At 45.9% G+C, this 72,089-nt stretch overlaps 1 protein-coding gene across 1 annotated transcript; it reads right to left on the bottom strand.

Moving 5' to 3' along the window:
- Positions 1 to 35,614: 35,614 nt before the first annotated feature.
- Positions 35,615 to 71,374, bottom strand: LOC147117467 (uncharacterized). The gene is made up of 4 exons (XM_085988463.1): positions 70,908 to 71,374; positions 60,474 to 60,528; positions 55,797 to 55,997; positions 35,615 to 40,234 (listed from the first exon to the last, which is right to left on the bottom strand). Exons 1-4 carry the CDS (start codon positions 70,965 to 70,967, stop codon positions 39,864 to 39,866), a joined length of 687 nt encoding a protein of 228 aa, XP_085844589.1. The 5' UTR covers positions 70,968 to 71,374; the 3' UTR covers positions 35,615 to 39,863.
- Between the last annotated feature and the right edge of the window lie 715 nt (positions 71,375 to 72,089).

The following is a 72,089-nucleotide window of genomic DNA, read 5'->3' as shown; positions in this document are numbered from 1 at the left end:
GGGATTCCTTCCCTAAATCCCTTTGCCTATCCACCGCCCTCTCTTCCAGGTTTTACATATGGCCTAACCAGCATGCCTTAAAAGGGACTGCTGAAGCCATCCATCAAAAAAGTAAGTTTGTTAAAAAATACATTGTTGGTCTCTACTAAAGTGCTGAAGACCCACTTGGGCCCCTCTTGATCGTCTCCCTCCACCACCCGCCCCCGCCCCCCCCTCATCCAGGACCTACCCGAGAGCCACTGCCAGCGATGCAGTGGCCTGAAATCCAATGCCCACTTGCCAGCGAGGTGCCTGGGTGCGCCTAGGGCCTACTCATTCTGGTGCAGGAATGGTTTCCTGCAGCCAGTTTGCAGTAATGCCAAACCCACTGTCTCATTAATCATGAGACAAATTCTTAAAAATCATGAGATTTGGCAAGAAATCATGAGTTGCTATCTTTTTCAAACATAAACCAATATAGATTGACAGTTCATTTAAAAACCTCATTAGTGGCTTTATTTAATCTCTAACAGGTCACAGCCAACGTTCCCGCTAAGCTGCGTGGCTGTGCAGCTGTTTGGAGGTCCCGCGCAGGCCGCTTACCAGCTTCTGAATGGGAGATTTTGTGTATGCACGGAATTTTGAATGGGCCGCACAGCCCGTTAAAGAGGCTGTGCATCCAAAAAAAAATTAGGTGGAACAGCTCTTTACAAAAACTACATTACTGCATCTGAAAATGCTTTACAAAAAACTTCTAAAAAATCCTACCCGTTATCACCACCCCTCACCTGGTGCCCAACATAACCACCACGCAATGCAATACCTGCAGCTGCCAACCAAAGGTATTCATCCCATAAAAGCTCATCCATCTACAAAACCTAGCCTGTCCATCGAACTTTAATTTTAACTATAAAATCAATTAAATCATAGAATTGATGCAGTGATGGAGACTATTTGCTTCACTGTGCCATATTATGGTGCTAATCTTTCAACTGGAGTTATCCCAATCCCATTTCCTTTACCCATATGATTTTGTATTAATTCCTTTTCAAATATTTATCCAATTTCCTTCTATGTAATGTTACAACAACAACTTGTATTTATTTCAAGCCTTTATGGTAAAGCACCCCATGTTCTAACAACCCTGTCTGAAAACATTTCTAACTTTGTCTTTGATATTAATAAACATAGAAACATAGAAGATAGGAGCAGGAGTAGGCCATTCGGCTCCTCGAGCCTGTTCCATTTAATGAAATCATGGCTGATCATTCAAATTCAGCACGCCGTCCCCTGCTTTCTCCCCATATCCCTTGATCCCTTTAGCCTTAAGAAATATATCTAACTCCTTCTTGAATATATTTAATGAATTGGCCTCAACGGCCTTCTGTGGCAGAGAATTCCACAAGTTCACCACTCTCTGGGTGAAGAAATTCCTCCTCATCTCAGTCCTAAATGGCTTATCCCTTATCCTTAGACTGTGACCCCTGGTTCTGGACTCCCCCGCCATCGGGAACATCCTTCCTGCATCTTGTCTGTCTAGTCCTGTTAGAATTTTATAAGTTTCAATGAGATCCCCTCTCATTCTTCTAAACTCTAGCGAATACAAGCCCAATCGACCCAATCTCTCTTTATACGTCATTCCTGCCATCCCAGGCATAAGTCTGGTGAATCTTCGCTGGACTCCCTCCATGGCAAGAACATCCTTCCTCAGATAAGGCGACCAAAACTGCACACAATATTCAAGATGTGGTCTCACCAAGGCCCTGTACAACTGCAGCAAGACATCCTTGCTCCTGTACTCGAATCCTCTCGCTATGAAGGCCAACATACCATTTGCCTTCTTAACCGCCTGCTGCACCTGCATGCTTACCTTCAGCGACTGGTGCACAAGGACACCCAGGTCTCATTGCACTTCCCCTTTTCCAAATCTATTGCCGTTCAGATAATAATCTGTTTTCCTGTTTTTGCCACCGAAGTGGATAACCTCGCATTTATCCACATTATACTGCATCTGCCATGCATCTGCCCAATTACCCAACCTGTCCAAATCATACTGGAGTTTCTCTGCATCCTCCTCAGAGCACACATGCCCACCCAGCTTTGTGTCGTCTGCAAACTTGGAGATATTACATCTAGTTCCCTCGTCTAGATCATTAATATATATTGTAAATAACTGGGGTCCTAGCACCGATCCCTGCGGTACCCCACTAGTCACTGCCTGCCACTCGGAAAAAGACCCGTTTACTCCAACTCTTTGCTTCCTGTCTGCCAACCAGTTCTCTGTCCAAGTCAGCACCTTACTCCCAATCCCATGTGCTTTAACTTTGCACGCTAATCTCTTATGCGAAAGCCTTCTGAAAGTCCAAATACACCATATCCACTGGTTCTCCCATATCTATTTTACCAGTTACATCCTCAAAAAATTCCAGTAGATTAGTCAAGCATGATTTACCTTTTGTAAATCCATGTTGGCTTTGTCCGATCCTGTCACTGTTTTCCAAGTGCTCTGCTATTGCATCTTTTATAATGGACTCCAGCAATTCCCCGTTTTCTCTCTACCACCTTTTTTGAATAGTGGGGTTACATTAGCTAGCCTCCAATCCATGGGAACTGTTCCAGAGTCTATAGAATTTTGGAAGATGACCAGCAATGCATCTACTATTTCTAGGGCTACTTCCTTAAGTACCCTAGGATGTAGATTATCAGGCCCTGGGGATTTATCAGCCTTCAATCCCGTCAATTTCCCTAACACCATTTCCCTACAAATACTGATTTCATTCAGTTCCTCCCTCTCATTAGACCCTATGTTCCCCGACATCTCTGGGAGTTTATTTGAGTCCTCCTTTGTGAAGACAGAACCTAAGTATGGATTGTGAATAGCTGAAGCCCAAGCACTGATCCTTGCGATACCCTGCTGGTTACAGCCTGCCAACCCGAAAATGACCCGTTTATTCCTACTGTCTGTTTTCTGTCCATTAAACAATCCTCAATCCATGCAAGTATATTACTCCCAATCCCATGAGCCCTAATTTTGTGTAATAACCTCTTGTGTGGCATCTTATTGAATGCCTTCTGAAAATCCAAATACACCACATCCACTGGTTCCCCCTTATCTATTCTGTTAGTTACAACCTCAAAAAACTCCAACAGATTCACCAAACACGATTTCCCTTTCATAAATCTGTGTTGACACTGCCCAATCCTATAATTATTTTCTAAGTGCACTGTTACCACAGCCTTAATAATAGATTCTAGCATTTTCCCTACTACTGATGTCAGACTAACTGGTCTGTAGTTCCCCGTTTTCTCTCTCCCTCCTTTCTTAAATAGTGGGGTTACATTTGCTACCTTCCAATCCACAGGAACCATCCTAGAATTTTTGGAATTTTGGAAAATGACAACCAATGCATTCACTATCTCTATAGCCACCTCTTTCAAAACCCTGGAATGTAGGCCATCAGGTCCAGGGGATTTATCAGCTTTCAGTCCCATTAATTCTTCCAGTACTTTTTTTTTTTACTAATGCTAATTTTTTTGAATTCCTCATTCTCGCTAGACCCTTGGTTTTACGCTATTTCCGGGAAATTTTTTGTGTCTTCTTCATTGAAGACAGACACAAAGGGCTCAATTTTAATGGACCTCAGAGGGCGGGTTTGGAGGCGGGTCAGCAGCGAAAATCGGAAAAAATGCCGGTTGGCTGCGAATTTGCCCACAACCCACCCCCACGCTAATTTCGTGTCAGGTCAGCCGCTCCCAAACTGACCCGATGCCAAACGGAGGTACAGGCAGTTAAGAGCCTGTTAAGTACCTTGCTAATCCTATTTTAAGCTGCGATTCCGATTTTGGTGCTTTTGGCTCCTGTTTCCTGTCTTCCGAGAAACACACCAGCTGCAATGAGTCGGGTTTCTCGGGGACATGATTTGTTGTCATTTGCTGCAACTGCTTAAAAGCGCTCCTGCAACATGGCTGACATTCAAATACCACAACTTTGTTGTTGGAGGTTTGGGATAAGATTTTGCAACTCTACTGACCTTGTGACTGTTCAAGCTGACAGCCATCTGCAGTGTGACCTGATTGGAATAATCTCAGGCCACTTTGACTGTGCGCTTGCAAGCTTCTTGCCTCAACTGAAATCTATAGCAACGGGATGGGAACCATTTATAGCCTCTCATCCTGGTAGTCAAATTCGGAGGAAAAGCAGCTGCGGCAGCACCACAATAGCAGCACCAGCACCGCCAACCTCCTCCTCACCCACCAGATGATGCACCGGGCAGAGGGCGTCAGTGCAGGACTGCACCTCGCCGCAGGAGATACCCCCAACACCGGGTTTACAGGTAGAGGATCAGCTTCCTCAGCATAACTGAGCAGCAGTGCCAAAGGAGGCTGAGACTTCCGAGAGGCGTAGTCGCTGACATCTGCGCACAATGCTGCACCAACACCTGGAGCCCAGAGGAGCGTGTGGACACTCCTTACCAGTGGCTGTCAAAGTCACCACCGCACTCAACTTCTTTGCTTCAGGCTCCTTCCAGTGAGCAGCTGCAGACATCAGCAGCATCTCCCAGTCGGCCACAAACATCTGCATCACGCAGGTCACCGATGCCCTCTTGGCAAAGGCCCACAATTATATCCACTTCTTCACGGATGGGCCAAGTGTGCCCGCGCGTGCGGTTGGCTTTGCCAATATGGCAGGCTTGCCAATGGTGCAGGGCATCATAGAATGCACACATGTAGCCATTAGGGCCCCCTATCACAACCCAGCTGTGTTTGTTAACCGCAAGGGATTCCACTCCCGAACGTTCAGCTGTTGTGTAACCACAGGAATATCATCATGCATGTTTGCGCTTAGTACCCTGGCAGTTGCCATGACTCCTTCATCCTGCGCCAGTCTACTGTGCCTCAGCTCTTCCATCCACCAACTCAACTTTGCGGCTCGCTACTTGGCAACAAGGGCTATCCCCTGAAAAAGTGGCTTATGACATCGATGAGGAGGCCAACAAATGAGGCTGAGGAGCGCTACAATCTGAGTCACTTATCCACCAGAAGCATGATCGAGCAAGCCACCAGCTTGCTCAAAATGTGCTTCAGATGCCTCGAAGATCTGGTGGAGCCCTGTAGTATGCACCAGCCAGGGTGTCCAGAATCATCATGGTCTGCTGTGCCCTGCACATCGTACAGCAGCACGGCTTAGTGCTGCCAGACGAACAAGTGGCTCAGCACACACACTCCTCGGAACAAGAAGAGGATGAGAAGGAGGATGGGGAGCCACATGTTGCGGGGCCGGATGTGGCCAATGCAGCCGCACACGACCACATTGCTGGCCATCTGGCAAGGGAAGCACTCATCCATGCCAGATTCGCATAAGCTTATGCTTCAAACACAGGTGGCTGGCAGATAGAGATGAATATAAGGCCGACATTCTCAAAACCTCATGGATCATCTGTCCAATAAACGGTGGTGTCCGCTCACTCTCACCGCCATCATTATAAATGGAATTAGCCCTGAGCCTTCACTCTTGAACTTCCATTTCCCAGAACACATAGGCCGGAACCTCAACTCTTTGCCATCACTTTTGTTTAATTTCATCACAAAAGGATGACACTCGATATTTAACAACACTATAAAACACCCAAGTGACTACCCTTGTGGCTATTAGTGCTTTAAGTTCCTCTTACGCGGGCTCCTACATGGTGCCTCCCCTGTGGCTTCAGCAGATGTAGAGGTATCTTGCTCACTTTGGTGCTGCGCCTGCTTAGACGCCTTTGTCGGGTGTCCTCTGGATTTGGGAACCTGTGAGGGCTCCTCCACAGTCTGCTCTTCCTGCGGCTGTGCAGGGGCCGAGATGGCCCATCTCAGTTGGGTGAGGAACCTGGGGCTCTGACCGAGGGCTCCGCAGTGGCATGGTCGTGTGAGCGCTTGGAGAGAGCCCACACTTCCTTGTTGTCTGCCACCAACATCCCTCTCATGGGTTACCTGCACTTCACTGCTAGCAAGTGGCTGGAGAGCAACCTGCTGCACCTCAGTGGGGCCATGAGGACCTGTCTCAGTACTGACAGTCCTCATAAGAACATAAGAAATAGGAGCAGGAGTCGGCCAATCGGCCCCTCGAGCCTGCTCCGCCATTCAATAAGATCATGGCTGATCTGATCCTAACCGCCAATCTACTATCACTGAACCATCTCCTGAATCTAACAGAATTAGACACACGAAATAGGAGCAGGATCAGGCTACACGGCCCCTGGGCCCGCTCCGCTACCCACAGGGCCATGACCGATCCGAACCTAGACTCATGTCCAAATTCCTGCCCGTTCCCCATAACCCTTTATTCCCTTTACTTCTAGGAAACTGTCTATTTCTGTTTTAAATTTATGTAATGATGTAGCTCCTACAGCTTTTTTGGGCAGCATATTCCATGGACCTACCACCCTCTGAGTGAAGTAGTTCCTCCTCATCTCAGTTTTGAAAGAGCAGCCCCTTATTCTAAGACTATGCCCCCTAGTTCTAGTTTCACCCATCATCGGGAACATCCTCCCCGCATCCACCCGATCCAACCCCTTCATAATCTTATATGTTTCAATAAGATCGCCTCTCATTCTTCTGAACTCCAATGAGTAGAGTCCCAATCTACTCAACCTCTCCTCATATGTCCATCCCCTCATCCCCGGGATTAACCGAGTGAACCTTCTTTGTACTGACTCGAGAGCAAGTATGTCCTTTCTTAAGTATGGACACCAAAACTGTACGCAGTATTCCAGGTGCGGTCTCACCAATACCTTGTACAACTGAAGCAATACCTCCCTATTTTTATATTCTATCCCCCTAGCAATGAAAGCCAACATTCCATTGGCCTTCTTAATCACTTGCTGCACCTGCATACTAACCTTTTGAGTTTCGTGCACCAGGACCCCCAGATCCCTTTGTACTTCAGTACTTTCCAGTTTCTTGCCATTAAGATAATAACTTGCTCTATGATTTTTCCTGCCAAAGTGCATAACCTCACACTTTCCAGTATTGTATTCCATCTGTCAAATCTCTGCCCACTTACTTAGCCTGTCTATGTCCCCTTGCAGGTTTTTTATGCCCTCCTCACTCACCACTTTCCCTGCCATCTTAGTATCATCTGCAAACTTTGATATGTTACACTCGGTCCCCTCCTCCAAATCGTTAATATAGATTGTAAAGAGTTGGGGACCCAGCACTGACCCCTGTGGAACACCACTAGTTACTGATTGCCAGTCCGAGAATGAACCATTTATCCCAACTCTCTGCCTTCTGTTAGAGAGCCAATCCTCTAGCCATGCCAGAATATTACCCCCAATCCCGTGATTTTTTATCTTAAGCAATAATCTTTTGTGTGGCACCTTGTCAAATGCCTTTTGGAAGTCTAAATACACTACATCCACTGGTTCCCCTTTATCCACCCTATATGTTACTTCCTCAAAGAACTCCAGCAAATTTGTCAAACATGACTTCCCCTTCATAAAACCATGCTGACTTTGTCCTATTAAATTATGATTATCCAAATGTCCTGTTACTGTCTCCTTAATAATGGACTCCAATATTTTACCTACCACAGATGTTAGGCTATAGTTTCCAGCCTTCTGTCTACTGCCCTTTTTAAATAAGGGCGTTACATTAGCAGTTTTCCAGTCTGCCGGGACCTTTGCTGATTCCAGGGAGTTTTGGAAAATTATTACCAATGCATCCACAATCCCTACCGCCACTTCCCTCAAGACCCTAGGATGTAAGCCATCAGGTCCAGGTGATTTATCCGCCTTGAGTCCCATTATTTTACCGAGTACCACTTCCTTAGTGATTTTGATCGTGTTTAGCTCCTCCCCCCCTATAGCCCCCTGTTTGTCCAGTGTTGGGATATTCTTAGTGTCTTCTACTGTAAAGACTGATACAAAATATTCATTCAGTGTTTTTGCCATCTCCATATTTCCCACCATTAATTTCCCGGTCTCATCCTCTAAGGGACCAACATTTACTTTAGCCACCCTTTTTCTTTTTATATAACTATAAAAACTCTTACTATCTGTTTTTATATTTTTTGCTAATTTACTTTCATAATCTATCTTCCCTTTCTTAATCAATCTTTTTGTTACTTTTTGCTGTCTTTTAAAGTTTTCCCAATCCTCTATCCTCCCACTAGATTTGGCTACCTTGTATGCCCTTGTTTTTAGTCGAATACTATCCTTAATTTCTTTACTTAGCCACGGATGGCTGTCTTTTCTTTTACACCCTTTTCTTCTCAGTGGAATATATTTTTTTGGAAGTTGTAAAATAACTCCTTAAATGTACACCACTGATCATGTATCGTCTTACCCTTTAATCTATTTTCCCAATCCACTCTACTCAATTCCGCTCTCATACCTTCATAGTCTCCTTTATTCAAGCTTAGCACGCTTGTTTGAGATCCAACCTTCTCACCCTCTAATTGAATATGGAATTCAACCATGTTATGGTCACTCATTCCAAGGGGATCCTTTACTAGAACATTTTTAATTAATCCTGTCTCGTTACACAGGACCAGATCTAAGGTTGCTTGCCCTCTGGTCGGTTCAGTTACATACTGCTCAAGAAACCCATCCCTAATACACTCAATGAACTCATCCTCAAGGCAGCCCTGCCCAATTTGATTTGTCCAATTAATATGATAGTTAAAATCCCCCATAATTATAGATGTTCCCTTATTACAAGCCTCAACTATTTCCTGATTGATACTCCGTCCAACAGAGTTGCAACTGTTCGGAGGCCTATAGACTACGCCCACTAGTGTTTTTTTCCCCTTATTATTCCTTACCTCCACCCAAACTGTTTCATTATCCTGATCTTTTGACCCAATATCATTTCTCTGTATTAGTGATTCCTTCATTTATTAACATAGCCACCCCACCTCCCCTTCCTTCCTGCCTGTCCTTCCATAACAGGGACGTCCATGTACCTCTGATGTCTCTCCTCAATAGATGCCCATCTATCCTCCATAGCATAGCAGACCACCTATTTAGAAGAGTCACCATGCTCTGTTGAGTGTGGCAACTTATGTCCTCCAAGGAAGTTGCCACCCTCTTAATGGCGGAACGTTCATGCGCACACAAAGGCAGTGCTCATGTTAGAGATGGACTCCTCCATTCTCTGCACACTCGCAGTTACCCTGGATGCAAACCCTGTCAGAGACTCCTGCACTTGTTCCTGGAGTTCCAGCACCGCTCTCTTTCTGGATGGCCCCAGAGGCACAGGGTCCACATGCAGCTGAGCTGAGCTAAGAGAGTCCTGCAACCTCCGATGAGGACTCTCCACTGGTGTCGCTGTCTCCAGCATCTGCTGATGCTCACTTGTGAGCTGTGATACACCAGGTGACAACACTACTCTATGTTGCGAAGAACCCACCGAGGTGTGCGTATCTGCGCTGGTGCTGGGTGCACTGAGTCCTGGTGACGCTGCTCCCTCAGAGGCTCCAGGTTCCTCTTAGGATTTGTCTGGCTCTTGCTCCTGGACAGTGGGGAGGGGGCTCTCGATGGTCCTGTGGGAGAGTAAAGGCATGAATTAGACATCAGATTTGGAAGTAGCAGACACATCCTATTGTGCAGATGATCAGAAGTCAATCTCTATGAGCAACATATGCCATTGCAGTCAATCAGGAATTGTAAAAGTGAGGGATGAAAATGCATTCTGTCACCAGCTTCCTCTAGTGCGTCCGTCTCTCCGTCTCCCACTTCCAGCTCCTCACCACCTCCCATGATGTCGTGAGCAGCCTCCTCAGCGTGAGTTAATGTGGCGAATGATGGTGTGCCTCCTCCTGTCTTGGCCCTCTCCCTCTTATTGTGGGCTATCTTTTCCTGCAAGGAGGGACACAAGCGAAGTTTCAGCGAGTGATGGAGTGAGTGTGAAGAATCCATAAGGTTGAATCTTAGAGGGAGGCCAAGATGGAGTGAGGTGGCAAGAGGAAGGAGCCTCCCAGTGCAGTTAGTTGGTGTCATTGCATAACAGTGAGAGCGAGTGTGAGGGCTGCATAGTAGGAGGGCCGCATAGTAGGATGGAGAAGTGATTCAGTAGAGAGAGATAGAAAGGTAAGGGTGCAAGGGAAGTAAGAGTAAGTTGGGATGTGGAGCAGGCTGACAATGCAGAGTGCTAGTGATGAGAAGGGAAGCAGAGTGAAGGTAAGACTCGGACAAGATCATTGAAGCATTTGCGGCACTGGAGCCAGGTGTGTCAACACAGCGACCTTGCGCTGACCTCCTCAGCTATCTCCAGCCAGGCTGCCTTCGTCTGTTGAGGAGGCTTTCTGCGGCCATCGGCAGGGAACAGAATGTCCCTGCGCCCTCTTACTCCCTCTACAAGAGCGTGCAGGAAGTAGTCATTGAATCTAGGAGCAGCCTTCTTATCTGTGGCAGCACTCATGGTGATCCTGGCCCATTCCAGCAGCAGCAACGAGAAATGAGAGGCTGAGGCTACATGGAGCCCTTAAAAACAAGTGCAGCAAAGACCTCATCCGTGCAGACCAACAGACCCGCACCAACTCATTGCAGCAGGCAGCGCGCACAACGGGACTAATTGGTCCAATTAAGTCAAAATGGGACACCGGGAGCGACTGAAACCAGCAGCGGGTCCGAAACCTGCCCACCAGGCAACATGACGCCATCCCGCCTCCTCCATTAAAATAAAGGCCAAAGTATTTGTTTAATTTCTCTATTTCCTTATTCCCCATTATAATTTCTCCTGTCTCAACCTGTAAGGGACCCACATTTACTTTCACTAATCTTTTCCTTTTTACATACCACCTATAGAAGCTTTTACGGTCTGTTTTTATGTCTCTCGTTAGTTTACTCTCATTCTATTTTCCCTTTCTTTATCAATTTCTTGGTCCTCCTTTCCTGAATTTTAAAATCCTCCTAATCCTCAGGCTCAGTACTCTTTTTGGCAACATTATAAGTCTCTTCCTTTGATCTAATACTATCTTTAACTTCTCTTGTTAGCCACGGTTGGATCACTTTTCTGGTGGGGTTTTTGTATCTTGAAGAAATGTAGATTTGCTGTAATTTATGTAAACGCTAGCCATTGCTTGTCTACCATCATACCTGTAGTTTCCCTATCTACTTTAGCCAACTCGCCCCTCATACCAACGTAGTTTGCTTTGTTTAGATTTAAGACCCTAGTTTTGGATTTAACTAAATCATTTTCAAACTCAATATAAAATTCTATCATATTATGGTCACTCTTCCCTAAAGGCCCCTTTACTACAAGGTTATTAACTAACCCTTTCTCGTTGCCCAGTACTAGATCTAAAATAACCTGTCCCCCACTTGGTTCCTCAACATACTAATCTAGAAAACTATCTTGCATACATTCTATGAATTCGTCCTCCACACTATTACTGCAAATTTGGTTTGCCCAGTCTATATGTAAAGTTCCCCATGATTACTGTATTACCCTTGTTATATGCGCCTCTAATTTCCTGATTTATACTCTGCCCTACATTACAACTACTGTTTGGGGACCTCTAAAGAACTCCCACCAATGTTTTCTGCCCCTTGCTGTTTCTTAGCTCCAACCAAACTGATTCTACTTCTTGATTTTTGGACCTAAGATCCTTTCTCTCTACTGTCTTTATCCCATCCTTTATTATCAGGGGTATCTCACCACCTTTTCCATTTTACCTATCTCTTCTAAAAATTAAGTACCCTGGAATATTTAGTTCCCAACCTTAGCCACATTGCAACCTGGGGGGCGATTTTCCCAGCCCTGAGGAGGCTGATTTGGAGGCGGGACAGTTGCCAAAATGGCAAAAAATGAGGCCGGGTTTGGAACCCGCCTCTGCACAATTTTGCCGGAGGCGAGTTTGATGGGTGCAATTCGGTCCCGCCTCCATCAGTTGGGAGGGGTAATTAAGACCCTTAAGTATTAGTTAAGGGCCGCTATAATCCTATTTTGACAGGCCTTTGTTATTTTACATTTTCAGCATGTTGCACGACCCTCCTAAACCACACCATCTAATCCTGGCGGGTTGACAAGCGGGTGGCCTCCTCATAGCTGCAGCTCCACCATTAAAACTGAGCTTTCATCAGGGAGCAGTTGCAGGTGGCAGAACTTTTGTCCAAAGGTCTTTCAGCACTTTTAGCTGGCCTACTGAAGTCGGAGGTGCTGCAGCTTCTATCTCTCCACTGTGGGACCTCCTTGGAAGAACCTCTCCCCGCTTGGACTGAGCGCTTCCCCAACGGCGGTATCTGCCAGCAGCATGGGAACCATTTATTTCCTTTCACCATGGACCTCAGATTCGGATGAGGAGCAGCCACAGCAGCAGCAGCAGAACCAGGCAGCTCAGCAGCAGGAGCACCAACCTCCTGCTCACCCACCCGATGCTGCACAGGGCAGAAGGCACCAGCACATGGAAGCACGTCACCGCAGGAGATAACCCCCTCTCAGGGTTTATGGGCAGAGGATGAGCTACCTCAACATGGCTGAGCAGCAGTGCCAAAGGAGGCTGAGACTTTCGCAAGAGGTTGTCGGAAACATCTGCGCGTTGCTGCACCAACACCTGGAGCCCAGAGGAGCGGGTGGACACCCCTTACCAGTGGCTGTCAAAGTCACCACCGCACTCAACTTTTTTGCCTCAGGCTCCTTCCAGGGATCATCAGCAGACATCAGCAGCATCTCCCAGTCGGCCGCCCACAGTTGCACCATGCAGGTTACCGATGCCCTTTCCGCAAAAGCCCACAATTATATCTACTTCTCATGGGATCAAGCGCATTCAGTTGGCTTTGCAAATATGGCAGGCTTGCCAATGGTACAGGGTGTCATAGACTGCACACATGTGGCCCTTAGGGCACCCCATCACAACCCAGCTATCTTTGTCAACCGCAAGGGCTTCCACTCTCTCAACGTACAGCTGGTGTGTAACCACAAGGAGGAGATTTTGCATGTTCGCACCAAGTTCTGTGGTAGTTGCCATGACTCTTTCATCTTGCAGAACTCTAGTGTTCCTCCGCTCTTCAATCCACCAAACCAACTTAGCAGATGGCTCCTTGGTGACAAGGGCTACCCCCTGAAGTGGCTAATGACACCGATCAGGAGGGCAACTAACAAGGCTGAAGAGCGCTACAACGCCAGCCACATTTCGACCAGGTCCATCATCGAGCAAACCATTGGCTTGCTGAAGATGCGATTCCGATGCCTTGATCAGGTGGAGCCCTGCAGTATTCAGCAGCCAGGGTCTCCAGAATGGTCGTGGTCTGCTGTGCGCTGCATATGGCACAGCATCATGGTTTGCAGCTTCCTGATGAGCAAGTGGCTCAGTTCATAGCCTCCTCAGATGAGGATGAGGAGGTGCAGGAGGAGGACCGAGCGGCAGCGCATCGACTAGCAGCAGCGGCTGCACGCAAGCACATGGCTGCCCGTGATGCAAGGAATGCACTCATCCTGGCCAGATTTGCATAGGTTGCCCATTTCGGCACATGTTCTTGGCCCCATCTTAACACATGATAGACAATGGACATGACTCTCTGGCCTCCTTTCACTCTGGCCACCAACCTGACCACGCAAGTGTCGCGGAGCCCGCAATGTGGAGCTGCCTAAGACGAAATAACAGATGCCATCATGCCAACAGTTTGCCATCACCTCATTTTTATACATTCAAACAGGGATGGCATTTCATCAATAAACAGAAACAATCACCCAAGTGCCTACCCATGACTGATGGTGCTTTATTTTTCTCTTACGCATGCTCCTATGTGGTGCTTCCCCTATGGCTTCAGCAGAAGTGGAGGCCCCTTACTCATTTTGATGCTGCTCCTGCTTCAACACCTTTGGCGGGCGTCCTCTGGGTTTCCGAGCCTGTGAGGGCTCGCCAAACGTCTGCTCATCCTGCGGCAGTGCAGGGGCTGAGGCGCCCATCTCAGTTGGGTGCGGACTCGGGTGGGGCTCTGACCGAGGGCTACGCAGTGGCATGGAAGTGTGAGCGCTTGGAGAGGAGCCCCCACTTCCTTGTTCTCTGCCACCAACTTCCCTCTGATGGGTCAGGTCCACCTCAGCGCTTGCAAGTGGCTTGAGAGCACATTGCTGCACATCAGGGGGGCCATGAGGACCCGTATCTGCACTGGCAGTCCTACTCAAAAGGACTTCCATGAAGCTCTGGTTTCTCTGTTCAATAGCTGCCCATCGCTCCTCCAGAGATGTCAGTCTATTCTGAACAATCACCATGTTTTCCTGACTCAGGTGACTTATTTCCTCCATGGCCGTAGCCAGCCTTTCCACGGAGGTTGCCATCCTTTCCGTGGTGCTGTGTATATGCGCCATTGCCTCCCCAACGGCACTGTTCATGTTAGAGTTGGACTCCTCCATCCTCTCCACACTCGCAGTGATCCTGGAGACAAGACCTGTCAGAGACTCCTGCACCTGCTCCTGGAGTTCCAGCACCACTCTCCTTCTGGATAGACCCAGAGGCACAGGGTCCACATGCAGCAGAACAATGCTAGGAGAGTCCTGCGACCTCCAACGAGGACTCTCCACTGCTGTCCCCGTCTCCACCACCTGCTGATGCTCACCTGTGAGATGTGAAACACACGGTGACAACACTAATCTATGTCCCAAAGATCCCACCAAGGTGTGCGTATCTGCGCTGGCTGGGTGCGCTTACAGCTGCTGACACTGTCCTAAGAGGTTGCAGGTTCCCAAGGAGTCTTGCTGCTCAGCCTCTTCCTCGTCGACAATGGGGTGGGGCTCTGTGGATGGTCCTCTGGGGGAGTAAAGGCATGGGTTAGACATTTGACGGAAGTGTGGCATGCACATACAATAGTGCAGATTCTCAAGTGTCATTCTAATAATGTACACCAGCAGCCATTTCAGTCACTCAAGCAGTGTAAATGAGAGAGAGGCAAAACTATTCTGTCACCAGCTTGGTCTGCATCGCCCGTCTGTCCATCCCCCACTTCCACCTCCACGCCGGCGATGTCCAGGGCCGCCTCTTCAGCCTGGGTGAGAATGGCTATGGAAGGTGGTCCTCCTCCTGTCTTCGCCCTTTCCCTTCTATTGTGGGCTCTCTTTTCCTGCAGTGAGGGAGACAAGTGGAGTTGGAGTGAGAATGATGGAGTGAGTGTAGAGAGTCCAGAGCATAGATGCTTAGAAGGAGACAAAGATGGAGTGAGGTTCCATGTCCAAGGGTCCTCCCTGTGCGTTGTTAGTCATTGTCATTGCATAACATTGAAAGGGAGTGTGAGGGCAGCATAGTCAAATAGTGAAGTGATTGGGTTCATAGAGAGGGATGGTGAAGGGTGCAAGGGTTATAAGGGTAAAGTGGGATGTGTAGGATGAGGTTGACAATGCAGAGTGCTGGTGATGAGAGGAGAAGGGGAGCAGAAGGAGGGTCAAGCTGAAGGTATACTCACTTTGCCTGATCTTACAAGGTCATTGAACCTTTTACAGCACTGCAGCCATGTTTCGCTGCACACTGATCTGGAGGCGATATCCCTTGCCAGCTGGACCCACACAGCCTTGGTTTCTTTGGGAGGCCTCTTCCTCCCAGATGAGGGGAAGAGCACCTCCCTGCTGGCTCTCACCCACTCAACCAGCATACCCAGCGCCTCATCGGAGAACCTCGGGGAGGCCCTTGCCTTGGAGTTGGCCTAATTTGAAGGAGATAACAGCTTGGAGGTGATGCAGCATCGACCAAAAACCAGTGGAATGAGCCAAGGCAGCAAGCAGCCCTTAAATGATGCTGAATAAGTGACGTCAGCAGAGGCGAGTTTCAGTCCCAAAACACTTATTGGCCCAGGGGAACCTACACCTCTGAAATCAACTGGCCAATTAGGGGAAAATCGCAAATTTTTCCCACCTCTCAGTGGAGGCGGGTTTGGAACCCACCCAAACCAAAACCCACCTCCATTGGGAAAAATCGCACCCGTCTCCGTAATGGCTATTAGATTAAACCTATTAATTTCTATCTGCGCTATTACTTCATCTATTTTGTTGTGAATGCTTCACGCATTCAGATATAGTGCCTTTAGATTTGACTTTTTATATTTTTCCCTGATGTCACCTTAGTCACTGATGCCTTATTACCTTTGTTACTCTCTGTCCCACTCTGCTTATTTTTACCCAAAAAACTACTCTGCTCTAGCCTTGACATTTCTCTCGCTGCTTTTAAATTGACTCTTTCCTGAATCCTGCCACTCCCCCCACCCCCTTCTTCATTAGTTTAAAGTCCTGTCAACTGCCCTAGTTATTTGGTTTGCCAGGACATTGGTCCCAGCCCGAATTAAGTGGAGCCCGTCCCAAGAGAACAGCTCCCTTTTTCCCCAGTACTGGTGCCAGTGCCCAATGAACTGAAACCCCTTCCTCCCACTCTTTGAGCCACGCATTTAAACCTCTAATCTGTTTGTCCCTATGCCAATTTGCACATAGCTCAGGTAACAATCCAGAGATTACCTTTGAGGTTCTGCTTTTTAATTTGGATCCTAGCTCCTCAAACTCCGTCAGCAGAACCTCATTCCTAGTTCTACCTATGTTGTTGGTTCCTACGTGGACCACGACAACTGAATTCTCCCCCTCCCACTCCAAGTTCTCCTCCAGCCGCGAGGAGATGTCTTTAACCCTGGCACCGGGCAGGCAACACAACTTTCAGGACTCTCAGTCGTGGCTGCAGAGAACAGTATTTGTCCCCCTGACTATACAGTACCCACAACCAGGGCTCCTACCCCACAAGGCCCATCAGCACTCAGTGCTGTTGGGGATCAGGGCCTGCCGTTCTCTCCATAATATTGTACTTGCCCTAAACCAGATTCATTTAAGGCTTCAATATTTGAATTGGTTCCAAATAATGATAGGCTCCAGTTTGAGCGTAAAATATGTTTCACAATAGAGTTCTACTGTTCGACCGTCCTCGGCTCCTGTGCTCCCCCACCTCGAGCTCCAGACGCATGGCGTTGCCTCTCTGTTACCACGGCAAACTTGCAGGAGGCGCAAAACATCATGCGATCTCTTGGCATTTGTGAGAAGAAGGAGGAGGAAAGGGTCCAAAGTCACAGAGCCAATAGGGACTGCGGCGCTGTTGTCAGCCGGGGCCAGAGGCAACTGAGCGCGGCTCCCTCCACTCGGAGGGCGGAGGAGGAGGTCACTCGCTCTACGATTACCCCTGGCTCTCGCCTGTAGTGTTTATTTTTGAGGTTGGCCGGGTCGATCTGAGCCCGCGGACTCAGGGGAGGAGGAACCCAATGGATGTGATGGAAAGTTCTCTGAACCTTGAGGCACTTTGCGCATGCGCGAATCCGCGTCCAAAAAAAATCCTGCGAGTTCGGCGTTTCACCGGGAGAAACGCGCGAGAGTTGGCAACCCTGTAACTGTGCCGGCAGGATTACGTGAACCAGTTTCTAGGCCTGTATCTCCAACTGTAGCCCAACTACAGCTTCATATAAATTTATCATTATCTCTTTATTCTTGTACTCTATGCTCCTATTCATAAAATCTAAAATACTGTTGGCCTTATTTTATGGCTATGTCTACCTGCACCCACAAATTCAGGGAAATATATTTACACTCTTCAGTATCATTCCATTAAGTGTGTTCTCCCATTTCTTGTTTTTCCTCCCAAAATGTGTTATTTCATATTTATCAACATTGAAATGCTTCTGCCATCTACAAGTCAGCCCATTCTCTAGCCTGTCTGTGTCCTTCCTTACATTTTTCCAAACCTATTACTTTTATATTGTCAGCAAATGCTGAGACTGTGGACCCAGCACTGATCCCTGGCGTACACCACTTCCAACCCTCCCTCAATCTAAGGAACACCTATTTACTCTAAATCTTTGATTCCAGTTGGCCAACTAACTTTATCAATGCTATGACATTTCCTCTTGTACCATATGTCTGCATTTTTAAAAACAAGCTTTATGTGAGAGAACATATTGAACACTTTTTGAAAACCTATATACACATTTATTGCATCTACTGCTTATTTTTGGGAAGAATTAAGCAGGAATTGGAATTAGAAAATAAAACAGGAGACAAATATATATGTTTACAGCTCCATTATACATTGTAGAAAGTAAAGGGATTATTTTAAACTAACTTGCCCAGTGGGAAACGGATGGGATTGGGCCAAATGTTGGTTTTACATGAGACCCAATTTTACTCTCCATTGATTTCAGGTGTTAGAGCACTTAACTTTAAAAAAAGACAAATCTCAGTAAATAAAACTGACATGTTCTAAATAGGAGATGTACTTCAATTAACCCCTCCTCTTTCTATTTGTAAGACTCTATCTCTTCCTTCCTTTGCCCTTGTGTTCTCCATGGGCTCAATCTCTTTCATCTGTATCTCCTTGTTCTTGCTAGATTTCCACTTTCAGTCAGTAGCTGTGAAGTGCATGCCTCTTCAAGAGGCTGCATCTCATGACTTTCAAGATTAATGACACAGATGCTGTTTGCTTCATAAAAGCATAAGAAAGCATGGAATGAGAAAAGGTAATTCATTCATAAGGCTGTCCTTCCATCAACCATGTACAATCTACCATGATATGAATTCTACCCCACCTGATTAATCACCTAAATGGTAGAATTCCAGATACAATAATACGTACTGTTGAAATTTAAAAAAATTAAAACTCACTTTAAACCATTATAATATCTCCTATTTTCATATTATTTTGACATATACAAGATACACAAGGTGAAGGAATTAAAATATGGTGGTGGTAGAAACCTCATTTAATTTTAAATTTAAAAAAATAACCAAGTACACCTACAGTTAAATATTCACTTTCAAATCTCAAGCTATTAGTTCCTCTCCCTACTCCTGATACATAAATTTGATTGTGATATTTAAAAAATATATATATTTTTTAAATGTACTTTGTTAGTTACACAATCTGAATATCATGGGGGTGAGATTGGTCTTCAGTGAAAGCGCAAAATTAGCAATAGTGAATCGGCAGGCTGTTTCACACCATGTCCAATTTTCATGGGCAGGGTGTAAAAGGGGCTGCCAATTTGCTATCGCCCGTTTTGCAATTTTGCTGAAGACAAATTTCAAAGCCACGCCCCCTACCCCATTGATCAAGTCCACAGTAGGGAGCTACCATTAAGTCAACCTCATCAAAATTCTCGTTCTCAATGGATGATATTCCAGTTCGTTGCAAGTGCTTTCCATGGGGCCTAAATTCATTAGCGGTCTAAATTGTCTTCGATCCCCATGACAAACTCCGTTCGCTAGCCACTGACTCCAGCTCTCTCCCTGGCAACTGTCTGAGGTTGAACCAGACTGTTCGCAATCTTGGTGTTATATTTGACCCCGAGGTGAGCTTCCGACCACATATCCGCGCCATCACCAAGAACGCCTACTTCCGCCTCTGTAACATCGCCGACTCCGCCCCTGCCTCAGCTCATCTGCTGCTGAAACCTTCATCCATGCCTTTGTTACCTCCAGACTTATTCCAACGCAATTCTGGTCGGACTCCCATCTTCCACCCTCCATAAACTTAAGGCCATCCAACACTCTGCTGCCCGTATCCTAACTCACACTAAGTCCCATTCACCCATCACCCCAATGTACTCGCTGGCCTACACTGGCTGACAGTTGAGCAATGCATCGATTTTAAAATTCTCATCCTTTTTAAATCCCTCCATGATCTTGCCCCTCCCTATCTTTGTATCCTCCTCCAGCCCTACAACTGTTGTGTCGGTACCTTTCTACCTAGACACAATTTAGGACTCAGAACTCAGAGATTCAAACATGAAGTGCTTTATTGGAAGGAAAGGAAGTTCTGGAAAGTACCGAACAAAGAGAGCTAAACTTAACCGAGAACACCCAACCATTTATCTCCTGTGACAGCACCACCACAGGTGGGAGGAGAACACACAATACATAACATTTCCTCCCCTCTTAAATGGAAGGTCCACATTATTCCTCAACAGGTAAGTTACTTTCAATGCATTCAACGAACCTAGGGTAGAGGTAGACTGCCTCAAACCCTGACTTTACCCTGGGGTTTATTCTGCCCCAGTCTTGTGGGTAAGTCGCTAAGCCTACAGATCCAAGCGTCTTGGAGGCCGCCGCTCCCTGACAGGATACCGGCGGTCATCGCTGGCTTCCACAGGATTGGCATTGACACAGGCCTGGATGGAGAAGGTGCCTGTGTCAGTTGAAAGTCAGGAGTTTGCACAGGTGGAACAGTCTCTTTGACTTCCTGTGTTGGAGAAGAGCACTGTGGCAAAGGATGCTGGTTTGCGGTATCATCCGGAAACAGTTCAGGCCAACCAGCCGTTGGAGCCTCTGTGGCTGTCTCTGCTCCTAGCAACAGTTGATCTGTGTGTCTTCTCCAGACGACGTCCTCAGCAGTCTCAACCGTGTAAGACACAGGGCCCGTCTGCGCAATCACCGTAGCAGGAACCCATTTCGGTCCAGTGTTGTGGTTTCGAGCTAGGACGTGCTCTCCCGGATGAAACCGTCTCTCCTTGGCTCTTTTCTCACTCTTTTCAACTTGAGCTTGTTGTTGACGATGGACAACCTGCTCTGCCCTTGGAGGTTTGAGTAAGTCAAAACTTGTCCGCAACTGCCTCTTCATCATGAGCGAAGCAGGGTAAGTTTTGGTTGTGGCATGCGGCTCGTTCCTGTAGGACAACAGGAAGCTGTTCAGACGTTGGTGGATTGAGCCCTGACCTTGCGATGCCTTCAAGGCGTGCTTCAAAGTTTGCACGAACCTTTCTGCCTGGCCGTTAGTAGAGGGATGATAGGGCGCAGACCTGATGTGTTGGACACCATTCACATGCAGGAAGGTTGCAAACTCCTGTGATACAAATTGTGGACCGTTGTCACTTACGAGTTGTTCCGGTGAGCCATAACGGCTGAACATCTCACCAAGTTTCTCAATTGTTTTCTCTGCCGTGGTAGACCTCATCACAGCGACCTCCGGCCACTTGCTACGAGCATCTACAACCACCATAAACATCTTCTCTTCGAAAGGAGCGGCAAAGTCCACATGTACTCGCTGCCACACTTCTGCAGGCCAATCCCAGGGGTGTAGGGTTGCCAGCTGTGGAACATTCTGGACCCTTTGACATGGGGAACATGTTTTGGCTTTCTCCTCAATATTCCCATCGAGACCTGGCCACCAGAAGTAGCTTCTTGCCATTTCCTTCATCCGAACCATCCCACTGTGGCCTGTATGAAGTTGTTGCAGTATAGGTTCCCTCAGAGGTGGCGGAATGATGACACGGCGTCCCCAAAGAAGACAACCTGCCTGGACGGAGAGCTCATTTCTTTTTGAAACGTAAGGTTTCAAACTAGGAGAATCTCCTATAGCTCTCCCTCGAATGACATCGTCCATTACCTCAGACAGGACTGGATCGTTGCGGGTGTACCTTTGCACCTGAACTGCAGTGACAGGTGCTCCCTCCACTTGTCTAAAGTAGAAGATGTCTATCTGACGAGGCTCTGGGGGAGTAACAGGCAAGGGTAGCCTCAAGAGACCGTCTGCGTTGCCGTGCAAGTCTGATTTGCGATATTTGATGTCGTATGTGTGTCCTGACAACAGTAAAGCCCACCTTTGCATCCTGCTTGCAGCGAGAGACGGAATTCCGGTGTGGGGCCCGAAGATTGAAGTCAATGGACGGCGGTCCGTCAGGAGTGTGAACCTTCTCCCAAACAGGTACTGATGAAATTTTCGAATTCCAAAAACGATTCCCAAGGCCTCGCGCTCGATCTGCGCATAGTTACTCTCGGCCTTGTTCAAGGTGCGTGATGCGAAGGCGATAGGTTTCTCTTCACCCGAAGGCATGATGTGGGATATGACTGCTCCCACACCATATGGTGATGCATCACATGCTAGCTGCACGGGTAGCTTTGGGTCGAAGTGTGTCAGGACCTCCGATTTCAGCAATGCTTTCTTTGCTTGGGCGAAAGCTTCGTTGCACAGTTCAGTCCATTTCCATGTTTTGCCTTGACATAGCAACTGATGTAACGGCTTCAGCAATGTTGCTAAGTCTGGAATAAACTTCCCATAGTAGTTAAGTAGCCCCAGAAATGAACGTAACTGGCCCACATTCTGGGGTGCTGGGGCCTCCACGATCGCCTTGACCTTTGACGGCGCCTTATGCAGGCCAGTAGCGTCAATCACATGCCCCAGGTACTCAACTGAAGACTGAAAGAATTCACATTTGTCTTTACGAACTCTGAGTCCATACTCTTTCAGTCGTTGTAGTGTCGCATCCAAGTTCAGAAGATGATCCTCCTCATTTGTCCCAGTGACAAGGATGTCGTCCAGGTAGCACTGGACTCCTGGCAGTCCACTCAGAATCTGATCCATTGCCCTTTGGAATAGAGCAGGGGCCGACGTAATTCCAAACGGAAGGCGGCAGTACCTGTATAGCCCCTTGTGTGTCACAATTGTCAGCAGCTCCTTTGATTTGTCATCGACATGCATTTGTAGATAAGCCTGGCATAAGTCTATTTTGCTGAACTTTTGCCCTCCGGCCAGGCCCATAAAAAGATCATCAATGAGGGGAAGAGGGTGCTGTTCCGCAGACAGCACCGGGTTAATAGTCACTTTAAAATCCCCGCAGATTCGAACAGATCCATCCTTTTTCAGGACAGGAACAATGGGTGTGGCCCATTTGCTCACGCTCACAGGCTCCAGGACTCCATTCTCGACTAAGGCCTCCAAGTTAGCCTCAACTTTTGGCCTAATTGCATAGGGTACAGGTCGGGCTTTGTGAAACTTCAGCTTGCTGTCAGGTTTAATGTCCAGTCTCACGCTGATCTTTTTCATGCTCCCAAGTTCCCCATTGAAGAGTTCTGCATGTTTGTTTAACACTGCAGTCAGACCTGACTCCCCTTTTGACATCATGCGGACTGCAGGCCAGTCCAGCGTGATTTTCTCTAGCCACGCACGTCCCAGTAGCGATGGGTAATTTCCCTTTACCACATATAGTGGCAGTTTTGCAGTCTGTCCGTTCAATTTAACTATCACCTCAATGGCGCCTCTCATGGCCACAGGTTCGCCGGTATATGTCTTTAGCACAATGTTTGTTGGCTGAAGGGTAAGATGCTTTAACATTTTGTTGTAGACAGTGTCTGAAACAAGGGACACAGCCGCACCTGTGTCCACCTCCATCCGCACTGATTGTCCCCCCACCAGTGGTGACACCCAGTAGCCATTTGAATCACCTGCAACCGTCAGTATGTGCACCTCTTCCTCCTCAGAGGTGTTGCTCCCCTCTGTTTTGCTTGTTCCATCATACTGCACTGAATGAACACTCTTTTTCCTCTCTTGTCCAAATACAGACATTTTGCTTCCATGCTTCCCAGCTCTGTCTGTTCTTTTTTTACCTCTACAGGCGCGTTCAATGTGACCCTTTTTGCCACAATTTCGGCATTCCAGCTCCGTACACCAGCAGTCATTAACGTGATGGCCCGTTTTCCCACAACGGTAACATGTGCCGTTCCGCGCACCTTTAGGCTCAGACGACACCTTGTGAACTCTCCCTGTTGAACTCAACTGGTGAGCCTCCTTTTCCGCCATCTCCATGGAGACACTAACTTCAATGGCCTTTTCAAGAGTAAGGTTGTCCTCAGTAAGAAGGCGCTTCTGTGTGGCTGCATTTTGCAGACCACACACGAGTCTGTCTCTAATGGTGTCCTTCAGCACCTCCTTGAACTCGCAGTGTTCTGATAACCTTTTTAAAGCAGCAATAAACATCGTCACTGATTCCCCCTCCTCTTGATTCCGTTTGTGAAATCTAAATCTCTCAGCAATAACCAGAGGTTTTGGTGAAAAATGTGCTCCAAGAATTTCCACTAGTTGCTTATATGTTTTAGTTCCTGGCTTATCTGGTTGCACGAGGCTGCGAAGTAAATTGAATGTCTTCGGCCCGATTACACTCAAAAAGGTAGGCATGACCTTTTCATTTGCCACCGCATTCGCCAATACAAAATAGTCAAAACGTTCCGTATATGCGCTCCATTGCTCCGCATTTTCATCAAAATCACCGATGTTTCCTAATATAGTAGCCACCTCACGTTTCAAATTAAAATTTCTGTTTACTCACTGCCGTAACGTTAATGTGATGCTGCAATCTCTGTTCCGAGTGCTTTGTAGTCGAAAACATGAAAGTTCCCACGACACAGATTCATCCGATCCTCGTCGCCACTTGTTGTGTCGGTACCTTTCTACCTAGACACAATTTAGGACTCAGAACTCAGAGATTCAAACATGAAGTGCTTTATTGGAAGGAAAGGAAGTTCTGGAAAGTTCCGAACAAAGAGAGCTAAACTTAACCGAGAACACCCAACCATTTATCTCCTGTGACAGCGCCACCACAGGTGGGAGGAGAACACACAATACATAACAACAACCTTCTGAGATATCTGCGCTCCTCCAATTCTGGCCCCTGAGCATCCCCGATTTTAATCACTCCACCTTTGGTGGCCATGCCTTCAGCTGCCTAGGCCCTAAGCTCTGGAACTCCCTCCCTAAACCTCTCTACCTCTCTTTCTACTTTAAGATGCTCCTTAAAACCTACCTCTTTGACCAAGCTTTTACTCATCTGCCCTAATATCTCCTTATGTGGCTCGGTGTCAAATTTTGTTTGAAAGTGCTGCTGTGAAGTGCCTGGGCCATTTTACTATGTTTATAGAATCATAGAAATTTATGGCACAGAAAAAGGCCATTCGACCCATCGTGTCTGTACCGGCTGAAAAAGAGCTATCCAGCCTAATCCCCCTAAGATGCTATATAAATGCAAGTTGTTGTTCTTGTTGTAAATTTATTCTCGGACCTCATCATTGAGGAGCATTGCAGACATCAATCAGGCACCCCAATACAGCTCACCTGTCGAGCTCTAACAAATTTCAACTGGTGCCGAGGCCCACGGGTAAGTCTGGGTAGGGGGAGGGGGTGGCGTTAAGGAGGAAGGTGGGCTGGCAGCAGCCTGCAGTTGTTTTGTGGAGCCAGGAAGAGCACTCCTGCTCCTTCCAATTCCACAAAAAAACAAAGATTTTGCAAAGTTTTAGGGCCTCTTTTTGAGCAGACTCTAGTGGTCACTTTAAGGACTGATTAGGCAGCTCCAGATCCGGAAATACTATTCGGAGCTTGTGCATTGCAAGTTCCAACTAAACAAGCTTATAAGTCCAGGTCTGACATGGGTGCAGAGGCTTCATTTCAATATTAAAATGAGGCCTGTGTTCATTTCAGGCAGCCACTAGGGCCACCTAAAAAAAAAAAGGGCCCAACCAATGTAGCAGTGGTTCGGATGCCTGTGCATATCAGACACAGGCTTCCGCCCTGCTAAATTGGTTATCGTTGTTTAAACAATGTTTAACTTAGGTCCCCACGTCTCTGATTTGGGATGGAGGATAGAATTATTTGGAATTTTGAGAGAAAATTAAAGAAAACAAGATAGTGGTTTTCACCACAGACACTATCATGTGATGTACCTTATAAAGTAATGAGCAAGGAACTAAACCTGTGGAGCAGCCTGGCACTGCATTTAAAATAAAAAGAGGAGAAATATTAAATAAACGAATCAAACTCAAACTTGTTTTGGTGGCTGTTGGTTGAGGGATAAATGTTGGCCAGGGCATCAAAAGAATCCCCCCTGCTCTTCCTTGAGTATTGCTATGGGGTCTTTTGGCTTCAAACCACAACCTTCTGACTTAGATGTGAGAGTGGTACCACTGAGACACAGCTGACATATGAGTATATTTCTCTCTTTTTTCAGTATATTTTGTTACTTTCTAGCCCGTTTTCCAAGTCTCACAGAACATGTAACATGAAGTATTTAACAACTTGTATTTATATAGTGCCTTTTAACATAGTACAACGTCCCAAGGCACTTCATCGGAGCGTTATCAAACACGATTTGACACCAAGCCACTTTTTTTAAAATTCATTCATGGGATGTGGATGTCACTGGCAAGGCCAGAATTTATTGCCCATCCCTAATTACCCTTGAGAAGGTGGTGGTAAGCTGCCTTCTTGAACCGCTGCAGCCTGTATGGTGAAGTTGCTCCAACAGTGCTGTTAGGGAGGGCATTCCAGGATTTTGACCCAACGACGATGAAGGAATAGTGATATATTTCCAAGTCCGGATGGCGTGTGACTTGGAGGGGAGGTGGTGGTGTTTGCATGCGTCTGCTGCTCTTGTCCTTCTAGGCGGTAGAGATCGCAGGTTTGGGAGGTATAATGACATATTAAGACATATGATCAAAAGCTTGGTCAAAGAGGTAGGTTTTAAGGAGTGTCTTGAAGGAGGAAAGAGAGGTAGAGGAGTGGAGTGGTTTAGGGAGGGAATTGCAGAGCTTTGTGCCTTGGCAGCTGAAGGCACAGCTGCCAATTGTGGAGTAATTAAAATCGGGGCCAGAATTGGAGGAGTGCAGATATCTCGGAGAGTTATAGGGCTGGAGGAGGTTACAGAGATGGGGAAGGGTGAGGCCATGGAGGTATTTGAAAACAAGGATGAGAATTTTAAAATTGAGGCATTGCTTAACCAGTAGCCAATGTACGCCAGCGAGCACAGGGGTGATGGATGAACAGGATTTGGTGCGAGTTAGGTCACGGGCAGCAGAGTTTTGGATGACCTCAAGTTTAAGGAGGGTGGAAGATGGGAGGCTGGCCAGGAGCGCATTGGAATAATTAAGTCTAACGGTAACAGAAGCATGGATGAGGGTTTCAGCAGCAGATGAGCCGAGGCAGGGGTGGAGTCGGGTAGAAGTTCTGTTACAGCTGTACAGAGCTCTGTTGAATCCCCATCTGGAGTTCCGAGCACCGCACGTCAGGAAGGATATATTGGCCTTGGAAGAGGTGCAGTGCCGATTCACGAGAATGATACCGGCGCTAAAAGGATGAAATTATGAGGACAAGTTGCATAGACTAGGCTTGTATTCCCTCGATTATAGAAGATTAAGGGGTGATTTAATTGAGGTGTTTAAGATGATTAAAGGCTTTGATAGGGTAGATAGAGAGAAACTATTTCCTCTGGTGGGAGAGTCCAGAACAAGAGGACATAACCTTAAAAATTAGAGCTCGGCTCTTCATGGGTGATATCAGGAAGCACTTCTTCACACAAAGGGCAGTGGAAAATTGGAACTCTTCCCCCAAAAAACTGTAGAGGCTAGGTCAATTGAAAATTTCAAAACTGAGATTGATAGATTTTTTTTTAGGATAGGGTATTAAGGGTTACGGAACTAAGGCAGGTAGCTGGAGTTAAGATACAGATCAGCTATGATCCAATTGAATGGCGGAACAAGCTTGAGGAGCTGAATGGCCTACTCCTTAACGTCCACTAGAATTGGCCAGTAGAACCTTGGTTTATGTCCTATCAGAAGGACAGCATCACTGACTGATGGGCCTTCAATAACCACAAAACTAGAAGTTATAGACTTAAACAAGTTGGCTTTTAATCACTAAGATCAGAGCTAACATCTCAACACGCCGACTGGTTCACAGGAATGAGTCATACAGATCCTGGGATCTTTATGTAAGAGAAGTCAGGGGCGGAGCCAAGAGCCAAGACCTGGAGCCTCCCAGGTTAGTCGGGAAAGAGGAAGTGAAACTATACACAGTGGGGGAGGGTAATATACATGAGTGCAAAACGAATACAGGATCAAGACAAACAGATTTCATTACATTCACCCCTTCTATAGATTTAGTCCATCAGGGTGATGTTTCTTAAAAGTTGGTATAAGTGAGTCTGTCAGGAGGTTTTGCAGTTCTCAGTGATCGGCGCAAAGCCGGTTGGGGTGCCTCTAGGGGAGTGGATTCTGGTTCCTCCACTGTCCGGGCCTCCGCAGTGTCTTCCAGGTTAAAGTTGGGTATTGATACCTCTGGGCGTCCTGTCTCTTTGTAGTGTAGGTCTTCATCGGGTAGTCTCCCATCATTCTCTCCGCTCCCCGAGGGAGCGAGGTCTTTTATGGAAACAGTGTCCTCTCGCCCGTCAGAGTATTCGATATAGGTGTACTGAGGGTTTGCATGGAGGAGCTGTACCTTTTCCACAAGGGGGTCCGTTTTATGGCCTCTCACGTGCTTCCGCAATAGTAATGTCCCCGGAGACGTCAGCCACGCGGGTAGAAATATGCCCGAGGTGGATTTCCGGGGGAAAACAAACATCTTTTTGTGAGGGGTAGCGTTAGTGGCAGTACATAACAGAGACCTTATGGAGTGGAGCACGTCTGGGAGGACTTCCTGCCAGCGGGAGGTCGGAAGGCCTTTTGACTTTAAGGCTAACGTGACAGCCTTCCAAACAGTAGCATTCTCCCTTTTCACTTGCCCATTACCCCGGGGGTTGTAGCTAGTGGTTCTGCTAGTGGCTATCCCCTTCGAGAGCAAGAACTGGCGCAGTTCGTCACTCATGAATGACGTCCCCCTATCGCTGTGTATGTAGTTCGGCATGCCAAACATGCAGAATAGATTACAGAGACACTTGATGACCGTGGCACTGGTCATGTTTGGGCAGGGAATGGCGAAGGGGAAGCGGGAATATTCATCAATGATATTGAGGAAGTATACGTTACGGTCGGCAGAGGGAAGGGGTCCCTTGAAGCCCAGACTTAGGCGCTCGAATGGCCGTGTGGCTTTGATAAGGTGTGCACGGTAAGGCCTGTAGAAACGAGGCTTGCATTCCGCACAGATGCGGCAGGCTCTGGTCATTGCCCTGACCTCCTCGATGGAGTGGGGCAGATTGCGGGACTTTATAAAATGGTATAGTCGGGTGACCCCTGGGTGACAGAGGTCGTTGTGGAGACCCTGTAATTTGTCCGTATGAATGCTGGCACACATTCCCCGCGATAGGGCGTCTGGGGGTTCATTAAGGGCTCTCGGCCTGTACATAATATCATAGTCGAACGTGGATAGTTCGATCCTCCACCTGAGTATTTTGTCATTCTTGATTTTCCCCCTTTGTTTGTTATTAAACATGAAAGCCACCGATCGCTGGTCGGTGAGCAGGGTGAAACGTTTGCCGGCTAGGTAGTGTCTCCAGTGCCGCACTGCCTCCACTATAGCCTGTGCCTCCTTCTCGACAGAAGAGTGCCTGATTTCAGGTCCCTGAAAGGTTCGGGAGAAGAAGGCCACAGGTCTCCCAGCCTGATTGAGGGTCGCAGCTAAGGCAAAGTCTGACGCATCGCTTTTGACTTGAAAGGGAATGCATTCGTCCACTGCACACACTGCAGCCCTTTCAATGTCCTGTTTAATACTGGTGAAAGCCTCCCGAGCTTCAGCTGATAGTGGGAAGGACGTCGATTTAATGAGGGGTCGGGCCTTATCAGAGTAATTGGGCACCCATTGGGCATAATACGAAAAAAATCCCAGGCACCTTTTTAAAGCTTTGGGATTGTGTGGCAGGGGCAGTTCCTTTAGGGGGCGTAATCGGTCAGGGTCCGGTCCAATTACCCCATCTTCCACCACACAGCCGAGGATACAGAGACGGGTTGTGTTGAAGACACATTTGTCTTCGTTGTAGGTTAGATTCAGCTTTAGGGCAGTTTTTAAAAATCTCGCAAGATTTAGATCGTGGTCTTGCTGGTTGTGCCCGCAGATAGTGACATTGTCCAGATAGGGGTAGGTAGCTTGTAGTTTATTCTCGTCAACCATGTGGTCCATCTCACGTTGGAAGACCGAGACCCCATTTGTTACCCCGAAGGGCACTCTGAGAAAATGGTAAAGGCGCCCGTTCGCCTCGAAGGCGGTGTATGGGCGGTCCTCCGTTCTAATGGGGAGCTGGTGATACGCGGATTTGAGGTCGATAGTCGAGAAGACTCGGTATTGCGCAATCTGGTTGACCATTTCTGATATGCAGGGTAAAGGGTAGGCGTCCAGCTGGGTATAAATATTAACAGTCTGGCTGTAGTCAATTACCATCCGTTTCTTTTCGCTATTTTTAACTATGACTACTTGGGCACGCCACGGGATGGTACTGCATTCAATAATGCCTTCCCGCAGGAGTCTGTCCACTTCTGCCTTGATAAAGTGTCTGTCTTCCAGACTGTACCGTCTACTTTTGGTCGCTATGGGCCTACAGTTCGGAGCGAGATTAGCGAATAAAGAGGGCGGGCTGATTTTTAAGGTTGATAGGCCACAGACTGAGAGCGGCGGCTGGGACCCGCCCTATGCTAGCGTGGTGGCACTGGAAGTCCAGGCCCAAGATTACATTAACACAGAGTTCTGGCATCACGAGGAGTTTAAAATCCTTGTAGTCCGTGCCTTTTACAGTCAGTGTTACCACACAGTAGCCCAAAATGTCCGAAGTGTGGGGCTTAGCAGCCATAGCAATTCTGCTCCGTGTAGGGGTTACCGTTAATGAGTGCCGCCGTACCAGGCTAGGGTGGATAAAACTCTCGGTACTCCCACAGTCAATTAAACATTTCGTTAAATTCCCGTTTACCTGTATGTCCATCATGGATTTTGTCAACGGGTGTGGCCTGGATTGATCCACCGTGATCGAAGCCACTGTTGGGCCCTGGGCGGCCGTTGAGTCGGGAAAAGATGGTGGATCCCAAGATGGCGGCCCGCACAGCATGCACGAGGCGGTGACGGAGTTGGAAATCGGATTCCCCCTGCAGACTTTGCTAAAATGCCCCTTTTTCTTACATTTGAAGCATGTAGCGTCCTTCGCTGGGCATTGTTGTCTGGGGTGCTTGGCCTGGCCGCAGAAGTAGCATTTCGGGCCTCGAGACATTGCCGCTGTAGTAGGACTCCTGGGTGAACTTCTGTGTGGGGACTCTGGCGGCGTAGAGCTGGTCTGAGACCTGGATGGGGAAGATGGCTGATTCCAAGATGGCAGCCCCCTCGGCGCGCACGAGGTGGTGAGGGCCGCATGGCCGGAAGAATAAGAGTCAGAGTTTCTCTGGGCCACGTCCAGCGATCGCGCAGTGGCCACTGCCTTTTTTAAGTCCAGGACCTCCTTCTCCAGCAGTCTCTGCTGGATATAATTCGATTTGAGGCCCGTGATGAAGGAATCGCGGACCAATTCGTCAGAGTACGTGTTGGCCGTCACGGCTTTGCAGTTACAGTCCCGGACCAGGTCCTTTAGGCCCTGTAAGAAATCGTCCATTGATTCCTCTGGTCGCTGCCTGCGTGTAGCCAGCAGATGTCTGGCGTACACTTCGTTTACCGGCCTCTGGTATTGGGCCTTCAGGATAGTGATGGCCTCCGTGTAAGAGGTGGCGTCCCGGATGAACGAATAAATCCGATGACTTACGCGAGTAGTCAGTAGACTCAGTTTATCTACCTCGCTAGCGGATGAGGCCCCCGCGAAGAGTTTGAAGCATTTGAGCCAGTGTCCAAATTGATTTGATGCTTCAGCAGAATGTGGATCCAAGTCCAGACGCTCTGGTTTTAGGAGTCGATCCATCCTAGTATTCTTTAGTGATTAAAATTGATGGGCCTTCAATAACCACAAAACTAGAAGTTATAGACTTAAACAAGTTGGCTTTTAATCACTAAGATCAGCGCTAACATCTCAACACGCCGACTGGTTCACAGGAATGAGTCATACAGATCCTGGGATCTTTATGTAAGAGAAGTCAGGGGTGGAGCCAAGAGCCAAGACCTGGAACCTCCCAGGTTAGTTGGGAAAGAGGAAGTGAAACTATACACAGTGGGGGAGGGTAATGTACATGAGTGCAAAATGAATACAGGATCAAGACAAACAGATTTCATTACACTGACAATGCTGTGGGTTTCTCAGTGTTGCACTGAAATGTCAGCCTAGATTATTAGCTCAAACCCCGATTATGGGGCTCCTTCTTGTGCAATCTTCTGACTAGTCAACCTATGTTAAACAAAAAGAAACAAATCAACTAGTCGTTCATTTCATTGCTGTATTTGGGATACTGTTGGAGAATGGCATTTGTCCATATAACAAGTCAAAAGCGTGAAGCATTTTGAGCCATTTCAATGTGATACGATGCTATATCAATGGAAAAATTATTATAATATTCAAGATGCCAAAATAGAACAAAAAGCTGGTGGTTTAAATGTAGCGATAGCTTTAGTTGTAAAGAAGTCCAAGTCAGATTCACTTGTTAAGAAATCCTTTTGTCACAGAGGAGCTCATTTAACTGTGTCTGTGGGATTACAAGTTGTTCCTTCTGGTGGGTGTGACGTATTTACTTCTCTGCTAGTATCTCAGTAATAAGTAACGTCCTGTGTCTACTGTTTAAAGTGTCTTGTCAGCAAAGAGGATTACGTTCCTAACATCAGATTTAGATGACAGCTTTTTCTCCCAGTTTTTCTTTTCCTCTCATGCTTAACCTTTATTAAGCTCTGGTTAAGCCACAACTAGAGCATTGCATCCAGTTCTGGTCACCACTTTAGGAAGGATGTGGAGGTCCGAGAGGGTGCAGAGGAGATTTACCAGAATGGTTCCAGGGATGAGGGATTTTAGCTACAAGGTTAGGTTGGCGAAGCTGGGGTCATTCTCCTTGGAGCAAAGGAGGTTGAGGGGAGATTTGATGGCGGTGTACAAGATTATGACGGATTTGGATAAGATAGACAGAGAAAGGCTGTTCCCATTAGCTGATGGTACAAGAACTAGGGGACACAGATTTAAGTTTTTGGGCAAGGGATACAGGGGGGGTGTAAAGAAGAACTTTTTTACGCAGCGAGTGGTAATGACCTGGAACTTGCTGCCGACGAGGGTGGTGGAAGCGGAGACGATCAATGATTTCAAAAGGAAATTGGATAGGCACTTGAGGGAAATAAACTTGCAGGGCTACGGGGATAGAGCAGGGAGAATGGGACTGACTGGATTGCTCTACAGAGAGCCAGCATGGACTCGATGAGCTGAATGGCCTCCTGTGCCGTAATGACTCTATGTTGCCGGCAATCCAGGGCAACAATCCCTGGCACAAAGCAAGTGCATCGAAGGGCTCTGGGGGGTTGGGGGGGGAAGATGGGGAGAAAGGAAGCCTGGGCAGGGCATGGGACGCCCAAGGTTTTCTTGTGGGGCCCAGAGGAGCACTCCTGCTCCCCTTGACCAACAAGGAAACCTGCAACAACAAAAAATCACAACCAATATCTAACATGGACCTCTTCTTGGCCTGGTGGGGAAACCACCATTGCTACCCCACTCACGGCTCAGGTAGAAATAGCAGTCAGGCCCAATGATTTCACTGGAGCCCAATCAGCATATTTAAAGAAGGGCCCTGCATGATTAGAATGGGTGCCCTTACCACCTGCAATTTTAAATTGCAGTCAGCCAGATTGGGACAGGAACGGAGAGGGTAAATTCTGCACTCCATTTTAACTGCCCTTTAAAATCAACTGTATAGAGGACAAGTCAAGAGCTTGGAATAATTCTGATAAGTATATATAAAATGTAATTAGTTCAGCTTATTGCTGATATGCTCGTAACTTTAGCAATGATTCCTTGATCTTATAGAACCTGTCCTTTCAAGACAGTAGAGATGCCTATCTCACCTTCCTCAAGGATGCTTTAGTTTGTCTTGGGGAACGTCACTCCATCCATCATCATAGCAATTCCCTTGTTTTCTGATGTTTGTTTTCATCCAGTAGAACTAAGCTGTACTGAAATATTGTGAGTGCCTGTTGGCCTTAGATAATGTGACCTCCCGTTGAACCCGCTTGCTTTGGCAGGGTCAGCATTGGAGGTCACAGGTGGGCACAATCCAGCACTTAGTGTCCTGTACCAGTAAAGGGAGTGACTAGAATGACCAAAGTGTCCCCACGTCAGGAAAGACAGCCAGGCCTGCAACACTGGGTCAGTCCCTGCAGAGCTTACATTGGCCTGTGAATTTTTGGGCCGCTAATGTTCAACCACTATACTGTACTTTTAACTGCATTGCTCTTTTATATATTGTAGAGACCTCACTTATAAAATTGGTTTGGCTCAGAGAAATACAAACCCTGAACTCAGCTTGACTCTAGAACTGAACAAAAGTCAAAATACTGCAGATGCTGGAAATCTGAAAGAACAGAAAATGCTGCAAATGCTCAGCAGGTAAGGCAGCATCTGTCAAGAGAACACAATTCAAGTCGGCGTTTAGAATTTTGAACATTTCCTCAGAACTGGACAACCCTCGACTTGCGTTCCCTCGTCACATGCGGAGTATTACCCGTTTTTGTTTGACCTTGGAAGTATCTGGCTTGCGCGCCTCTAAATCTATCCATGTTTTTACTTCGTCCACAATTACAAATTGCTTTTCAAAAAAAAAATTGACGCTCATTTTAAAATCTTTTCATTTTGGTTCCATTCCGACGTCTTCTCACACCACATACCATTTCCCTATTGAGATAATGCGCAGGAAATCCACTCTTGGGTGTCTGCCAATACAGCTCTGAACTAGATACTATGACATACAACAGTGGCCTAAGGTGATTCACTCACTGACTTTTCCTCCCTCCTCATGGGGAAGTGCATAGTCGCCGCATAATGTACAAGTGACAGCAGGAGCTCACCATATTGACAAATAGTGAGTGTAAACTAGTACTCTATAATTCTATGGCCGCACAATATTGCAAGAGAGATGGATTTCTGACTCAGGGACTGGGGTGGGGCGAGAAAAGGAGATCTGAAGTTGGGAGAACAGGGTGGGAAGGGAAGCCTTAAGTTGACATCAGGTGGATATGAAGTGAAAACATGCTGGGCTGGGAGGGTTGAAGATGGAGATAGAGGGGAACAGGGATCTTTGACACAGTGGCCAAGAGGGAGGCATCTTAAAAGCATAAAAGATTGGAAGGGAAAATTTGCCCTGTATTAAGTCTACATCATTTTCAAAATTTGAGGGAAAAAGTCATCAGCAGATCTTTACCAATAGCTAACGGGGTAGAAATTAGTCTGGGCCCATGTCGGGACCAGAATCTGCACCTAAACAGAGAGGTTGGACACTGGCCTGAAAATGGGCCTTGGGCCTCTTCTAAATATTCTGGGTGAGCTGCTGATGCCTGTCACGCCTCCATAGCCAGCCTGCCCTTCAGGAGGATTGAGTTTTTGGGCTGCTTGCCTTGCCAGCAGCAGGACAAGGGCAATCGCGACCGGCAGGACCACTGTGGAGCCAAGAAGAGCACTCTTGCTCCTCATGACTCCACGTTAAAAGTAAAAAAATCAACTTTTTCTTCTTATCTTTGCGGTGGTGGCCGCTGGGTAGACCACATCCCCGTCCAGAAAACCCATGGGGAGCAGGCCTGCTTAGGACAGCCCAATTTCTGGAAAGGGTTCTTCAATAGGTGTTAGGCCCCTCATAAACACATTCAAGAGGATTAGCACCTATTTTAGGCAGCCACCTGGGTCACCTAAAAAAATGGGCCCCACAAATTTAGCAGTGGGACTAACATCTGTGCAGATTGAGCACAGGCAGCCCCACTGCTATATTGGCATGCTTTGCGCCCGGAAAACAGATGCAACACATACCAATTTCTCCCCCAATACATTTTCACACACTGAGTGAAAGTTACTTTTACTGGTGTAATTATTGTAGTAATTTACTTTCTCATCTGTATTCTCCAGATGGCCTTATTTATTCCTGTTTCAGTATTAATATAGATGGAAGGAAAGAATGAAACAACAGCAGGGCAGTGGATGAAGATACTACTGTCTGAACAGATCAGACCTTCTAACCAATATATATAGTTGTCATAATTTAATGTAAGAAAATATTTATAGCATGCAATAGTGAAGGAATGTACAGAATGTAATTTGATTACTTGTGTCATTTTATTTCAAACAATAATGAAGGTTTGTTTATGCAAGAGATTAATCTAGTAGGAAAATATAAAAAGGTTACATCCTCCAGATTTTATGCTGTTCCAAAAACAAATGTGATGGTTCTAATCTCAACAATACTTTGTGTGTGCACAATTAAAAGAGTCCACATAAAAGTGCTTCACAGTTGTCAAACAAGTTTATTGTTGCTTCACAAGGTATTTCTCAAAAGGTGTTATTTATATGGGGTCGATGACCTCAAATTAATTGTTGACAAGTACGAGGTTGCAGATAACCTGGAAAGAACTGCCTCATTCGTATACTGTTAAATTTTGTCCAACAAAGTTTATATTTTCTGACATCTGTGAGGATGAATTCTGTTTATGATTTCGCTACAAATAGCGGACAGAGGAAATCTTTCCCCTGGTGTATACCTAAAGCTGGAAACCTAATAATAATCGTATCACAGAAAAAAAATCAACTAATCTGCAGGATTTATCAACAAGTTACCTTTTTTGTCATTAACAAAATTAAACAATTCATTTTCTCATTGACCTGAGAATTTGTTAACAAATGTTGACAAAATCCCCTCAATATAAATGACTAAATAATTAATTAAATGAAATAAACAAACAAATTAATAAAGTTAGGCAGCAGATATACAAAATAAACGCTACTTGATAAATGGCTGACATCACATTAAGTGCACAGGATCAATCACTACTTAGTGTGCTCCTTTATTAGCAATTAACTAATGTAATAAAGATAGCTGTAGAATTCTGAAGCATCTCAAGACCATTTCTGCAGCAACACCAACCACATTCTGCTGATGGGAATAGTGGGGGAGAAATTTGGTTGGTTAGCGCCTCTGGGGGACGATAACAGGGTGCCAACGACTTACTGCCCAGGCACAGCGATGTTACTGCCGCCCGCAAAATTCACCTGGTGGTTGGCAGCGGCGGTAAAACCATGCGCCACGATCCCCTGCGCATGGAGATCGTGACGTCATCTGGCTGTGCAGCGCCCCAGATCCAAATTTCGGTTCCGCCCCCTGCAGCATCGCCGAGCGAAAACACCGGCAGCTGCAGGAGGCATTCATCGGGAGGCCGGGCACTTCGGGGGCGATACTTAAAGGCGAGGTGGCCGAGGTAAATAAAAACATTTCTGAAATGCTCTCTCTTTTTTCCTTTGTCTTCACCAGCGATCGATCAGCCTGGCACTCTGCTGCAGTGCATCGGGCTGATCAGGCTAGATCACGGCTGCCGTCGGGGACCAGGTAAATTTCCCCTTGCAGAACCTGCAGCGATGGCCCTTCCCTTTAAGGGGGGGGGGGAAGGAGCCTTCCAACGTGGCAGCGCTGCAAGGCCCATTGTGCAGCACTGCACACCTGCCGCCCTGCCTGTTGCGCTCCAGGAAGGAAGTGGAGCGCTTGATATAGCACTCAACTTCCTTCCTGGAGCGCTTAAACCCAATTTTTTAAAAGTTGGGAATCATTAGCGCCTGGCACTAAGTTTCCTAGCTTTCAAAAGTTACCGCCCCCAAACGGGACGATACTGAATTTCTCCCCCATAATTTCTGCAGCAAATCTGTCTGCAGTTTGGAAACATCTTCATAATAAAATAGTTCTAAAAAAACTAAAAATAATGCTAAACTGGTGGCTTTAATATAGAAGAAATGTGCATTTTTAATTGTTTAAAAAGTTTACTGTGCTTACCCTCCTGCCCCTGCCCCCCCCTCCCCCACACCATACACCACTTAGCTATTTACAGCAATAACTACCACTCAACACCTAAACCACTCGCCAGACTTTTCACCTAGTCAGGTGAGACAGCTCAATGTTAATTAGTTGCAGAACTTTAATAGGTCACCAATACATGGTATTCTGAATCAGACGGGTGTCAGAAGATCTTCTAAATAATGCCAACTGATTTGAAACTTGATAATTCCCAAGCATTTCTTACTTTGTACACTCTTCTTCCGTATGGTGGTAGCAAAGCAAATCAGATGTCAATATCCAAGTCAGATATCCAGGCCAAAGCTTCCGGTGTAACAGCGTGGATATCTTGTAGGCTGCTTGCAAATTTCCTCGGAGGGCAGTGCTCAATGATGTGCTCCAGGGTCCGATTAAGAGTTCCACAGTCGCATGATGGGGATGCTTTAATCTTCCATCTATGGAGAAGGTGGCAGCATTAAAATGACCGGTTCTGAGGCAGTTGATGGTTGTCCAGTTTGCGAAGAAGGTTTGATCCTTCCGTTGGTACTGTGGGGTCCTCTACAAGGGATCCATTCAGTACGTATGTTCTTTCAAGCATTTCACCATCGGTCATCAAGGCTGAGGAGAGATCGCTGAAGGGCTTCGGCAACAGTCCAAAATGGCCTTCTAGATTTGAGACGGGTTGGTAGGTTGGCCTGGATCGGCATATCTTTGCTGGTGTTTTTTATATTCATTCCTGGGATGTGGACGTCGCTGGCAAGGCCAGCATTTATTGCCCATCCCTAATTGCCCTCGAGAAGGTGGTGGTGAGTCACCTTGAACTGCTGCAGTTCCTGTGGTGAAGGTACTCCCACAGTTCTGTTGTGGAGTTCCAGGATTTTGACCCAGTGACAATGAAGGAACGACTATATATTTCCTAACGTGGAGGGGAACTTGCAGGTGATGGTGTTCCCATGCACCTGCTGCTCTTGTCCTAGGTGGTATAGGTCGCGGGTTTGGGAGGTGCTGCCAAAGAAGCCTTGGATAGTTGGTGCAGTGCATCTTGTAGATGGTACACACTGCAGCCACGGTGCGCTGGTGGTGGAGGGATTGAATGTTTAAGGTGGTGGAGGGGTTGTCAACCAAGCAGGCTGCTTTGGCTTGGATGGTGTTGAGCTTCTTGCGTGTTGTTGGAGCTGCACTCATCCAAGCAAGTGGAGAGTATTCCATCACACTCCTGACTTGCCTTGTAGATGGTGGAAAGGCTTTGGGGAGTCAGGAGGTGAGACACTCAACAACAATTTGTATTTATATAGCACCTTTAACGTAGTAAAACGTCCCAAGGCGCTACACAGGAGTATTACAAGACAAAAAATTTGACAGCGAGTCACATAAGGAGAAATTAGGGCAGGTGACCAAAAGCTTGCTCAAAGAGGTAGGTTTTAAGGAGCGTCTTAAAGGAGGAAAGAGAGGTAGAGAGGCAGAGTGGTTTAGGCAGGGAATTCCAGAGCTTAGGGCCTAGGCAACAAAAGGCACGGCCACCAATGGTTGAGCAATTACAATCAGGGATGCTCGAGGGGGCAGAATTAGAGGAGCACTGATATCTCGGGGGTGGGATTGTGGGGCTGAAGGAGATTACGGAGATAAGGAGGGGTGAGGCCATGGAGGGATTTGAAAACAAGGATGAGAATTTTGAAATCGAGGCACTGCTTAACCGGGAGCCAACGTAGGTCAGTGAGCACAGGGGTGATGGGCGAGCGGGACTTGGTGCGAGTTATGACATGGGCAGCTGAGTTTTGGATGACCTTAAGTTTACGTAGGGTATACACCACAGAATATCCAGCCTCTGACCTGCTCTTGTTGCTACAGTATTTATGTGGCTGGTCAATGGTGACCGCCCCCCCCTCCCCCAGGATGTTGATGGTGGGGATAGCGGTTGTAATCTCTGGAGACTGCATATTTGTGGCGTAGGTGTGGTGTGACATTTGCAAGCACGGGCAGCCAAAGTGTTGGTGTCGATAAAAGCGTGCCGGTGATAATTCTCATAGTAGAATTCAACTGGACAGATGCTGCTAAACTGGACTCCGAACTCTGCAAAACCAGTTGGTTAAGGAGTTGAGAGCAATGAGGTTACATAATCCTCATGCATTTCACACCTTACACACTTGAGATGCAGATGAAGGGGGTAAATTTACATCATTTTTACAGGGTTTCTGCAGCACTTCCACTAGAGTTACATCAGATGAGTGGGAGTACCTGCAAGGACATTTACCCAATGTGTGCAAAGTATGAAATACTGTACATGGGAATTAAGGAATTGTTTATGGATGAGGATTAGAATAGAAATCCAATACCATTTGCAATCACCTTGTATTGGTATTGATGTACCAGGCATTCATCACAATGAGGGAAACAGTAGGGGGAAGGAAAACATTGAAAAATGGTGAGAGGAGATAAAGTCCATAATGGATGCTAAATTCTATGGCAATTTTGGCAGTCCTGAAATCACAAAGTATTAGGTGACCTGATTATATACCAGTTCTGAACTTTCATACTCTTATGCCCGCTAGTTCTGCTATGTCTTTAAGTACACTATGGGCTAATTCTTTGTATACATGTGAAAGCTGTTTGGCTCGCTTTACTTCCATGAAATTATCTTTAACATTAGATAAACGTCGAGTCTGCTCTTGGTAGGAATCATTCACAAGCTTCACCGTTTCAAGATGCTTATCTTCAGCCTGTAACATTGAGTTGATCATCTCCTGGAGTTTAGGGTCGGCTGCTATTATGGATTTTGTAGAGACACACAGTTGCTTTGTATACTGCTGTGCGAGCAGAAGTTGCTTTGGGATTGATTGTTTGGGCTGCACCGAAAGAGAGAAACTATAGCCCTGCATGTCTAGTTTGATTGCAAAATCACCTGAAAAAATGAGGGGGAAAAAATTAGGGCCTTTCGTTTCTTTTTACTTCCAAAATTTAAAATGGACAGTAAGCATCAACGCCTTTCTCTGCATTCCCCTATGCTCTGGAAACAGAGGTTGGATACCTGTGGGGGTTATTCCAATTTTCCATCATAACTTCAGCGGAAAATCTGCGGAAACCCCAGAGAAATATTTACGTCATTTCTCCAGGGTTTCCACGGATCTCCCACTGAAGTTAGGGTGGACGATCAGGAGAGGCCATGCAGAAATTCAACCCCCACGGGATTTAGTCAGTGCGAACCCAGCAATATGTGAAGCAGATTATTGGACGTTTGGGCCTAGAAATTGGATCGTGTCCAAATCAGGATGCAATCTGGGCGCAGAGCAAGTTGCAAGCACCTAACGACACTTGCGGAAGAACCAGGGTAAATTGGTCTGCCGGCCTCATTTGTACGTTACCAAGGAGCTGCGGGTGCCAGTTGTGGCCCCAGAGCCAGCTTGTCAGTCATGGGGAGGAACAAAATTGTCCAGCTGAGACGCCAGCTGAGGGCCTAAGGGAAGTCTGGGAAAGCGGCGGTGAGCGCAGGCCATCAGCAGCCTGCAGTTTTAATGCAGAGCCAAGAGGAACGCTCCTGCTCCTCCTGGCTCTACATTCAAGCAAGTAGAAAATGTTGTGCTTCCCTTTTTGGTGGCAGCCGACAGTTGTCCTTTTACAGACCTCAGGTTTTACTGCTGAGTGCCCATGAACTGACCACAGCTGCGCTCATCGCACCCCAATTTGAAAAGGGGTCTGAAACAAGCATTAGGCCCCTGATTTACATAGGTAATGGGTCAAATGCCAGTGTCGGGTAGCATGACGATAGGCCACCCTAGCCAATATGGTGTATGGTGCATACGCATGCCATAGTGGATCCTACAGCATAATTGAATTTCTGGTCTTGATTACATCATTATTCAACAGCAACTAAGGCTACATTTACAATATAATGGTAGCATTGGTGCAAAAGTGGTTTCACTTTGAACCGATGCTGCAGTAATAACGTAAATGCAGTCTGAATCCTTCATGCAATTTGCCAGCCAAGTAGAGAAAGACTCTGTAGAGCTGCCAGTTCAGGCTTTAACACCCAATTTACACTTAACAAATTTAGTGTCAGTGTACTCTTAGTTGGGTGATTAAACAAAATTGACTAATAAAACTTTAAAGGAACCGTAACAAATTAAATTAAAATTTCATTGGCCGGGGTGATGATGCACTCATGGCGCCCACCGGTCGCAGAAGACCTCAAGTTAGTGTCAGTGTACAGCTGAAACCACTTTGCACTGACTCTAAACTTCTAGTGTGGATGTACTTTAGGTTACCTACCTTGTAGACTTAGAGAAGGCACGATTAACATTTTTATTTTAAACAAGAGATTGGATTCATCGATCATTTGAGATGTAGAGGGATGGTAGGGCATGCACCCACATACAAATTAGGGGATCTCCCAGTTACCCTGCAAACTCTGGCAGCAGATGCACTGGGATTGTGTCCAGAGAAAGTTTGGGGCCAGTATCTCCTCCCTGAAATGGAAATACTACCTTCGTCAAAAGGGTCCCACCTAAAAAAAAAATTACCTTTTCTCTTTTTTTAGTTGCTGACTGACTTGTGTATTTGCAGAATTGTGTTTTTATTTCAGATTTCCAACATTTTTAATCTCATTACAATGGATGATTATTCAAATAGTAAATAGACCTTTGGATAGTTTCAGCTTGGACAATTTTCACACTTACATTCAAGACAAGCTCTAAATAAAACGGTCAGACATTTGACACATAGGAAATAGCATCACAACAGTGCATAATGCTGCAACAGAACCAGATTTAACTCTCCGATTTTGTTCAAGTGTTGACACAACAGGAAATGCAATCTGGAGTTACACCCGTCTTTAGCTGTAAGAGTGTCTTTGGAAACAAGAGGAAGATGTCATCTCTTGTGTAGGTATCTCAACTTTTTGTAACCATTTAATCCGCTAGTTACCAAAGAGGTCACCTCCAGTTCTCAATTCGTTGTTTCATTACAACATCATTCTCTGCAGCATGTTGACATTGAAGTGCACGAGAAGCCATGCCAGCTCGGTGCTATAGCCTTGTCCAGCCCGAAACGTCATCAACCTAAAAACGTTTGCTGCCTGACCCGGTGAGTGTTTCCAGCATTTTCTGTTATTATTACCTTAGCTTCCCTAATTGATTGAATGTAGTTCTAAAACTTACAATTGAGCAGGCCACAATAACTATGTTATATATTCACCAATCCAATCTACTTAATATTCACTCTTAGTCACCTGTATTATTAAATATAAAATGTCACTGCAGGTCCATGTGCTTCTCTCAGGCAGGAAAGCAGATGGCCGTTTTCCCAACCAGTGTAGTTGAAAATTACATGTGACGCTTTAGAATAGAATCATAGAAACTTACAGCACAGAAGGCCATTCGGCCCGTCATGCTTGTGCTGGCTCTTTGAAAGAGCAGTCGTGCTTAGTCCCACATCCCTGCTTTTTGTCCATAACCCTGTAAGTTCCTCATCCTCAAGTACCTGTCAAATAATTTTTATTAAAAAGGAGTTGATGTAATCAGCTTCCACCACCATTTCAGGTGCCGCGTTCCAGGTCTCGACAACGGAGTGAAAAAAATTCTCCTCATCTCCCCTCTAGATCTTTTTCTAATGATTTTGAATCTATGACTTCTAGTTATTGACCCACTTGCCAGAGGGAATATTTTTTTCCCTATTTACTGTACCAAAACCTCTCATCTTGAAAACCTCTATTAGGTCACCTCTTAACCTTCTCTGTTCCAAGGAGAACAGTCCTAACTTTTCCAACCTCTCCTCATAACTGAAGTCCCTCATCCCTGGTGACATCCTGGTAAACCTCCTTTGTACCCTTTCTAATGCCTTTACATCTTTCAAACGTATTTCAGATAGAATGTTGAAGAGGCCCCGTGTGCTGGTTTTTCTGGCTCAGGTGGAGGTTAAAGATTATTGGCTGCATTCACAATACAACAAGTAGTTGTACTAGTCAACATTCCTTCTTAAGCAACTCCATCAAAACCAGATTAACTGGTTATTCATCTCATTGCTGTTTGTGGGATTTTACTATACCATCAAAGCAATTCACTGTATGCAAAGGACTTTGAGACATGGGTACATTTCCTCATACTTTTCATGCACCAATGGCGCAAGAGCTGGGATGTGTCATTTCTTCTTTTTTTTTTTAAACGAGGAAGTGTGTGTGAGTCACTTACAAAAGAATCAATGATCTTTCATCAGAACTGGAAGATGTTAGAAATCTCCTGGGGGTCTACCTGCCTTCCTTCTGCCACGTTTCTGGGCCATGGAAGCCTTCTCTTTGCCAGATTTTCCTCTGTCTCTGCCATTCTGCGGTCATCCTTTACATCATGTGGAGATGCCGGAGTTGGACTGGGGTGGACAAATGTAAGAAGTCACACAACACCAGGTTATAGTCCAACAGCTTTATTTGAAATCACAAGCTTTCGGAGCGTTGCTCCTTCTTCAGGTGAAGTGGAGAAATGCATAAAGACACAGCTTATATAGTCAGAGAACCATGTCAGATGTTTACAGGTAACCTTTCCAACTGCCATTTATCACACCTCGGCAGAGAGATAATCACAGCAGTCAAAGGTGTGAATGGTGTCCAAACAGGTCAGTCAGGGAAACATTACATCAAAGAACAATGAGGTGGGGTCACAAGGAGTCAAATATTGCAGATGCTGGGGTCTGTATGAAAAACAAAAAAAGACAAAAAACATTTTTTTTGGCTGGAGATCACAGCAGGTCCGGCCGCATCTGTGTAGAGAGAACAAGCCAATGTCGACTCGAGTCTGGATGACCCTACGTCAGGTGGGGTTACATGTAGCGTGACATGAACCCAAGATCTCGGTTGAGGCCGTCCTCATGGGTGCGGAACTTGGCTATCAGTTTCTGCTCGACGATTTTGCGTTGTCGTGTGTCTCGAAGGCCGCCTTGGAGAATGCTTACCCGAAGATCAGAGGCTGAATGTCCTTGACTGCTGAAGTGTTCCCCGACTGGGAGGGAACACTCCTGCCTGGTGATTGTTGCGCGGTGTCCGTTCATCCGTTGGATAAACATCTGACATGGTTCTCTGACTATATAAGCTGTGTCTTTATGCATTTCTCCACTTCACCTGAAGGAGCAGCGCTCCGAAAGCTTGTGATTTCAAATAAAGCTGTTGGACTATAACCTGGTGTTGTGTGACTTCTTACATTTATCCTTTACATCTGCTCTGGACCAATCTTTTGTTTCAATACTTGCCTCATTATCATCTCTCTTTGCCCTGCACCATCACCACTTTTGTCATTTAAGCACTCCTGTCCTCCACCCTATCACCGATCTCTCCCTTTTATTCCTTTCCTGCCCCCCTTTTCACTGGCTCTGCAATTGCTTAAAAACTGTTCACCTCCAACATCTTCCAATACTGATGAAAGGTCATCGACCTGAAACGGGAATTTTAACCTCCAAAAAACAAGTGGGTTTAGAATCTCAAAAGAAAACTCACAACATAAACTGGAAAAACTCACAGAAAGAACTCTCAGCAATATAGGAATCCAAGACAAGGGAGTAGACCTTGGGCTAGATCTTGACTTTGTGCGATAATGTACACAAGTCAAGATCTACCCCAAGTAGCTCACCTTTTAGAGCTCCTGGTAGCAGCTGCACCAGCAATACTGATCTGTGCTCCAGCTTATTATGGCACAAAGCAGTGCAATTTATTTGGAGGAAGTTCGACACCCCTCTCCCCAAAACACTCCTAATACTATGAGGTAAAGGTTGTTTCAATATGTAACAGTGCCCTCAGTGAAGACCCAATGGAAAATAAGAATCCTGATTTTTTGCTCCCACTTTTCTGCACCTGCACTGGTGGCACAAGTGAGTACGGTTTCAAGTACTATATTGCAAAAATTATCCCTTTCTCACAGAAATGAATATCAGAGCAAGAAAGGGCAACAACTCTGATTTTCAAGTCTCAATAAAGAGAAACTTCTGATTTTTAAAAGTAAAGTGACCTTACTTGAACTTGAAATGTATAAAGCATGGCTGAAGCTCAAATTTGTTTAGATAACCTGTTGTGTCCGTCAGTAATAAGACACAAGACTGCAGGAGAACGGTACAACAGGTGTTTACTCAACGTGGCTCACTCTGGAACTGAACAGATTACTACTCAGTGCTATATACAGGTGTGGTCACTGCCGGTACTGCAGTATACATGAGCTGTAAAAAGTAGTTCCCCCCTTAAAAAGGTATATACACATTACAATTCCTCCCCTTTTAGATCAACAGTACCATAACACTCATTTAACAATTAAATATCAAACTAATTACAATTAACACTTTTAACATACAACGTTATCTGAAAATAGTCCATTTATATATTCAGTCTTTGGGGAGGCTTCCTGATCCTTTCTGGATAACGCCTTTCCCGAGTGTCTCGCTCTTGGTGCGGAGGCGATTCTGGCACCCTGTCGTCGGTTGGGTCATCAGCTTCCGATGCGACCTGTACGTCGGGTTCCTCACCAGGTACGTATGGGCGAGACATAGGGTTGACTTGTTCCTGTGACTCTAGGATCTGGGCAGCATGGCATCTCACGATGTTCTCCCCAACGTCCACTGTGTACATTAGTGGGCCCTGCCGTGTGCATATCGTTCCTGGCTGCCATTTTTCTGTTCGGTAGTCGCGGGCCAAGACTGGTTGCCCTACATTGAAGCTCCTTGTTGGCTTCTCATGGATGTGCTGGAATTGCTTACTCTCAACATCTCTTCGTACGTTTGGTCTGAGCAAATCCAGGCGAGATCTTAACCTTCGATTAAAGAACATCACGGCCGGGGCCTGGTTGGTGACTGCATGTGTCGCATTCCGGTAGGCGAACAGGAAATTGTCCACCTTATGCTGCAGCGGAATGTTGTCATTGTACATAGCCTTTATTGCCTTCTTAAAGGTTTGTACGAACCTCTCAGCCAATCCATTTGTGGCTGGATGATACGGGGCGGATGTGTAATGCCTTACCCCATTCTTTTTCAAGAACCTCCGGAACTCTTCGGACACAAACTGTGGTCCGTTATCGGAGCAAATCTGTTCTGGCAAGCCGATCCTGGCAAAAATGGTCCGTAGGACTGCAATAGTTTTCTCCGTGGTGGAGGAGGACATTTTAATGACCTCAGGCCATTTCGAGTGCGCATCCACGGCTATTAAAAACATTGAGTCCATGAATGGACCAGCAAAATCAATATGCACCCATTGCCATGGAGATGAGGGCCACTCCCATGGGTGTAGAGGGGCATGTGGTGGTGCATTTTGGACATTCTGGCATCCTGAGCAGCTCTTGGTCAGGTCCTCGATTTGTTTATCGATTCCCGGCCACCACACGTAAGCCCTGGCAAGGCTTTTCATTTTTACCCCTCCCAGATGACCCTCATGAAGCTCATTGAGCACTCTATCCCTTAACTTGGGTGGAATTACCACTCGGGATCCACACATCAAGGTCCCCCGGCACACTGACAGCTGTTCTCTTCTTGACGAGAATGCTGGCAACAGTGAGTCGCCATGTGCTGGCCATCCCTTCACCGTCAAATCATATACCCGAGACAGTGTCGGGTCATTTCGGGTCTCCTTTTCTATACGAGCGTTAGTTACCAGTAGGTATTCAACTATAGTCGAATGAAATATTTTGACAGGATCCACTGCTGGTGCTTCCTCCGCAGTAGGCAGTGGCAGGCGTGATAGCCCATCAGCATTTCCATGCTGTTTCGTGCCCTTATATTCAATCTCAGTGGTGCGCCCCTAGAAAGAGTGACCATCTTTGTAGTCGTTGCGCAGTCATCACCGGAACGCCCTTCTTCAGATTAAAAATGGAGACAAGGGGCTGGTGGTCAGTCAGCAAGGTGAACTTCTGCCCGTGCAGATAGTGATTGAACTTTTTCACTCCCCACACTAGGCTGAGGGCCTCCTTGTCAATCTGGGTGTAGTTACACTCGGCTGAGGTTAGTGATCGTGACGCAAAGGCTATTGGCCTCTGAGCCGTCCGAGAATTTGTGCGACAGCACCGCTCCAATGCCGTAGGGCGACGCATCACACGCCAACCGAATTGGTAGTGCTGGGTTGAAATGGGCCAATACCTCTTTCGATGTGATTAGTGTTTTGCTCTTCTGGAAAGCTTGTTTACATTAGTCACTCCATTTCCATGGCACCTCAGTTTGCAGTAGGGTGTTCAGTGGGTGTAGTATTGTCGACAAATTTGGCAAGAACTTATGGTAGTAGTTTACCAGCCCGAGGAACGACCTCAGTTGTGACACATTTTCCGGTGCTGGAGCCTTGACTACTGCCTCAATCTTTTCTGGGGACTTATGTAACCCCTCTTTTTCGATAACGTGGCCACAATACGAGATCTGTTTTTTTAAAAACTCACATTTGTGGCGGTTAGCTTGGAGCCCATATTCCTTCAATCTAGTAAGCACCTGCTCCAGGTTGGTGAGGTGATCACTGTCATTTTTGCCAGTAACCAGGATGTCGTCCAAATAACACTGGGTCCCTGGGATCCCTTGCAGGACTTGTTCCATTGCCCTGTGCCAAATAGCTGGAGCTGATGCTACCCCGAATACCAGCCAGTTGTATTGGTAGAGACCTTTATGGGTGTTGATTGGGAGGTATTTTTTTGATGCTTCTTCTACCTCCATTTGCAGATACGCCTGGGCCAGATCAATCTTAGTGAAGTGTTTCCCTCCAGATAGCGAGGCAAAAATATCTTCAATCCGCGGAAGTGGATATTGTACAGTGTGAAGGACCGGGTTCACTGTTACCTTAAAGTCCCCACAGATGCGAACCTTCCTTGGTTCCCCAGGCGTGCTGCTCAATGACTTTTTCATCACAGGGACGATGGGCGTAGCCCACTCGCTCCAGTCTACCTTGGACAGTACTCCTGAACGTTCCAAACTCTCCAGCTCTGCTTTGACGGCTGGGCGGATCACATAAGCTACCGGTCTGGCCTTTTGGGCTTGCGTTTTCTTCGATTTTAATTGTTGCTGTCATGCCTTTTAGTGTTCTGAGTCCTTGCTGGAACACTTCTTGCGCGTCGGTTAGGATCTTTGACAGTCGCCCAGGTGTGACGTCGTCATCCTTTTTGGCAGCCACAGTCAGTGCTTGTATGGAATGCCAATCTAGCTGTATTTTCCGGATCCATTCACGTCCCAGTAATGGTGGTCCTCCATCTTGCAATACATACAGGTCTAGTTTTGGTGTTTCCTTACCGTTATATAGAACGGTCACCCTTATTTTTCCTTTGGGGTAGACTTTTTGCCCTGTGTACGTCTTCAAAATAATTTTTGTGTCTCTCAAGGGTATGTGTGAGAATAGCCGCTCATAGTCCCGTCGGTTTATGACTGTTAGGGCTGATCCTGTGTCCAATTCCATCTTTACCTGGACTCCTGCTATCTTGAGAGTGACCCAAATGGTTCGGTGATCCTCCGTTTTGATCACATTATGTAGTTTCAGACAACTCAGCTCCCTGCTTTCGGAGTCGGTATCACTCTTTTGTTCGTCTGAACTACTCTCCATCACCTTATGTACCTTCTTGTACTTTTCTTTGAGATTTCTTATTGCTGGTTTTCTTTCCCGACCTGCAGACTCGTGCTATGTGTCCTACTTTTCCACACTGTCTGCACACTTTGTCTTTGAACCAGCAATCATTGTGGTCGTGTGTTGTTCTGCCGCAGCAATAGCACTTCTCTGTTCTGTATGACATTTCGTTTGTGCCATATTCTTGCGGTCTCTGTTGTATCTCTGCAGCGCCCCGTGCTGCTGCTTCATATGATACCGCAATGCTGAAAGCCTTTTCCAGCATAAGGTCCTTTTCAGGTAAAAGCCGTTTCTGGGTTCCTTCACTTTGAAGCCCACACACAAACTTGTCCCTTAAGGTGTCTGCCAGTCCCGTTCCAAACTGGCAGTGTTTCGATAGTTTGCGCAGTTCTGTTAAATATTCAGCATTGCTTTCATCCTTATGCTGGTTCCGTTTGTGAAACTTGAATCTTTCTGCTATCAGCAGCGGTGTGGGGTTTAAATGTTCCTGCAGTATCGTCACTATGTCTCCAAAACTCTTTTCCACTGGCTTCGCTGGGGTTACTAGATTTCGTAATAAGCCATACGTCTTTGCACCCATTAAGTTTAACAATACCAGCGCTTTCTTGTCATCTGACACCTCATTTGCCTTGCAGTATACCTCTATTCGTTCGACATATGTAGTCCAACTTCGACTTCATTGTCAAATGCGGTGATACTGCCACTCTTCGGCATTTTGGGTGTGGTTTAAAATGGCGTCTCCCGCGCTTTCCTTCCTCCCCCGCTGCTGCCGAGTTTTCCGCGGGCCTTCCTACGCTGCTGCCAACGCCGCTCTCTGCGGTCCTCGTGGCAATGGCGGTGCCTCGCGGGTTTCTGCACATCGCTCTCTCTGTCCTCGACGCTGCTCGGCCCCTGAACATCGGCTGCGCCCTGTGCGCTCTGCCCTCTCTCTCTCTCTCCCCCGTCGACGCTGCTCGGCCCTTTGCTGTGCCGCTCGGTCGGGCTCTAGCCTGCCGCTGTGCGGGAAGGGTCTGCGCACTACCTGTTGCCAGCCCGTTTCGCTGGACCATCACGACTGGAAAGCCAAGCCTGGCTCTCAACAGCCTCCCCTGCAATTCTCGAGTCTCTGCTGGATGACTGGGCGGTTGCCCGTGGTCGACGCCCGTGTCTCTGGCCTTGACCTCCAATCTTCTGGTCTCCAGGAACGAATCCCTGGGAGGTGATGCAGAGTTGCAGGTAGGATCGAATTTTTCTCGTCGCCAATGTTGTGTCCGTCAGTAATAAGACACAAGACTGCAGGAGAACGGTACAACAGGTGTTTACTCAACGTGGCTCACTCTGGAACTGAACTGTACAGATTACTACTCAGTGCTATATACAGGTGTGGTCACTGCAGTATACATGAGCTGTAAAAAGTAGTTCCCCCCTTAAAAAGGTATATACATTACATAACCAAATAAAGTTTAAAAAGTGTTCTTGTAACCAAAGTGGATTCGGGCTTATTTCTAGACATATTATCCAGCTTATTATGGCACAAAGCAGCTCATTTTTTTTGGAGGAAGTTCAACATCTCTCTCCCAAAACACTCCTAACACATATTGAACCAACCTTTACCTCATAGTAACAGTGCAAACCTCTTGTGCCCTCAGTGCAGACCCAGTGAAAATAGATAAAAAGACAATTGTAAACTGTCTTGTGCATCTTTTTGTGTTGAATTTCCATTATGAGATATTTGCAATGCCTATTGCTTAATAAATGCATGCAAAATTCTACAATTTCTTATTTTAACAAGGTAATTATTCCATTAATAATACTCTGGGGAAAGCGATAAACAAAATAAGTAGGTTATTGACATTGTTGAAATAGCAAACAAATCATTCATATAAAGAAGTCAACCATTGAATTATAATTATTGTGCAGTTGAATTTCAACCTCTCATAGGAACAGGAGTAGACCATTCAGCCCCTCGAGCCTGTTCCACCATTCAACCAGATCATGGTTGATCTGTATCTTAACTCCATTTACCCGCCTTGGTTTCGTAACCTTTAATACCTCACAAAAATCTATCACTCAGTTTTTGACATTTTCAACTGACCTAGCCTTGACAGCTACTCAAGGCAACTTTTTTTTTTTCCCTTGGCTTCCAGTTTAAGGATGGTGTTTTTTGTACATTGTGTATGCAATTAAGTTGAATTATATGAGTGATTCTAGCTTATCTACTTCTCTCTAATGAAATGCATTACACCAATAGATGCAGCATTTTTGTACAGGAAACTTTGGTTTATCCGGAGGTTAACTGTCCGGAATGCTCGATCCACCGGCAAAATTCAGGAGTTGGTTCAGTAAGTTTTTTTTCTTTCTGTTGCTTTTTTTCCCCCACCAGTCAGGCTCTGCAAGGTCTAGCTAAAGCTATTGCTTAGCTAGAGATGCTTGCAAGCTATGGCTGACTGTTTAGAAGCTAAGCAACAGGGTTTGTTGCTAGATACGGAGCTCAAAAGCTCCATATGTTTTAACATTAGCGCTGGTTTGTCCGGCAGTTTTGATGGGACGGCAACAGCTCGGTCCCATTGGTGCCGGATATCACAAAGTTTCCTGTACAAGAATAGCCCCAATGTAAATGGATCTTTATCAAAAGTAAACACATCTCCTCCAACAAAGCAAGATAAGATAATCAGTCAACAAATACTAGTGCTGACATAGGCTAGACTCATGCTTCAGTCCATCATTTAATGCCCTGATAATTTCTTTAAGCCTTTGCCTGGGTTTCTTTTTCCTCATTATCTCATTTGACTACATCGATTTTGACTACAGCTGCCACAGAAGAATCATAAGAACATAAGAAATAGGAGCAGGAGTAGGCCAATCGGCCCCTCGAGCCTGCTCCACCATTCAATAAGATCATGGCTGATCTGATCCTAACCTCAAATCTTCTATCACTCTCCATCCACCCGAACCCATGTGATCTCCCGGGAGAGGCGAAAAACCAGATAAAGACCCAATGGCCAATTTGGGAGAAAAAAATCTGGGAAATTCCTCTCTGACCCATCGAGGCGATCGAAATTCTTCCAGGAGATCACTCTGTCCCTATATTTTCTACAGTACTTACCTTCTGTAAAGGCGATCTCCACCCCAGCCAGGAACAGGAATAAAACCATCTCCTGAAATCTAACACAGAATTAGAACACAGTAGGAGCAGAACCAGGCTACACGGCCCCTGGGCCCACTCCACTACCCACAGAGCCATGACCATTCCGAACCTAGACTCATGTCCAATTTCCTGCCCGCTCCCCGTAACCCTTAATTCCCTTTACTTCTAGGAAACTATCTATTTCTGTTTTAAATTTATTTAATGATGTAGCTTCCACAGCTTTCTGGGACAGCAAATTCCACAAACCTACCACCCTCTGAGTGAAGAAGTTTCTCCTCATCTCAGTTTTGAAATAGCAGCCCCTTATTTTAAGATTATGCCCCCTAGTTCTAGTTTCACCCATCATTGGGAACATCCTCACCGCATCCACCCGATCAAGCCCCTTCACAATCTTATATGTTTCAATAAGATCGCCTCTCATTCTTCTGAACTCCAATGAGTAGAGTCCCAATCTACTCAACCTCTCCTCATATGACCACCCCCTCATCCCCGGGATTAACCGAGTGAACCTTCTTTGTACTGACTCGAGAGCAAGTATGTCCTTTCTTAAGTATGGACACCAAAACTGTATGCAGTATTCCAGGTGTGGTCTCACCAATACCTTGTACAACTGCAGCAATACCTCCCTGTTTTTATATTCCATCCCCCTTGCAATGAAAGCCAACATTCCATTGGCCTTCTTGATCACTTGCTGCACCTGCATACTAACTTTTTGAGTTTTGTGCACCAGGACCCCCAGATCCCTTTGTACTTCAGTACTTTCCAGTTTCTTGCCATTAAGATAATAACTTGCTCTATGATTTTTCCTGCCAAAGTGCATAACCTCACACTTTCCAGTATTGTATTCCATCTGCCAAATCTCTGCCCACTTACTTAGCCTGTCTATGTCCCTTTGCAGGTTTTTTATGTCCTCCTCACTCACTACTTTCTGTCCCATCTTTGTATCATCTGCAAACTTTGATATGTTACACTCGGTCCCCTCCTCCAAATCGTTAATATAGATTGTAAAGAGTTGGGGACCCAGCACTGACCCCTGCGGAACACCACTAGTTACTGGTTGCCAATCTGAGAACGAACCATTTATCCCAACTCTGCTTTCTGTTCGAGAGCCAATCCTCCACCCATGCCAGAATATTACCCCCAATCCCGTGATTTTTTATCTTGAGCAATAATCTTTTGTCTGGCACCTTGTCAAATGCCTTTTGGAAGTCTAAATACACTACGTCCACTGGTTCCCCTTTATCCACCCTGTATGCTACTTCCTCAAAAAACTCCAGCAAATTTGTCAAACATGACTTCCCCTTCATGAAACCATGCTGAGTTTGTCCTATTAAATTATGTTTATCCAAATGTCCCGTTACTGTCTCCTTAATAATGGACTCTAACATTTTACCAACCACAGATGTTAGGCTAACAGGTCTATAGTTTCCAGCCTTCTGCCTACTACCCTTTTTAAATAAGGGTGTTACATTAGCAGTTTTCCAATCTGCTGGGACCTTTGCTGAGTCCAGTGAGTTTTGGAAAATTATTACCAATGCATCCACAATCCCTACCGCTACTTCCCTCAAGACCCTAGGATGCAAGCCATCAGGTCCAGGGGATTTATCCGCCTTGAGTCCCATTATTTTACCAAGTACCACTTCCTTAGTGATTTTAATCGTATTTAGTTCCTCCCCCCCCCCCCCCCCCAAAGAGCCCCCTGTTTGTCCAGTGTTGGGATATTCTTAGTGTCCTCTACTGTAAAGACTGATACAAAATAATTGTTCAGTGTTTTTGCCATCTCCATGTTTCCCACCATTAATTTCCCGGTCTCATCCTCTAAGGGACCAACATTTACTTTAGCCACCCTTTTTCTTTTTATATAACTATAGAAACTTTTACTGTCTGTTTTTATATTTTTTGCTAATTTACTTTCATAATCTATCTTCCCTTTCTTAATCAATCTTTTAGTTATTTTTTGCTGTCTTTTAAAGACTTCCCAATCTTCCATCCTCCCACTAGATTTGGCTACCTTATATGCCCTTGTTTTTAGTCGGATACTATCCTTAATTACTTTACTTAGCCACGGATGGCTATCTTTTCTTTTATACCCTTTTTTCCCTCAGTGGAATATATATTTTTTGGAAGTTGTAAAATAACTCCTTAAATGTACACCACTGATCATGTACCGTCTTACCCTTTAATCTATTTTCCCAGTCCACTCTACTCAATTCCGCTCTCATACCTTCATAGTTTCCTTTATTCAAGCTCAGCACGCTTGTTTGAGATCCAACCTACTCACCCTCTAATTGAATATGGAACTCAACCATGTTATGGTCACTCATTCCAAGGGGATCCTTTACTAGGACATTTTTAATTAATCCTGTCTCATTACACAGGACCAAATCTAAGGTTGCTTGCCCCCTGGTCGGTTCAGTTACATACTGCTCAAGAAACCCATCCCTAATACCCTCAATGAACTCATCCTCAAGGCAGCCCTGCCCAATTTGATTTGTCCAGTTAATATGATAATTAAAATCCCCCATAATTATAGCTGTTCCCTTGTTACAAGCCTCAACTATTTCCTGATTAATACTCCGTCCAACAGAATTGCAACTGTTCGGAAGCCTATAGACTACACCCACTAGTGTTTTTTTCCCCTTATTATTCCTTATCTCCACCCAAACTGTTTCACTATCCTGCTCCTTTGACCCAATATCATTTCTCTGTATTATAGTGATTCCTTCCTTTATTAACATAGCCACCCACCTCCTCTCCAGAGCAGAGCAGGCCCAATGCCTGTGCTCCGAGCTGCTCAATTTTGCAGTGGGGTCCTAAAGCAGGCATTAGGCCTCATTTACATATACAAGTTGCCCAATGCCCATTTCTGGCAGTCGCCAGGGACACCTAAAAAATCGTCTGACCCAATTTCGGTATGGGTGTCTTTCAGGCATCTTTGGGCCACAGGACGTTGGTCCCAGAAATTGGCCCTCATTACACCAGTTTTATACCCACAAAAATGGTTGCAGAGATCCAATTTCTACCCCATTAAGTTGCTAAAATTTTACAGATTTGTATTCAGGGACTCTGGTGAAATGTTGAGCTCACCACATGCTCCCAAAGTGGTACTCTAAATCTTTTAAACTGCACTAACCTACCTTGGAATTGGGTGTGGCAGTAAGTTAGTACAGTACATTATGCTTTCATCTCTGGAACCAGTGTTCAGATTCAGCCCAACAAAATGATTAAAACACATCACTGAAATTTATTTTTAAAAAGTTTTATTCCTCGTCTGACCCAAGTACCCGATATTGGATACCAGTGGTCCACCCGAAATCCCTCATCTTGGTGGGCAGAAAAATTAAGCAAAAAATAAGGAAAACAAGTTTGCCCATTCAGTCTCGAGTGTCAAATGCTATGGACCCAACAGAACAAACATAGAAGTAGCTAATGTCATCATTTTTATACATCAAAAGAAACAAACTGCAAATGCTGGAAATTTGAAATAAAAACAGAAAATGCTGCATTTATACAGCAGGTCCTTCAGCATCTGTAAAGAGAAAATACATATTCTATACAAGACAATATACAGTAAATATATATTTCAAATTATAGTCTGAAGTTTAGAACATATTTTTAATTATAAGCTGGATATGAATCCCTCACAAAACCAGATATTAAGAAATTTTCATGCTTACAGCCAATCTAAGAAATCCTAGGAATGTCGGTGGTAGCAGACAGATTCCCCCTGTCCACCTCTTCTTCCCCCCCCCACCCCCTCCTCTCCCCTCGCCCACTCCGCCAAGTACTTACTGTGTTCATGTTGGAGTCTCTGAAAACAATCTGTGAGCGTGTTGCATTGACAGCATTCTTTCAACAGTCTTGTGGACTCGCACAGAGTTATGTAATTCTCTTGTTGATGATTAAATGTATCCACAATATCGGCAAAACACTGATCAAGATCAGCCACGTTTACAAGCTTTGCAGCAATTCTCCCATCCTTCATAGCCATAACTGTGAAGCAATTTTTTTTAATTACTCGATTTATACAAAACAAAATCTTTGTACAAAAATCAAGAATTCTAATTTTCAAAAATGACAGAACTGCAGAAATGTTTTAGGGTCCAGCACCAGTGACAGTATTTCCCAGATATTCTACTGTAATATAAAGAGTAAAACATTAATATTCTATTACATTCATAACCATATTTAAACTCATTCGGATGTCTTACCTCAATATTTAACACTGACATTCAGTGGTATTTATGCTACCTCGGTCACAAGAGCACAAGGTAGAAACTATTTTATGCTATACTTGGATGGAGCAAGTTGGCAGAGACAATAAAACACAACAGGTGAAATGCTAACTTACGACAACAATTTGCATATATATAGTCCTTTAGCATAACAAAGCATCCCAAGGTGCTTCAAATAACTCCAAAGTCAGCTTCCTGCTTCAAAAGTAAACAGTTAATGGTTTGGAATGGAAAGAATAAAAATAGAGAAGAAAGTTGCAGTCTAGCCCCAAGGCACCAGGAGCATTCTGGAAGAGTCCAGTCACTTGGAAGGTAGTCAGGCCGGTGTATACGCTTGTATAGTACTTCGGTTTGTCTTCATGAAATGCTTGCTATTTGTGTAGCAAAAAACACCATATCTTCAGCAAGTTATGATTAGCAGATTGTCTCCATATTGTAAATCTTCTTAAAATTATAAGACTGTAACACATGTACATTCTCATCATTAGATGAGAATCATTGAGCAGTATTATATATTTCATTTTGGTGTTGATTCAGTTTTTTTTGGTTTGTTTGTATTTTTAAAAATGATGGATCAATGTCAGAACATTTCAGCCTACAATGTGGAAAATTCCTATTCAAACTGTCAAGCTGTTTTCAAGATATTTATGTACATTGAAAGAATTGAAGACCATCGAAAATTCTTTCATTCTCTTATTGGATAGATATGTATAATGATTGTGGATCATGGTATTGCCTAGTTTCAACTAAAACAAAGGGTATTTTTTGGTCAGTGTGTGTGATTTGCAGAAAAACCCAAAGGCCTGGATTTTGCAGTCAGTGGCGAAGGAACGGCACTCGTGTTCATTACTCTTACAACTGCCTACAGACTTTGTGGGCTTTTACGGGTCAACTTATGGTTACTGGAGATCCCTTTCAGCGTGGTGCCCTCTACAGGGGATCTATGACATGTGTGAACTGGACAAGCAACAGCGTGGCTCTTCAACCAATCAGATTGAAGAATCTTCTCAGACACGCAGCATCTAAACCAGGAAGTATAAATTAGAATATTTAATTCAATGTAAAATCATGTATAGAAAGTAAAAGGAAGTGAGGGAAAGAAAGATGGGATTGAGAGAGGAGATAGGAAGAAAAAGTAAAATGTTAATTAAAAAAAAATCTCCAACGATAATTAAAACCTGAAGGAATGAGACTCCACACTTGTAAAAGTAAATATTCAGTGCCAGAGAGGCTGTTTGGCAGCAATTAATATTTAGCACACATTTAAAAATTGAACTTACAACTGAATAGACAAGCTCTAACTTTTTATGGTGTGTTTATCATAGAATCATAGAAATTTACAGCACAGAAGGAGGCCATTTGGTCCATCGTGTCTGTGCTGACCAAAAAAGAGCTCCCCAGCCTAATCCCACTTTCCAGCTCTTGCTCCATAGCAGGTTGCAGCACTTCAAGTGCATATCCAAGTACTTTTTAAATGTGATGAGGGTTTCTGCCTCTACCACCCTTTCAGGCAGTGAGTTCCAGATCCCCACCACCCTCTGGGTGAAAAAAATTGTCCTCAAATCTCCTCCAATCCTTCTACCAGTTACTTTAAATCTATGTCCACTGGTTATTGACGTCTCTAAGGGAAATGGGTCCTACCCATTCACTCTATCTAAGCCCCTTATTTTAGACACCTCAATCAAGTCCCCCCTCAGCCTCCTCTGTTCCAAAGAAAATAACGCCAGTCTATCCAATCTTTCCTCATAGCTAAAATTCTCCAATCCTGGCAACATCCTTGTAAATCTCCTCTAGTGCAATCACATATTTCCTGTAATGTGGTGACCAGAACTGTACGCCGTACTCTAGCTGTGGCCTAACTAGTGTTTTATACAGTTCAAGCATAACCTCCCTGCTCTTATATTCTATGCCTCGGCTAATAAAGGCAAGTATCTCGTATGCCTTCTTAACCACCTTATCTACCTGTCCTGCTACCTTCAAGGATCTGTGGACATGCACTCCAAGGTCCCTCTGATCCTCTACACTTCTCAGTATCCTACCACTTATTGTGTATTCCCTTGCCTTGTTAGCCCTCACCAAATGCATTACCTCACACTTCTCTGGATTGAATTCCATTTGCCACTTCTCTGCCCACCTGGCCAGTCCATTGATATCTTCCTGCAGTCTACAGCTATCTTCCTCACTATCAACCACATGGCCAATTTTTGTATCCTCTGCAAACTTCTTAAATCATGCCCCCTACAATGAAGTCTAAATCATTGATATATACCACAAAAAGCAAAGGACCTAGTACTGAGCCCTGTGGAACCCCACTGAAAACTGCCTTCCAGTCACAATAACACTCTTCGACCATTACACTTTGCTTCCTGCCACTGAGCTAATTTTGGATCCAACTTACCACTTTCCCTTGGATCCCATGGGCTTTTACTTTTGTGACCAGTCTGCCATGTGGGACCTTGTCAAAAGCCTTGCTAAAATCCATGTAGATTACATCAAACGTGCCGCCCTCATCAAACCTCCTAGTTACCTCCTCAAAAAATTCAATCAAGTTAGTCAGACGTGACCTTCCCTTAACAAATCCATGCTGACTGTTCTTGATTAATCCGTGCCTTTCTAAATGACAATTAATACCGTCCCTCAGAATTTTTTTCAATAATTTGCCCACCACCGAGGTTAGGCTGACTGTCCTGTAATTACTCAGCCTATCCCTTTCTCCCTTTTTAAACAACGGTACAATGTTAGCAGTCCTCCATTCCTCTGGCACCGTAATTTTAGTGGGTAACTAGTGGGCAAGTACAGCAACTTCATGCCCTTAAATGTATTTCAGTGTAGGGTCTCTTGGTGAGGTACTGGTATAGCGAAGTTCACGGAGGAGCAGGGCAAATTGGACAGCAACTTCCAGATTTCTGAGTTTAACATAGAAAAATAGGAGCAGGAGTAGGCCATTCGGCCCTTCGAGCCTGCTTCACCATTCAATATGATCATGACTGATCCTCTATCTCAATAACATATTCCCGCTCTCTTCCCATACCCCTTGATGCCTTGTGTCTAGAAATCTATCTATCTCCTTCTTAAATATATTCAGTGAATGACGACGTTCAGACTTGGGCTGATAAGTGGCAGGTAACATTCACGCCACAGAAGTGCCGGGCAATGACCATCTCCAACAAGCGAGAGTCTAACCACCTCCCCACGACACTCAACGGCACTACCATTGCTGAATCCCCCACCATCAACATCCTGGGGGCCACCATTGACCAGAAACTTAACTGGACCAACCACACAAACGCTACGGCAACAAGAGCAGGTCAGAGGCTAGATATTCTGCGGCGAGCGCCTCACCTCCTGACTCCCCAAAGCCTTTCCACAAGGCACAAGTAAGGAGTGTGATGGAATACTCTCCACCTGCCCAGATGAGTGCATCTCCAACAACACAAGAAGCTCGACACCATCCAGGACAAAGCAGCCCGCCTGACCGGCACCCCAATCATTCACTCCCTCCACCACCGACACACTGCGGCTGCAGTGTGTACCATCTACAAGATGCAACGCAGCAACTCGCCAAGGCCTCTTCGGCAGCACCTCCCAAACCTGCAACCTCTTCCACCTAGAAGGATAAAGGCAGCAGGCGCATGGGAACACCACCAAGCGGTTTAACTGTGCATGTGCAGATGCCGCTGTCCGATTTACTCCTTAATAACGGTGAGCACTGATCGCCTCACCATTATTCAAAATCAGGGCCATTATGTTTAAAGGTTTCCAAGCCAAATTGCTGAGAAACTCACGCAAGTAAAGATTGTGTTTGCCTGACATGGAGTACACAATCTTTCCCTGTAAGAATACACTCAGTCCAGAGAGCTCAAGTGCTAGTTGAACCACTGCATGTTTCGTGTGTCTAATTCTGTTAGATTCAGGAGATGGTTCTGTGATAGTGGATTGGCGGTTAGGATCAGATCAGCCATGATCTTATTAAATGGCGGAGCAGGCTCGAGGGGCCGATTGGCCTGCTCCTGCTCCTATTTCTTATGTTCTTATGAAAGTTATTAAATATCCTTTGCTATTTATTTAGACTTGGGAGGAGAGAAAGAGAATATTGAAAAGCTGGGAATGGAAATGTGACCCCAGCCAGTTGAGTAGTCTACTAAATAATCATGCATATTGTTTAGTAACCGAGGGGAGGGCATGGGAAAGAAACAAGGCTGAGTAACATGAACAAGGTATTAACAAATCTTACCTTCTGTTGGACGTCGCAATTGTCGTGCAGACTGTGGACTCATCAGGGGCTCTCTCTGCAAAGAATAAATACTCATTTAATATCAGAGATATTTTCTTCTAATTTAACCAAAACATTGAATTTCGAAAGAAGAAATTGTGTCAGTTGTACTCGGTATAATACTCGGCTATACAACTTTTCTGAATGTGGAATCATGATCAACAGACTGAACAATTCAGAGTGTAAAACTGCAACATATGCATAGCAAGATAATTTTTATAAAGTACCTGTGCAGAGCAACTTTTTGAAAGAAAAGCCCAACTTCAGCTAATTTGCACACTAATATTTTACCAGGCTGTTTAAATAACCAAAATTAAATGATTTTGAAAGTATGAAATTGATTTGCAGAAATAAAAATATTTGATTTTAAATCAAAATACATACGTATTATGTTGCAAGAGCACCACTTCCAGGCCAGAAGCAGCATTGCAGTGAAACATTACCAGCATGCACCCCAATTGGACAATAACAGGCAGGCAGGAAGTAACTTGCATTTATACAGCACCTTTCACGACCACCGGACGTCTCAAAGTGCTTTACAGCCAATGAAGTATTTTGAGTGTAGTCACTGTTGTAATGTAGAAAATGCGGCAGCCAATTTGCACACAGCAAGCACCCACAAACAGCAATGTGATAATGACCAGATAATCTGTTTGATGTGGATTGAAGGATAAATATTGGCCAGGACAGTGGGGCTAACTCCCCTGTTCTTCTTTGAAAAAGTGCCATGGGATCTTTTACGTCCACCTGAGAGCGCAGACGGGGCCTCGGTCTAATATCTCATTCGAAAGACAGCACCTTCGATAGTGCAGCATTGCACTGGAGTGTCAGCCTAGATTTTTGTGCTCAAGTCCCTGGAGTGGGACTTGAGCTCATAACCTTCTGAATCAGAGGTGAGAATGCTAACCACTGAGCCATAGCTGACACACAGTTCAGAGTAGCAATGTGTTGTAGTGGGATTGGAGTTTGTGTCTGTAATCCTTGGAGTTTATGATCTCAGCCATGCCAACAAAGGGACTGGTGGTTCCTTGTGAAGGGGTAGGGGAATGAAAATAATAGGTAAGCAAGTCACCCTAGTTTACCCTTCTTGAGCGGACACCTGACCACTCTACTTGCTGCAGAATGGGGCTTGGCCTTTGGAAACCAACTGTTGCAGGTTCTCAAGGTACTCATGAGATCAGCTGTAAATTGGTGATACCATGGACGTGTCATTGGTTTGATACTTGCTATATGCCAGGTTGTGGTACTAGACCAAACGACAAAGCTATGCAATATGCCCTTTGATGAGGAACTACTATTTGGCCTATCTCTGGAAGCCACTATTCTTCATTAATAAGTCACAAAAGATCATTGGGGTTAGTGAGGCCTTGACCACACCAAAGGGTAGAGCTAGTTACATCCTTCAGCTGCAGGAAAGAACGTGCAATCAACCTTTCTTTTCAAGCCATGCGAACACACCTAGATCCAGATTTCAATCAGAGACTGTATATCCAGCAATTGCATTTCTAGATTGCCAGTATTACATTTTATTTAATAAAACTAGCTTATACAACATGCATGGTACATAGTGGAAGCAAGATGCACTGGTCTGAGCCACCAACAGAGACGGGAACTCTTTTTTCCGAAATCATTTGTTCCTACCATGTGTTTATTTGTTTGCTTAAAAATAGAGCGCGCAAAAAAAATGTCTTCCCTTGTTTTGCACAGATTCACCAACTCTATATCCACAACAGGAAGTCCATTCAAAAGTAAGCAAAATTCAATTGAAACCCAACTTAAACTGTCTGGAATGATATTGCTTAAACTCAAAACTATAAACTTAAATGGGAGAAACAGCAGATTTGTGATGCTAAACAGAGGCTTGTTTCCATAAATCATTAGCCCCAATTTGAACCCGTGCAGGAGCAGAGTGGGTGGCAAGCCCCCGCAGAAAGAAATTTATACGCATTTATATACGTGTCTTTCATGACCTCAGTGATATGCCTATCAATTAGTCCAATAAAAGGCGACGAGTTAAGAACGTAACTGAAGGTTTTTATTGGCTAAATAACAGAGCCCACCCTCGTGGGTGATCCGATCCAACAGGGAGGAATACTAGCCAGTCAGCTACCTTTATACCTGGGCAGGTAATGGGCGGAGTCGGAGGTGGTCAGCCCAGGTATAACAGTGCGACAAGAGGCGACCTCGTGTAGTGATGTGACAGTGAGAACAGTGAGAACAATATACAGTGATAACTATAACAGTGGTTTACCACATTCACCCCTTGTTTAGATTAGAGTCCGGCGGGGTGAAGTGTATTACCAGCTCTGGTATGTCAGTCTGTCCGGAGGCTTCGTTAGCCTCTCCGATCGTCGCAGCGGCGGTGTTACATTATCCGGTGTTAAAGCTGGTGTCTGCGTAGTCGGCAAAGGCTCGTGGGGTTCCGGCATGCCGTCTACCTCGGCTGGACTCGGGGGGTTGGGAGGGGGGGGTGAGGGTGCGAGGTCTCGTAAGGAGACAGTGTCCTCCCGTCCGTCTGGGTAAGCCACATAGGCGTACTGGGGGTTGGCGTGCAGGAGGTTCACCTTCTCGACCAGGGGGTCCGTTTTATGGGCCCTCACGTGCTTTCGCAGCAAGACGGGTCCCGGAGAGGTCAGCCAGGTTGGTAGGGTGGTTCCCGTAGTCGACTTCCTGGGGAAGACAAACATTCGAGCATGGGGGGTGGTGTTAATGGCAGTGCAAAGTAGTGACCGGATGGAGTGCAGCGCAATCGGGAGGACCTCTTGCCAGCGGGAGGTTGGGAGGCCTTTAGACTTTAAGGCTAAGAGGGTGGCCTTCCATACCGTCGCGTTCTCTCTTTCCACCTGGCCGTTCCCTCGGGGGTTGTAGCTGGTGGTCCTGCTTGCTGCAATACCCCTCTCCAATAGGAACTGACGGAGTTCCTCGCTCATGAAGGAGGCGCCCCGGTCACTATGTATATAGTTCGGGAACCCGAACAAGGCGAAGAGTTTGTTCAGGCATTTAATGACCGTGTTACTGGTCATGTCTGGGCAGGGGAAGGCAAAGGGGAAACGGGAGTACTCATCAACGATGTTGAGGAAGTACACATTACGGTCGGATGACGGTAGGGGCCCCTTGAAGTCGATGCTCAGACGCTCGAAGGGGCGGGTGGCCTTGATCAGGCTTGCTCTGTCCGGCTTATAGAAGTGCGGTTTGCACTCAGCACAGATCTGGCAGTTCCTGGTCATGGTCCTGACCTCCTCGATGGAGTATGGCAGGTTGCGGGCCTTAATGAAATGGTAGAGTCTGGTGACTCCGGGGTGGCAGAGGTCATTGTGGAGGGTCTGAAGTCTATCACTTTGCGCGCTGGCGCATGTAATGCGTGAAAGAGCATCAGGGGGGTCGTTCAGTTTACCGGGCCGGTACAAGATCTCATAATCATAGGTGGAAAGCTCGATTCTCCACCTCAAGATTTTGTCGTTCTTGATCTTGCCCCTCAGCTTGTTATTAAACATGAAGGCAACCGAGCGTTGGTCGGTGAGGAGGGTAAATCGTTTGCCTGCCAAGTAGTGCCTCCAGCGCCGTACTGCCTCCACAATTGCCTGGGCTTCCTTCTCGACCGACGAGTGTCGGGTCTCGGGGCCCTGTAGGGTCCTTGAGAAGAAGGCTACCGGCCTACCCTCCTGGTTAAGGGTAGCGGCTAGGGCGAAGTCGGATGCATCGCTCTCCACTTGGAAGGGGATTGACTCATCCACTGCGTGCATTGTGGCCTTGGCTATGTCTCCCTTAATGAGGGAGAAGGCCGCGCACGCCTCTTCCGTGAGGGGGAAGGATGTGGTTTTCAGGAGGGGTCTGGCTTTGTCCGCATAATTGGGTACCCATTGGGCATAGTAGGCGAAAAGCCCCAGGGTTCTCCTAAGTGCTTTTGGACAGTGGGGGAGGGGTAGCTCCATGAGGGGGCGCATTCTTTCGGGGTCGGGGCCGATGACTCCGTTCTCTACTACACAGCCAAGGATGGCAAGGCGCGCTGTGTTAAACACGCATTTCTCCTTATTGTAGGTGAGGTTCAGCCGTTGGGCCGTACGGAGGAATTTCTCCAGATTCACGTCATGGTCCTGCCGGTTGCGGCCGCAGATGGTGACGTTATCGAGATAGGGGAAAGTGGCCTGTAGTCCGTTCTGGTCAACCATCCGGTCCATCTCCCGTTGGAAAACCGAGACCCCATTGGTGACACCAAAGGGGACCCTAAGGAATTGGTAGAGGCGGCCATTCGCCTCGAAGGCGGTGTACTGGCTGTCCTCCGGGCTGATGGGGAGTTGGTGGTAGGCCGACTTGAGGTCGATGGTCGAGAATACGCGGTATTGTGCAATCTCATTGACCATGTCCGATATGCGGGGGAGGGGGTATGCGTCCAGCTGGGTGTATCTGTTTATGGTCTGGCTGTAGTCGATAACCAGGCGATTTTTGTCGCCGGTCTTGACTACCACCACCTGGGCACGCCAGGGGCTGCTGCTCCCCTCAATAATGCCCTCTTTCAGGAGTCGCTGCACCTCAGAGCTAATGAAGGCTCTGTCCCCAGCGCTGTACCGCCTGCTCTTAGTAGCGACAGGTTTGCAGTCGGGGGTGAGGTTAGCGAACAGGGAAGGTGGCGGTACCTTGAGGGTGGATAGGCTGCAGGTGTTACGCGGTGGGCGGTTTAACTTTCGCTGGTTGTCGACTGTGAGTGGGGGGAGGGGTCCACCGTATGCTAGGGTTACACTTTGGAGGTGGGATTGGAAGTCCAGCCCTAGTATGACGGCAGCGCACAGCTGGGGGAGTACGAGGAGTTTAAAATTTTTATACTCTGTCCCTTTAACCGACAATGTCACGACACAGTAGCCGCTGATGTCTGTGGCGTGCGACCTCGATGCCATCGAGATGCGGCTGCGCGTTGGCAGGACGGGGAGGGAGTAGTGGCTCACCGTGTCTGGGTGGATGAAGCTCTCCGTGCTTCCGCTGTCGAACAGGCAGGTCGTGGCGTGGCCGTTGACTTTGATGTCCATCATTGAGCTGGCCAGGTGGTGCGGGCGGGCTTGATCCAGGGTCACGGAAGCTAGGGTGTAGATGAGCGCGTCGTTGTCATGACAAGATGGCGGCGAAGATGGCGGCCCCCGTAGTTCACATGAGGCTCTGTTTAAATCGTTTGCCCCGCACAAAGATGGCCGCCCCTGCTGTTCCCATGAGGCTCTGCAGGCTTCGGCTGCCCCGCACAAAGATGGCCGCCCCTGGTTTTCCCATGAGGCTCTGCAGGCTTCGGCTGCCCCGCACAAAGATGGCCGCCCCTGGTTTTCCCATGAGGCTCTGCAGGCTTCGGCTGCCCCGCACAAAGATGGCCGCCCCCAGGGTTCGCATGAGGCACTGCTGGCTTCTGAGGATTTGCTTCTGCAGGCCTTGGAGAAGTGGCCTTTCTTGAGGCAGGTTTTGCAGGTCGAGTTTTTGGCTGGGCAGCGCGACCTCGGATGCTTCTCCTGGCCGCAAAAGAAGCAGCCAGCGGCCCGATCGGGGTTGCCTGATGTCGGGGCCGGTACCGGGGCTAGCGGGCCCGGTCGGATCCGTGATGCAGACGCTGAGGTAGGTCCCGGGGGCAGCGCTGTGAAGGGTGGTGGGGTGGGGGTCGGGCCCGAGTCCCAGGGTCGCGAATAGTACCTGGCAAACGCTTCCTGGTCTTGCTGGGTGGCCTCTAGGGTGAGGGCGAGGGCTTCGGCCTTGTCCAGGTCTATGTCCTTAGCTTCAAGCAGTCTTTGCCGTGTGTAGTCGGAACGTAGGCCTCTCACCAAGGCGTCGCGGACATTGTCTTCCATGTTCGCAGTAGCCGTCACCGCTTTAAAGTCACAGTTCCTGCCGAGTTGTCTCAGCGCTCGTGAAAATTCAGCTATCGATTCTCCTGGCTGTTGCTGGCGAGATCTTAAGAGATGCCTAGTGTACATGTAGTTTACCGGGCTCCGGTACTGCTGTTTCAGTAGGTTGATGGCGTCGTCGTACGTAGTCATGTCCTGGATGAGTGTATATACTCTCGGGCTCGCTTGGGCTTTCAGGACTCTTAGTTTGGATCTCTGAGGGACGACGGCTTCCTCCAGGTACGATTCGAAGCAGTCCAGCCAGTGTTTGAAGTCGTTGGCTGAGTTTGGTGCCTGTGGGTTTAGATCCAGGTATGGTGGTTTCAAGGCTTGCAGCCAAGCCGGCTGGTGTGGCCCGTTGTCTGGAGGCTGCTGTTGCTGTGCTGCTGGGTGAGCTCCTTGCTGTTGCTGTTCATTATCAGACATCTTTAAAATTTAGTCAATAAAATTGATATGCCTATCAATTAGTCCAATAAAAGGCGACGAGTTAAGAACGTAACTGAAGGTTTTTATTGGCTAAATAACAGAGCCCACCCTCGTGGGTGATCCGATCCAACAGGGAGGAATACTAGCCAGTCAGCTACCTTTATACCTGGGCAGGTAATGGGCGGAGTCGGAGGTGGTCAGCCCAGGTATAACAGTGCGACAAGAGGCGACCTCGTGTAGTGATGTGACAGTGAGAACAGTGAGAACAATATACAGTGATAACTATAACAGTGGTTTACCACACTCAGGACATCCCAAAGTGCTTTAAAGCCAATAAAGTGCTTCTGAAATGTAGTCACTGTTGCAATGTACGAAACGTGGCAGCCAATCTTCACACAGCAAGGTCCCACAAACAGCTACGAAATAAATGACCAGATTGTCTGTTTTAGATGATGGTTGAGGGGTAAATATTGGCCAGGACACCGGGACAACATCCCTGCTCTTCTTTAGATAGTGTCATGGAATCTTTTACATACACTTGAGATGGCAGACGTCTAACCGCTCATGAAAAGGTGGCACCGCCGACATAAAATATAGTGAGTCTGGCATTCTGTCTGTCCACAAAAAAGTGACCACGTATCTAATTGGAGAGAAAATACTTAGAAGTAGCCAGCACGGATTTCAAAACAGATGATTGAGCTATACAGACCATAACAAAGTCTTTAAGGAGGTAACAGACATGTTTGATGGGGGAAATACAGTGGATGTAGTCTACATGGCCTTTAGAAAAGTATCACATTAGGAGATTACTAGTGAAGATTAAAGGATATGGAATTTGGGGGAGGATAGCAAACTGGAAAAAAAATTGGTTAGTAGGGAGAAAACAGAGTAGAAGTTAAGGACAGTTTCCCCCCCCCCCCCCACAGAGTGGTTGGAAGTAGGTAGTGGTGTCCCACAGGTTTCGGTTCGGAGGCCAATTCTGTTCACTGTGTATATCAATGATTTGGATAATGACCGAGAGGGAGCGGTGTTTCCAAATGATACTAAAATGGGAGGTATCGTTAATTGTTTAGAAGACCAAAGGAGGCTGAAAAGGGTTATTGACAAGATAAGAAAGAAGTGGCAGATTGAATTCAATGTCAATAAGTGTGAGGTGATGCATTTTGGTAAAATGAACAGCAGTAATTATACACTGAACAGAAGTTGGCTTGGTGCTGTGGAAGAGCAGAGGGATCGGGGGAAAAGTTCACAGAACATTAAAGGCAATACATCAGATCGCTAGGGCTGTGAAAAAAACCCAAATACAAATACAATTCTAGGTTTTATCTCAGGAGCTATAGAATATAAACACCGAGAGGTCATGATGAGCCCAAGTGGGGTTCACACTATTGGATGAATGTTGAGGCTTTAGAAAGGGTGCAATACAAATTCACCAGGATGCTGCCTGATATGAGGAAATACAAATACAGAAAAACAAACTTGAAAAAAAATGTTCTTTTTTTCCATGAGAACAATGCAGTAAAGGGCAATATAGTAGAACTGTTTAAAATTATGAAAGACAGCTTCCATCTACCCTGTCCCATCCAGTTTCCAGTTGAGGGGTTAACAATGAGGGGCCATAGATACAAGATTAACTGTAGGAGATTTAGAACATAAGGCAGGAGAAGCTTCTTTATACAGAGAGTTATGAGGCTGTGGAATTCTCTTCCAAGGTTAGTGGTTGCCATGATTAATCAATAACTCCATTAATATTGTATCATGCGACTACCTGGATGGCAGAAGGTGAACTAGATAGACCTTGGTCTTTTATCATCAAGCAATTCCTGTGTTCCTACAAAACACCAAATTCAATGTTTGCAGCGATCTTTTAGAAAGTCACAAATCAATGCTGCCGGACACAGGATTCCTGTTCCCACTCCAACAGTGCTATCAGGCCCTTGCTCCTCGCTACTAACAGACACCAAAGCCAGGAATTTCCTCAGAGGTACTCCCACTCCGCTGCTGTAACCTTGCCAGAAGTGCAATGGATACCCAGTGTACGCTATTTATGTGCGTTACATGGGGTTTCCACCAGATTTCCAGCGAAGTTATGGTCGTGGAGTGGGTGCAGCTCGAAGGAAATTCCCGGCCCTGGAATCCACCAGTAAGCTAAAGCTCACATTACACCCCAGCTCTGCCAAACATCAGGTTCCTCCTCCACAATGATGCCAGACCAAAGGAGCCAAACCGCAGCAGCCTCACCACAATGGTATCAAACTTCAGAACCTCCATCTCAGTTCTGCTGTATATCAAGATCCTAACCTGCAACCAAACCTGCAGACCATCCTCCTGCTCTTCCAAACCAGGATGGCCACAAATTTTATCTTAATACAGGGGTACTACCTTTTCAGTCAGCAAATATATAATTGTTGATACCATTTTGAAAAATAAATGTGGTAAAACCAACAAAAGTCAATTAGCAGCAGTAGCAAAGGTAGGAAGCAGGTATTAATTCACTGGTGTCCGTTGCTCCATTCAATAATTGATTTGTTAGTATGTCTGCTACTCTATTGACTTACTCCTGCCTGTATTTATTCTTCATTTGTTGCATCTATGCTTTAATACGTTCAATCAAGCATGTAGATACGTCAAATTAAATCAGTCAGGCAGACAGGCTTCTAACTGTGATCTTTACTTTATTGGTAAAATGGCTGACTGCAGCTTTCCCGGGTAATTCCCATAATGCAATGCACATTACATTACCGTATTAACTGGTGTTAAACTCGCACATTACATTAACATATTGACTGGTGTCAAACTCGCAATCAATACACGACACCTACTGTTAAACTAATTTATTGGTCAGTGTGCCCACTGCTCTGTGAACTTAGTGATTAATAGCTACCCTCTGTTCCATTTTTTTTTGTTGATATGTTGGTGTGACTGCTGGTCTATGAATTTATTAATTTGCTGCTGCCCACTTCTTAACTTACAGCTCCATTCATTTTTAAATTCACTACTTGTTGTTGTTGTCTTTATTTATTAACTTGCTGGTATCCACTGCTTGATCATTTTATTGGTAAAACTGGAGCCAGCTTAGCTGTGCAGTAATGTTCACCAGTATCTGTTGTCCTCAGTAAGTTGTGGTGTGTGTGCTTAATGTTGGTTTCTTGGGTTTGTAATTATATGCTGTCAAAAAACAATTACACATTTTGTTTTAATAATTTCTTAGTTTATTCTATTTTTAAATCTCTTGTTATTGTAGCAGCTTCTGTGGTCCACTGTTTTATGGTGTATTGTTTTGGGAACATGGAAGTAAAACTTCTCAAAACTGTACAGACCTTGATTTCCCTTGCACAACACCATGGGAGAGCCACTCGCACATTACAATATAAATTAAAATAAAGTTTTCATTTCTTCTCTCCCTTCCTTGTGTATTCCATATTTACTATTTTAATTTTAACCAATACTGTTCATTTTATACTTTTATCTCTTACTTCCCACCATGCTTCGGACACCAATGACCTGTTGGGACCCAAATAAATAAAATGCTGGGCAGAAAACCAGTTGCAAAGGCTAGGGTTTTTTCTTATACCCAATCAGAAGACTGAACATTAAAAAGGTCATTGGAGCTACCAGATCCTTTGGCACCATTTTCGGCTGACAAACAAAATGCGCCTGCGATCGGAGGCAATCTTGTGCTAACAATCTTAAACCATCAAACAGATGGTTAAATCCGCATTAATAAACAACTTTAAGCTGAATTTGACTGTACACAAAACTTTCAAACAGAAAGAGGGTAAACCAAACCTTGAAAGGAGTCAGAATTTATGCTGTCGCGAAGGGATGTTCAATAGAAAGCTGCGATTTGCACCAATTCTGAGGCCAGACATCACAACGTCCACTTTCTACACCCGTGAAATACGAATTTAAAAGTCAAGAGTTATCTCAGTGCGGTGGGAGAGAAAGATTTCTTCCATCATTCTGATCCCTATTGAGGAGTAGTTGTCTGTGTGAAGTTTACTGCGGGGAGAATGCAAAAGCAAACCCGACTTCTACCATTATTATTTTTTTCTATTCCCTCCTCCGTTCATTAAATTGAAAAGAAAGTTTTTTTTTTAAAGCGTACACCAACCTCTCCTTCACTTTCGGGATCCGGCGGGTGGCAGGGACAACAACACAAGCAGAGCGACATGTCGAAAGTTTACAAGAGTCCAGAAACTCTTCCCCCTCAGAATGCGAAAATAGGGAGCACGACGTCAAAGTCATGGGACCAATCTGTGAAATCATCTTCAATCATCTTATCAGTGGGATATCTCTGGCCCGCCCTGACTGATTCTTCTTGTCCTGAAAACCTGTCGAGTTCATGGTTATACTTCCTGCGACCAGTGTAGAAGCAGTGAAGGACACGAGTGGAGCAGGACACTGCCGACTACCTTCATCTCCTGACAGCGAAGAGTCTTCTTTATACCGCCAGCCGTAGTTCAGATTGGACTGTGCAGAATAACAACAGCCTGGCAGTAAGCGAAGCTTTAACTCCCCGCCCCAACCAAAAAAAAAAAATAGGCATAGGCTTTCTTAAAAATACATGTAGGGGACGACACCTACAATAACAGAATGGGGGTGGGGAGGAGGAATTTGTGAGTATTGAACATTTTATTTTAATAAAGGGTTCACTCGAAACGTTGACTCTAATTTCTCTCCACGGATGTTGCCTGGCCTGATGAGTTTTTCCAGTATTTTGTGTTGTTATTTCATTTTAGACAGCTGATTAGGCAATTTATACAATATGAAGAGGCACACGAATGAAAATTCTTTCCCCAAACAGTATTACTGTGAAAAAGGGAGACGCTACCTGTAAGCAAGTGTGAGGAGGCTCTTTTAAAAAGGAAAGAAAACGACAGTCTTAGAAAAAAGACTGAAATATGTGCCCTTATTCCAGGCCAAATATCTGTTGCAATGATGTAAACTCTGTCACTGTAATCAAGACAAATAGCAACTCCTCTTCTAGACCATAATACTCCCCCCCCAAGCGGTTCATTCGCCCTTATACTCGCCCAGACTTTGTGGAATTTTACCTGCGATTTGTGGTAATTAGAGAGTCAAAACAGCATAGCACCCTCTACAGGGGATCTGTGTAAACAGGGCAAGCAATAGTGTAAAAGCAAAATGCTGCGGATGCTGGAAATCTGAAATAAAAACAGAAAATGGTGGAAATAGCAGGTCAGGCAGCATCTGTGGAGAGAGAAACAGAGTTAACGTTTCAGGTCGATGACCCTTCGTCAGAACTGGAAAAAGTTGGAGATGGAACAGGTTT

Source organism: Somniosus microcephalus, chromosome 5, assembly GCF_052327205.1.
Source record: "Somniosus microcephalus isolate GS21.2 chromosome 5, FLI_Smic_1.0, whole genome shotgun sequence".
NCBI lineage: Eukaryota > Metazoa > Chordata > Chondrichthyes > Squaliformes > Somniosidae > Somniosus > Somniosus microcephalus.
This window is presented reverse-complemented; position numbering and strand designations above follow the sequence as displayed.

Bases quoted from the DNA above. Each gene is read 5' to 3' on its own strand.
- LOC147117467 (XM_085988463.1), bottom strand. From the start codon at position 70,967: ATGTCGCTCTGCTTGTGTTGTTGTCCCTGCCACCCGCCGGATCCCGAA. The intron at 60,529-70,907 runs GTTGGTGTACGC...TATTCTTTGCAG, and splicing joins ATCCCGAAAGTGAAGGAGAG to AGAGAGCCCCTGATGAGTCC. The intron at 40,235-55,796 runs GTAAGTACTTGG...TCATTTTTTCAG, and splicing joins GAGACTCCAACATGAACACA to GTGATTTTGCAATCAAACTA.